The 71,797-nt window shown below is 43.2% G+C and overlaps 2 protein-coding genes across 3 annotated transcripts; one reads left to right on the forward strand and one right to left on the reverse strand.

The window, feature by feature from the left end:
- Positions 1-3,112: 3,112 nt before the first annotated feature.
- Positions 3,113-28,785, reverse strand: ACOT9 (acyl-CoA thioesterase 9). 2 transcript variants are annotated; one of them, XM_032330208.1, is made up of 16 exons: positions 28,215-28,783; positions 24,992-25,089; positions 23,244-23,270; positions 22,567-22,612; positions 19,983-20,153; positions 19,683-19,720; positions 15,561-15,644; positions 15,047-15,150; positions 9,370-9,443; positions 5,795-5,862; positions 5,153-5,264; positions 4,894-4,984; positions 4,637-4,722; positions 4,140-4,227; positions 3,841-3,991; positions 3,113-3,419 (listed from the first exon to the last, which is right to left on the reverse strand). In XM_032330208.1, the coding sequence occupies exons 1-16, from the start codon at positions 28,232-28,234 to the stop codon at positions 3,331-3,333; spliced, it is 1,347 nt and encodes a 448-aa protein (XP_032186099.1). In that variant the 5' UTR covers positions 28,235-28,783; the 3' UTR covers positions 3,113-3,330. The 2 variants fall into 2 exon arrangements, with proteins under 2 accessions (XP_032186099.1, XP_032186100.1); XM_032330209.1 differs by lacking the exon at positions 23,244-23,270 and having other exon boundaries at positions 28,215-28,785.
- A 35,250-nt stretch (positions 28,786-64,035) lies between these two features.
- SAT1 (spermidine/spermine N1-acetyltransferase 1) lies at positions 64,036-67,089 on the forward strand. The gene is made up of 6 exons (XM_032329964.1): positions 64,036-64,295; positions 64,523-64,574; positions 64,669-64,752; positions 66,174-66,275; positions 66,375-66,415; positions 66,555-67,089. Exons 1-6 carry the CDS (start codon positions 64,230-64,232, stop codon positions 66,723-66,725), a joined length of 516 nt encoding a protein of 171 aa, XP_032185855.1. The 5' UTR covers positions 64,036-64,229; the 3' UTR covers positions 66,726-67,089.
- The last annotated feature ends 4,708 nt before the right edge of the window (positions 67,090-71,797 follow it).

Raw genomic sequence — 71,797 nt, forward strand, 5'->3', positions numbered from 1 at the left:
GTCCAACTGTTCTGGAAGGTTATGTCAAATGCATATTCAAAGCTTTCAAAATCTGCATACTATTTGGACCTAGACAACACTTCTCTACAAATGTCCTAAGGAAGTCATTACAAGGTTAAGTATTTCAGCTATTGAGGATATTCTGTGCAACCCTGCTTAAACAGCAAAAGTTCTAGAAAGACCTTCAGTGAATAGAGCAATAAATACTTAAATGTAAAATCTATGCAACAGCATACAGTAGGTCTCTTAACTGAACTGCACTTACTGCACTCACACAACTCTCAGGGTCACCGAGTCACAGGTGAACAGGCACAATGCTGTGCCACAGGCAGCGTGGGCAAACTAAAAGCTAATGCCCTGCAGCCCTGACTGTTCTCCAGTAGTCAACCGGCACGCCTCCTGGGGGGCTGACTCTGTTCCCCTGACCATGCCACAAGTGCCTGCTCATATTAACCGTGATTCCAGGAAATACTAACGTAACATTGGACAGCTATATACAGAAGAGTGAAATGAAACTCAACCATTCTCTTACACCATCCACAAAGATAAACTCGACATGGACAAAAGACCTCAATGTGAGACAGGAATCCATCAGAATTCGAGAGAACACAGGGAGGAGCTTCTTTGACATCAGCTGCGACAACCTCTTTCAAGACACGTCTCCAAAGGCAAGGGAAAAAGCGAAAATGAACTTTTGGAACTTCATCAAGATCTTCTGCACAGCAAAGCAAACAGTCAACAAAACAAAGAGGCAACCCACTAAATGGGAGAAGATACTTCCAAGTGACATTTACAGATAAAAGGCTGATATCGAAGATCTATGAAGAACTTCTCAAATTCAATACCCAAAAGACAAATAATCAAGTTAAAAATGGGCCGAAGGCATGAACAGCACTCCTCAAAAGAAGACAGACCAATGGCCAAAGACACATGAAAAAATGTTCATCATCGTTAGCCATCATGGAAATTCAAATCAAAACCACATTGAGATACGATCTTACACCAATAAGAATGGCAAAAACTGACAAGTCAGGAAGCAACAAGTGTTGGAGAGGATGTGGAGAAAGGGAAATCCTCTTACACTGTTGTCAAGAATGCAGGTTGGTGCAGCCACCTTGGAAAACGATGTGGAGGTTCCTCAAATTAAAAATGAGCTACCCTTGGGGCGCCTGGGTGGCTCAGTGGGTTAAAGCCTCTGCCTTCGGCTCAGGTCATGATCCCAGGGTCCTGGGATCGAGCCCCGCATCGGGCTCTCTGCTCCTTGGAGAGCCTGCTTCCTCCTGTCTCTCTGCCTGTCTCTCTGCCTGCCTCTCTGCCTACTTGTCATCTCTGTCTATCAAATAAATAAAATCTTTAAAAATGAGCTACCCTATGACCCTGCAATTGCATTACTGGGTATTTATCCCAAAGATACAGATGTAGTGAAAAGAAGGGCCATCTGTACCCCAATGTTCATAGCAGCAATGTCCACAATAGCCAAACTATGGAAATAGCCAAGATGCCCTTCAACAAATGGATCAAGATGTGGTCCATATACACAATGCAATGTTACTCAGCCATCAGAAAGGATGAATACCCAACTTTTACATCAACATGGACGGGACTGGAGGAGATTATGCCGAGTGAAATAAGTCAAGTAGAGAGAGTCAATTATCATATGGTTTCACTTATTTGTGGAACATAAGGAATAGCGTGGAGGACATTAGGAGAAGGAAGGGAAAAAGGAAGGAGGTGAAATCAGAGGGGGAGACAAACCGTGAGAGACTGTGGGAAACAAACTGAGGGTTTAGAGGGGGAGGTGGGAAATGGGTGAGCCTGGTGACGGGTATTAAGGAGGACACGGATCGCATGGAGCACTGGGGGGTATACACGAACAGTACATCATGGAACAGTAAATCAAAAACTAATGATGTACTGTATGGTGACTAACAATAAAAAAAAATGTGAACCTTTTTAAAGATTTATTTCTCTTAGAGAGAGAGAGAGCAGAAGCAGAGGGAGAGAGAGAATCTCCAGCAGACTCCCCACTGAGCACAGAGCTCCACACAGGGCTTAATCTCATGAACCGGAGATCATAACCTGAGTTGAAATGAAGAGTTGAGATCCTCAACCGAGCCCTCCATGCACCCCAATATTAATTTTTTTAAAAGAAAGCACTTGAGCTAATTCTGTGACAGAACCAAGTTCGTGATCGCTGATCCCCAACCCACACTGAGGACTGCTTCCTTCTTAGGAGCACTTGCTCAGGGAGGACTCTTCTGTGCGGCCTGGGTTTTGTCTCTTCCGGACTCAGCCAACCTCCTGTTCCATCCAGGAAGACACTGTCTTGGCTAAACTCATGGGAATACCTCCCTTTGGGTTCCTAGGTGACACTGTGATACTGGACACGGACTTCCTTGCTAGATTCCCAGGAAGCAGTAGATTGTTCTGGTTAAGAGTGCTCACCACCTGGCTCTTACTAGCTGTGGGGCCGTGAGCAAGTTACTTAACGTCTCTGTGCTTCAGTTTCCCGAGTGGACTGAACTGATGGGGTTCCAGAACCTACCTCTAGCGTTGGTGGGAAAATAAATGAGCAAATACATGTCAAGTGCTTAAGACAGTGCCGTAGCACAGGGGCAAGCGTTCGGTAAGCATCTGCAGCTGTTATTATTACTGTTCTGTTTTTGAATCAGATACATCCTGGCCAGCCCCTGGCCGAGTGTGCTGAAGAGCTGCCTAGCAAACGGAAGAATGAACGTGTGGGTTCTGTGTGTCGTCATGTGCGTCCTCTCTAAACACCTCTTCTTGGTACGGCTTTAGATCTAAAGCTTCCCACAGATCCTTCCAAATGCCTTACCTTTTGTTGGATCCTTTCACCAACTTTTCTTCTGCCCTCTGCTAACAACAAAAGCTGGGAAGCAGAGGGAGGCAAAACACAGAGGAATCCTGTCGGGTTGACAGGATTTAGACAACACAGGGCAACTGCAAGGCCAGGCTTAAGGAATGCCCTCCAAATACCTTGGCAGGAAAGAGCACATACGGATATTTTGTGATACGTGTAAGAAAGGAATTTTTCCAACCGCGTATAAAGGCATTCTGCCCTAATTTCTTTACCACACAGGAGGCAACATGGTAGGGTCATGATTTAAACTGTCTGGAGAGTATTTATTGTTTAATAACTCCTCCTCCCTCTGCCCCACCCAGCTACCCTCTCGTGTACTTTCTGATCATCCTAAAGGCTGAATCCATTCTTCTCTCTGGAGGAGGAGAATAAACGCAGAAACATGTCATCAGGCCTCCGTCGGGCACTATGTCCGTGTGGAGAGTCGCTCTTCAACAAGTACGGTTTTCCTAGGGCTCCACAAGGTAGTTCTTCCTCAAGTTCACCGGTATGCTCATGGAATCAAAATGCCGCTTCCCATCTAAATACAACATGGACTCTGAAACACAGAAGAGAGAACCGTGAAGAAACCCGCAGAACCTTACAGAATTATTGAACAAACACGAGACTACTTGAGAACACGAGGCCAGCAACGAGCGTGCAAACGTGACACTGGGCACGCCCTGTGGGGCCAGGGCCAGGGCCGTGCAAGGCTCCTGAGGGAGCGGGCCTCCACTTGCGCCCCTCTCCTTGGGCTGCACCAGTCTCTGACCACCACCAGCGCCGACCTCTCAGACAACGGCCAGCCCGGGCAGAGCAGTGACAGCCACCAGCAGGCAGCAGCCCCTCAAAAGCACGATCTTCTAAAAATATGTTCCTGAGCTAACAGGCAAAGGTACACGTCCCACACAATTTAAAAGAAGGAAAATGTCTTTGAAAGTTCTTCCATTCATTAGGGACAAGCAGACACCACCACTCACCTCCGTATGTTCTGGGGAAAACCAAGGGCACTTCTTTTTCGGACATGAACGTGAAATGAAAGACATTGGTGGTCATATGCTCTTTACTCTCAAGAGAGGCCACTTCACTGTGTACTCGGACTTGAATGTACTTGTCCTGAGTAAAGCAAACCTAGGAGATGTAGACATGACAGTCACTCAAGTGCATTCGCGTGGCGGGGAAAGGCAGTCATAAGATAAACGGTGGCTTTAGAAAAACAAACTTCTCTTCTAGGCCTAAACGATAAAAAATTGTTTTTTGCCTATCATCGCACACCTACCTGCGAAGACAGAAACAGCAACGATCCAACATCCACGGGTTTTTGAAACATGATATCGTCCACTGCTACTACAAACGGTCGGGAGCCACTAACGGAAAAAGGCAGAACTGGGGTCAACCACAAAATCCACGTGATCTCTATTTCTCCCCTAACAAGGAGCTGAAGCAAAATTTCAATGATCAAAGAATAAACCTAGGGAAGGCGGAAATAATCCTACCAGTAAGCAATGGTAAGCGAGGGTCCTGAGACCAGACCACCCCTCTACCTCTTCCCTTCTGACTGCCATCACCTCTTCTCGGGTCTTGAATGTACTAAGTGACAAAGGCAGAGCAACAGCCTTTGAAAAAGTAACACCAAAGGTATGTGGGATCACTGTAATGTGTATCTAGTAACAGAGCACGTGCCCCAACACATCCAGACTGGGCCGAAATGTTTCAATTCAAGGGGGCAGTACACATTGCTTCTCAAAGGTTACAACCACCTTCCCCCCAACTCACCCAAAGTTACAGGCAGTAGCCCATCCAAGTTCATATGCTTTCCTCATAAGGAAACCACCAAAGATCCGATTGAAAATGTTGCGTTCCTATTAGACATAAAAAAAGGCTGAACATACACAAGCTCACAGCCACCCTCAAAGACAGAAGAAAGAACAATGCTGCGGAACGGAGGTCAGTTTAAAGGTGTGTCAGATTTTACGTGAGAACCACGAATGCGAGTTATCCTATTTAAAGGATTTTTCATTAACGTACAATACCTGCGGGTGGCAAACTTCCAAGCTCTTCAGTTTTGAATTCTCCATCCACACTGCGTTGGGGGGCAAAACTCGACTTTGAAAACTTACAGTCCTGTACAAACAAAAAGAGATTTGGTAAACCCTCTTGAAAGGCCAGGGTTTTACTGATGAAAAGTACAATATATGCAAACAACTCCCAGCATGCCGAGGCAGGCCTAACTGTGGAGAGGGCGAAAGTTTAAATGCTTTCACAACCTGCAATCTCACCATGCTAACTTACTTTGGATCCAGCGTGTTAAGAAACATCTCGTGGATGGTAGTCCTCTCCTCAGCACTGGGAGCCATTTTCAGTAATGACTTGGCACTGAAGGCGACCCTTCTCCCCTTGTTCACTGGAACACAGGACAATAAGGAGCTACGATCGGGGTGGGGGTCACACTATAGCACTGGGGTTCCTGACCTGCACTGCGCTGGACCCTACAAAGGGAACATTTCCAGATTTTGTAAAGCCCACAGGCAATTATACACATATCCTAGAGAAGGCTGCTGAGGCTACGTAAGCTGTCCGGCGACTCTTGGCTTCCGGAAGGAAGCTGCACCAGCTCAGGTGGGGCCAATTAAAGACCACATGGAAAGACCACCCTGGCCTAGACCCCTGCCCAGCAGTTATCTCACTGATCCATTTATTACAAAATGAGAAAGCAAATTCTTTCACTTAGTGAATACTGTCTAATTGATAAAACTGTTCTGAGAACTCCAGCGGGGAAAAAAAAATAAGCTATTTTTAATTTCAATAAATTCCTGGCATGAGAGAGACACGTGACCGCCATGAGGAGTCCATCCATACTCTTCCATAACCTCCTCTGCAGTATAGTTAATGGGCTTTAAACTGTATCTTTACGTTATAAACAAATTAATATACATTCTCCTTGTCTAAAGAGCTCTTCTTCCTCTGGGCTCTCAGGGATGAGTGGATTTACAAATGCCGGCCTAAAGAGAAGAAAAGAAAAGATTACAGTTTAAGAGGTGTCATAACCCAGTAAATATGGAAGGTTACCAATTACCCATTCATTTCAAGAAGTCTTTGCTGCTGGTCTTGGGTAATGCAGCCTGACTGCTTCCCTAATAACTCTGGAACAACTGAGGAGCTTTCCGGTCATGAACTAGTCTGTACACTAGAAAGTTCACATTTATAAAAAGGATACCACCTCTCCCTGAAAAATTTCACCTGATCGCAGTAACGAGGAAACAGCCAAAAACAGGCTGTAGAACATTCTACAGGACACCTGGCCTGGACTCTTCAAAGAATGCCAGTGTCCTGGGGTGCCTGGGTGGCTCAGTGGGTTAAAGCCTCTGCTTTCGGCTCAGGTCATGATCCCAGGGTCCTGGGATCGGGCCCCGCATCGGGCTCTCCACTTGGCCGGAAGCCTGCTTCCCTTCCTCTCGCTCTGCCTGTCTCTCTGCCTACTTGTGATCTCTGTCTGTCAAATAAATAAAACTTTAAAAAAAAGAATGCCAATGTCCTTAATATCCGGTGGTGGGTATTAAGGAGGGCACGGATCGCACAGAGCACTGCGCGTTATACGCAAACAGTGAATCATGGAACACTACAGCAAAAACTAATGATGTGCTGTACGGTGACCAACATAATAAAAACCGAATAAAATTAAAAATGTCAGCATCTTAAAAGACAGAAAATGGCAAGGGGGCTCTTTAAAAAAAAAACAAACAAACATGTTAACCACATGCAGTACATGATCCTTGATCAGATCCTGACTCAGGGGGAAGGGCTATAAAACTAGGGACAAGTGGCAAAGTGTGAATGTGGGTCGTACATTAGATAGCGCCACTATACCATTTCAATTTCTGGCTATAATAAAGGCATCGAGGTTATGTAGCAGAATGACCTTATTATCAGGAGGTACGGGCTAAAGCATCTACAGAAGTAGTCTCAAAACTTACTTTCAAGTGATTCAGGGAGAGAGTGTCCATGTGTGTACTCAGAGTGAGAGGGCCATAGAATAAGGCTGGTGGCAAAACGTTAATCGGTGACTTTAGCTGAAGCCCCATCGGTGCTCACTGCATTATCCTAGCTCTCTATAGGTGGCAAATTTCTCAAAATGGAAACAAAGATACTGAAATGGCAGCTTGGAAAATTCAAAAGCATCATCTGCAAGAGAGTTTAAATCCAGCCCTTTCCAGGGTTGGCAAGGAGGCCCAGGCCAGCGAGCAGCAGCAGGTCAGCTGGGCTGCTGGGAGGAGTGAAGAGCTGCGGGCTGCATTCTACGCTCACACCAGTCACCAGAGGACGGTTTGATCCTAACTCATTCTTCCGAGTCAGCTCTCCATGCAGCAGGAAAGGTTTCTCGCTGCAGACTCCTTCAAGTTTCTAACACAAATCAGACTCCCCACGGGCCCCTAGACTGTCCTGTACCCACAGCAACCCCATTCCATTCCCTCCCACCCCAGCACCAGTGTTTCTCTGTTTCAATGTCTTGGGTATGACTCCTGTTAGGAACCAAAAATACACCTTAAGAGGAAGAAAATATAAAGCCAAAGAAGTTAAAATCTGTAAAGTTCAATCTGACTTGGAATTGATGGTATAAACTCACAACACTGAGCATGTGTTTGTTGCTATTTAACATGCATCCTAGCTCTGTCCACTGAAAACGTGTAGAGACAATGACAAACAAGAAACAACATACAGTTCTTATGCCTGGATTCTGGTCTCTGAATACCAGTGCTCGCTGAGAGGAAACCCTGGCCTCCATGGAGAAATGGCTGATTCCAGGCCCGAGGCAGGAAATGTGTTAGATGAGCCCAAATATCCCACTGTACCAGAGAACAGGAAGACTAGAGGGGAAATATGAAAAGGGCTTTTCACAGAAGCAAGCTTAAAGGGGGTCCTACTGCACAAAGATGGTACACTCTGAGCCCCAGGAAGAACAAGGGCTGCAACTTACTGACGTCCAGACCATTAAAATCCATGAATTCACAATGACGCTTTTTTAAAAAAGCCAAAAAGTAGACAAGCCATGTCATCACTAGCTAGTCAAGCAACCCATTACTTGGAAAATGTGTAAATAAAGGGCAAGAATGAAACATTAATCCTGACTTTCCTTTACAAATCAAACTGCCCTAGTTAACAAAGGAAGGTTCTTCTTTCCAGAACTCCAGGTAGTAAATATAGGAGGAAAGACAGGATTTACCTTAATGATTAAAGCAATGATCAGCAATGGACATTCAAAGCAATGAAAGAAGGGGCACCTGGGTGGCTCAGTGGATTAAAGCGTCTGCCTTTGGCTCAGGTCATGATCCCAGAGTCCTGGGATCGAGCCCCAAGTCAGGCTCTCTGCTTGGCAGGGAGCCTGCTTCCCCCCCTTCTCTCTGCCTGCCTCTCTGCCTACTTGTGATCTCTGTCTGTCAAATAAATAATAAATAAAATCTTTATTTAAAAAAGGCACTGAAAGAAGACAGGGAGCTAGCTATTCACACGGTGACAAAGTACACTCTGGGAATACCCTGTATCCCACTAGGACCTGCAGATTATTGCTGATCACAAGAGGATCAAGTGAGCCCTCCAATGAAAAGGTCAGTTCGGTCACCACTGATCCGCCACACGCCAATCTCGGCATCACTACGTGCAGGACAATCTGTACCTGACTTGATACGTGAGATTCATTACAATTTTGAGATACATAGATCTCATCACCTACAAGATGCTCTCATTAAATAAGCTGAACCTGAAACTGATCAAAACTTTAGATCTAACTTCAGTTTACAGAAAATACTAGGGATACAGAAATAAGTGGGGGGAAAAAAAACACCATGAGGGAGCCACGAGACAAATCCAGAAAGCTGGACACTGTACAGAAGAACCCATCTGGCCCTTCAACAAGTTGATATGAAACACTCAGGGGGCAACAAGGACACATAACTGTTCTGGATTAAAAAGCCTTAAAAGATCATACAATTCTGTGAATACACTAAGAGTCATTAAACGGTACCCTTTCAATAGGTGAATTGTATGGTATGTGAATTATATCTAGATAAAGCTATAATAAAAATAAAAGGCTTAATAGACATAAAAATCAAATATAGTGCCTGAACTTTGTTTGGATCCTGAGTCGAAAAGATCATTAAAAAGATATCTGGGGAAAACTGAATATGCATTGACCATGAGAATATATTACAAACTTACTATTATTTTTGTTAGGCACTCTAATGGTAATGTATTTTTCTTAGGAAAATATCCTCATCTCTAAAGTGATCCCTACACAAAAGTATTCAGAGTGAAAGGTCATTATGTCTAGGATTTGCTTTAAAATATAACCAAATAATATAATTTGGAAAAACAGATGAAGCAAATATGGCAAAATATGTTTGAAAATTCTAAGTCTAGTTGATGGGTATATGGAAATTCATTATAGTCTTCTCTCTAGTTTTAGGTCTCTTTGAAATTTTCAAAACAAAGAATTAGGAAAAAAGAGAAATTACCCTTTATTTTCAGAATCACGAGCCACCATTACAAATGTCGCATCCAGAACAGGACAAAATTCATTGCCATGTAACTAAAGAACAATGGAAAGAAAATACAGATGTAAGAAATGCATTTACTGGGAAGACCTGCTGCAACTCTAACAGCTAGCTCGCATGCTTTGAAAAGGCTGCAATTAGAAAAAAGCGCGTTCATTAACCACCATTTGCTGAGCTGCCAGGCACAGAACTAAGCTCTGGGTGAAAGGCAGCAAGACCAAGGAGCCTGTGGTTGTGAGAGAGGAGAAAGACTTCCTAACATTCAAACAGGATCTATGCGAGAAGGGCTGGGATGACCATGACCCACAGGCTCTGGAACCACACGTGACTGAGACTCAAGGGCAAGGGTCACAGAGGGACCGGCCCCATCTGCATCATGGGACTGTCCGGCAGCGCGCAGGATTCTGCGTTCTCCGCGCCCGCCCGTCCTCACGAAGGCACACAGAGCCAGGTGAAGGGCCCTCTGCTCCCACAGATGTCAGTGTTTTCAGTTGCCAATGACCAGCCCGTTTGGTTTTCCTTAGCTGAGCCCGGGGGCTCCCAAGAAAGGGTGAGGATCAGTGACAATTCTGTGGATGAAGTGAGACATGTACAATGCACAAGGCTTTGAGGCTTTAAGGCATTTCTTAGCCTCTAGGGGTCTGTACTTGCAGGAAGGTTATGCCGTGAAGTCCCATCATCAGCTGGGGGTGTGCCAGGCTCACTCGTCAATACACCTCACCCCTCATCCTCCTCCCTGTGCCCGTTCAGGCCCCATCACCCTCCCCCTCGACCTTCTTGCCGCATCTGCTCTAAGCCTGCGGGCACTACATATAAAGCCTTCCACAACACAGCCCAGATTCCTTTCTGGCTGTCCACCAAACACCCCCCTCACACCTGCACCTTTTGCCCTAGCCACCGCTGACAACTTGGGAGGTCCTGGAACGTACTGTGCTAGTGAACCTGTCCTGTCCATGCCCGTGCCTGATGCCTTCGTCACAGCCGCCCTCCTCAGGACACTCCTCCCCAGCCCTGCCCCATCCCCCCTCCCCAGGCAGAGATCACCATTCCCTCCTTGGTTTGCTACGAGAATGGAAACGAAATCCTCCCCTGAAAGTGGTTCTCAACACAACAGATGGGTACCACCCCTGCTGGGAGCATCTGGATATGTGTCGGAGAGGTTTTTGGTTGTCACATGACTTGAGGGACATCATTAATGGGGCAGGGGTAACCAAGGAGCTAAACACCTCACAACGCAGGGGACTGTCCTGCATAACTTCCTACGTGCAATCCCAAGAGCGTCCCTGTGGAGAAACACTGTACGACGCTTCAGTACTACAGAGCCTCCCCGATTCACAGTGAGATTATATGCCAACAAACCCACCCTAAGGCGCAAATGTCATTAAGTCGAATACACATGACCTACAGAACGTCACAGCCTAGCCTAGCCTACTCGAAGCATGCTCAAGAACACTGACGTTCACCTACGGCTGTGCAGAATCATCCAACACAAAGCTATTTTATAACAAAGCACTGACTACCTCAGGTCATTTATTGAATACTGTCCTGAAAGGAAACACGGAATGGCTGCCCAGGGACAGTCGCGCTGCAAGTGTACGAGTCATCTCTTCTCAACATCACGTGGCTGCGGGGGAGCGGCAGCTCGCAGTGGCTGCTATGTTGCCTATCACTCGCCCAGGAGGAGATCAAAATTCAAACTTCAAAGTACAGTTTCTACTGAACACTGTTTCACGCCATCGTAAAGCTGAAAAATCAGCCCATCCTAAGTTGGGGGCCGTATATCACGGTCATTTACATATGTGGCGGAGTCCCTCCGCAGCAGGCACACCCTGAGGACCAAGACCATTTTCGCTCACGTCTGCATCTCTAGCACCGAGCACAAGCACCGGCAGAGAGCAGATAATTGCTGATGTATGCGTCAGGGCAGAAAATGATTGAGTATTACTAGACTGTAAACTCTAAGAGAATGAAACTTTGTTTAGCTCACCGCCGCATGCCTAGCACAGAAGAGGCCCTCCAGAAGCAATGGCTAAGGGAACAACACATGAATGGATGTCAGGAGGTGAGCTGGCCGACTCACGCCCAGATGCTGTTCTGAGGACATGTATAGCCTAGCAGAGGAGAAACAAATGTGTTCATATGCGGCTCGGTGGAGAAGAGGCGCCAGGAGAAAGGCTCAGAGCAGGGGTGGTGGGGAAGGAGGCATGGGGACGGGACAGGGGCTGCGAGCTGGAAGGATGAGGGAAGCATCCGGGCATGAGGGGGTCTGGGAGCACAGGCGGAATGCGGATCTGTGGAGCCAGAGCACGAGGACGTCAGGCCAAGAAGAAAGCATAAGCAATGATACTCATCCAACCCACAGTTCAAAGTACGTGTTACCAGAAGGAACACCTGCTAGGGCCAAACATCGAGAATGCAAAAACAAACAACGCTCTACTCTTCAGAGGTTCAAAATGTCCCGCAGCAAGCTCTAGGAAGGTATATAATGCACAGAGAACGGTCACAGAAGATTTTTGAGAAGGAAAATGAGGTGATCTGAGGTCGGCTCTGGAAGGTCTAACTGGTCCCTCAACAGAGGGACCACAGACTGCAGCAGGGAGGCTCACTGACCAGGCCCCTCCCTGGGCCTCATTCAAGGCCTCGCTGCCTCTTGTGGGACAAGAACGAAGTCAGATGAGCTGTTCTGGGTGATGAATTTGTAAGACTTGCCACAAGGCTGTGGAGGCGAAGGCGAGAATCGAGGAGGATCAGGGCTGCAGAAGAAACTGAGGTGCTCAGTTTCTTTTTTTTTTTAATTTTTATTTATTTATTTGACAGAGAGAGATCAGAAGTAGGCAGAGAGGCAGGCAGAGAGAGCGGGGGAAGCAGGCTCCCTGCTGAGCAGAAAGCCCAATGTGGGGCTCGAACCCAGGACCCTGAGGTCATGACCTGAGCTGAAGGCAGAGGCTTAACCCACTGAGCCACCCAGGCGCCCAGGTGCTCAGTTTCTAACACGCTGGATTTGAGGCAGCAGGAGCACATGCAGGGGCAGAGATGTAACAGGCGCTCGGAAGATAGGTCTGAAGGTCAATCCCAGAAAAGACTTGGGACCACCTCCACAGGAGCAATAACAAATTAACATTACTGCCAACATGGCATTAGTGCTCACTGTGTGACAGGCAATTCTACCAAGTAATTAAGACAGTTGGGTTGTTTTTTTATTCATACTTACCAAACAATATAACACGGTACTGTTTCCATGCTACACTTGAGAAAACAGAAGCTCAAAGAAGGTACCTAATCTACCCACAGTCTCATGGCTAATAAGCAGCAGAGCTGGGATTTGAACCTACAGGTACCCAAACCAAAGGCAAAGCACCTACCACCAAGTTTCCTCTCTGGAACGGAAGGATCACTCAGTTCTTGAGTTATTAGCCAAAATGGCCAATGAGAAACACAAACTTAAAACAGAAGTTTGTACTTGTCTGGGGCGCCTGGGTGGCTCAGTGGGTTAAGCCGCTGCCTTCGGCTCGGGTCATGATCTCAGGGTCCTGGGATCGAGCCCCGCATCGGGCTCTCTGCTCAGCGGGGAGCCTGCTTCCTCCTCTCTCTCTGCCTGCCTTTCTGCCTACTTGTGATCTCTGTCTCTCAAATAAATTTTTAAAAAAAGTTTGTACTTGTCTGACATTAATTTTCACTGGCTCTGTCCTCGCAATAACTCCTGCTTCTCTTTTCAACCTATTTGGCCAAGATTCAAATTACAAAGAATCCTCCAAAAAGCAGATTGGACACCAGGAATCGGAGCAGGAATCAACCATGAAAGTGGCTCAGTCAGATAAGTGTCCAACTCTTGGTTTCAGCTCAGGTCATGATCTCAGGATCCTGGGATCAAGCCCCATGTTGGGCTCTGTGCTCAGTGTGGAGTCTGTTAAGATTCTCTGCCCCATAAATAAATAAATCTTTAAAAAAATAAACAACACTCTCTGCTCACCAGGGAGCCTGCTTCCCCCTCTCTCTCTGCCTGCCTCTGCCTGTCTGTGATCTCTCTCTGTCAAATAAATAAATAAAATCTTAAAAAAAAACAGTGTGGACAAATCATAGCTATATCCCCTACGATCTGCATTTTGTTCTAAAAAATGTTAGTGTCAGTTATAGCAACATGGGAGTTAAAGAATCCAACTGCTTATATATAGCATCAAATAAAAAACTAAACTATTCTGATAAAACTTTAATTACTGCAGAGCAAGTTTCAGACTTTTCTGAAAGGTGAAATGCTTTATCATTCCAGAATAGAAAAAATGTATCTGAATAATGGGCCTACTGAATACTTTGGCATAACTGAAGAAGCCATTCTTTTTGCCCCTTATTATTTCTTTTTGAGTAAAGTTGACACACACATTACATTAGCTTCAGGTGTACAACACAGTGATTGAACAAGTTTATCCATTATGCTATGCTCACCATTTGTACTCTGAATTATCTGATTTCTGTGCTACTATCCTCTTTGAGGAACCTTTTCTGGTCAAATGTCTTTACTTCTTTATAATAGCTACTCTGAATTCTGCTCATTAGAGGAGCTGTTCCTAACTGCTGTATTGGTCTAAGTGACTGTTACGGGTTGAACAGTGTTCTGGAAAAAGATATGAAGCCCTACACCTCAGTACCTGTGAACATGACTTTACTTGGATGTAGGATGAGGTCATACTAGAGTAGGGTGGGGTCTTACTCCAACATTACTGATGTTCTCATAAGAGAGGGGCACCTGGCTGGCTCATTTGGTAGAGCATGTGACTCTCAATATTGGGGTTGTAAGTTCGAGCCCCACGCTGGGCACAGAGATTACTTAATTAAAAAAAAAAAGAAGAGACATAGAGACACAAGAGGGAAAGAGTATATGGCAATGGAGGCAGAGATTGAAGTGTCAGAGTTGCAAGCCAAGGAACGCCAAGCACTGCCAGCAAACCACCAGAAGCAAGGAAGGATTCTCCCTCTACAAATGTTAGAGGGATCATGGTCCTGCTGAGGCCTTGATTTTGGACTTCTAGCTGCCAAGCGGCGAGACAATTTGTTTGAAGCCACCTACTTCGTGGTACTTTGTTCCCGCAGCCCTAGGAAACTAACAGAGTGACCACTACCATTCATGCTTAATGGAACTCAGACTTGTGTGAATTCTCTGGGGTAAATAGCTATATGTGACTTAAAAGTAATACACACTGAACCTAAACACTAAATAATGTGTCAGTCTTTACACAGGAGGAGGACCGTTAATAACCCACCATTTACTAGGTGCCTGGGTGGCTCAGTCAGTTGACCGCCCGACTCTAGATTTCGGCTCAGGTCATGATCTCAGGGTCCTGGGATGGAGCCCCTGGTCGGGCTCCGGACTCAGCAGGGAGCCTGCTTGAGAGTCTCTCTCCCCTTCTGCCCCTCCCCACATTCGCTTTCTCTTTCTCTCTCACTCTCTCTAAAAATAAATAAGTAAATCTAAAAAAAAAAAACCAAAAACCCACCATCTGCATGACATGAACTTTCAATGATTTTTTTCTAGAAGTGGTGAGCTGTATACCTGTCCATTCACAGAGAGGTAAATACGCTTTTCTTTCACTAGGCCTGGCCGGTGGTGTTGGAACAAGCAGGCAAACTTTAGATGCATACACACCTGGAACATTTGCATCTTCACTTCCATGGATGTCTTCCCAACCCAGCTAACATGGCCACTGAACTTAATGTCCTGCTCTGGGCTTAAGCTCATCTTACACATATCTGCAAAACAGAAAATCAATCTGAGTTCAAACCATACCCCAAATTTTCTCTATTACAACTGGAAAATTTCACTTGAAATTCTGGCAAATTCTACCACATTTCCTTTTTTCTTTTTTTTTTTTAGTCTTCAAAACCAAAATAACTTTTTTGACATACAAAAGAAATTCATGTATCTTTTGGAAAACTGCAGACAATGCAAAAAATATAAAAAATAAAATGGAATCATGCAAAACCCTTCCACTCAAAGAATATTATAATAAATATGTATCTTGGAATACAGCATTCTAGACATTTTCCTTTATATATACACATAAAAATGTACCCATAAAAGGAAAATATTTCCCTTAATTTCAATAACCTCTTGTAATTACTGAGAATTCAAATTATGCTCAGAAAATAATATCGCTTACCAATCTTATCCACCAGGGCTGTAACTATTGACAAAGGAGACATCTTAGCTTCATGAATTCTGGTGTGCATGTAGCAAATAAGAACTATTAGAGAAGAGAACAAAATAAAGGAAAAATAAAATTATTTCTCAACATTTACAACTGATGCCCTGAAATTATCTTGTTTTGAAGACCCAAACCCCTATATCCCACTAGTGGTCTTATCGGAGGACCAAAGACTTTTCATACATTGAAGAGATTTGGGGATTCTCTAATCTAACTGCCCACTCAATTTTAGATTTGGTGAAGAAACCAAAGCCCAAAGCCCAAGCCTACCAGGTGTCCTGTTACCGCTGCACAGACGCGGTGCCTCAATTAGAGAAAGACCCCAGCACATGAGTCTGACAGCGTCAAACATCTTCAGAAAAGAGAAACAAATCACAAGGACTCAGCTATCTATTTTCCCTCTGATTCTTTCCTAATCATAAAGCAATTACTTCACTTAAGTTTTCCCTCCTTCCCCATAACACCCTTGACTCCTACACTGCCCTGTGGCTGTGTACTTTCCATGTTTCAATAAGCTTAGCGTGACTCTATGCGTCTTATAAATGACAACCCACTTAAAGTTGCATTATACTTCTGTGTTTGGTGGCCTCATTGCTTCCCCATGATTCATTCAAATTTGGATCAGTTACCCTCAGGGCCCAGGGTCTGCATCCTATAAATATTAGTTAAGTGAGAATAAATCCTTCCATCCATGCGCCTGCTAAAGGATGCACTGGGGGAACGAGAGGATAAGGCAGGAAAGGCCATTTAAAAGCCTCTGTGGTGCTCATAAAATAAATCGTGTGTGGCTGACCTATGGCAGTACCAATGGAAATGAAAAGATCCTAGAGTTAAGAAGAAGGTACACTTGGCAAGATTGTAATAACCCCAGGTCTTTAGCTCGCCTGAGTGAATATGGTACACCATTCACTGAAAAAGAGAATACAAGAAGAGTAGAATGGACTATTTTCAACATGTTAAATTTGAGAAGCCTGTGGCATATCCACATGGAGATGTCCAGGAGGACAAATGGGTCTAGAATTCAGAAAAGCAAGGCAAGAAACACAGCTTCCTAAGGATTCCACATACTGAGAACAAGTAAAGCACTGGCAGTAAATGCGATCATTTATAGTGAGCATACAGATAAGCAAGAAAGCGCAGAAGACAAAACCCTGGGCATAACCAACATTGAAAAGGTTACTAGTGAAAGAGGAACCCACAAAGGAGACTAGGAGAGAACAGCCAGAGAGGCAGGACGAAATGTCCCCAAAGCCCAAGGATGAGTTTGGCAATATTAGGAACCACAAAGGGATCAGGTAAGCCTTGGGCACCCATTAGATCATGAAATAAGGGGGCCAGTGGAGGGCTTGGCAAGAGCAGTTCAATGGCAAGGACGAGCAGAAGCCAAAACATGTGAGACTGCGAAGTAAACAGAAGTCAAGACATAAAGGAAATAAGAGCAAATGACTTTTTCTAACACGTTCCAGAAAGTTAGCTCTGAAGTGGGGGAGAAAGTTCGACAGTGTTGTAAGGGAAGGTGGCTTTACATAGTCTTCCTTGTAGGATGGAAGAACCTTGAACATGTTTATGAGCTGAAGGAAATGTGAACTTGAGAAAAGGCTTGAGATACGAGAAAGCATAGGTGATAAGGCAAATTGCTGGAAGAACTAGAAAGAACAGAATCAAGTCAACAGGTGAAAGGAACAAACAACAGCAGGAGCTAGGGAGCCCAATGTGGAGCTCGATCCCCGGACCCCAGGATCATGACCTGAGCCAAACGCAGACACTTAACTGACTGAGCCACCCAGGTGCCCCTGACCAGGTTTATTTAATCTGAAGGGACAAGCAGCTGGGTGTTAAGCCTAACAATGGACTTAATGTCTATATTGTAGAAGTCATTAGAGTCTTTCTTTAAATCCTTTCCCAACAGTTCAGTCCAAAAGTCATTATTAAGAGCAAGTAAGGTAGCCCAGAGTAGGATGCTGAAGCCCAAATGGGGTCAGGAGGACATAAAGAAGGAGGCAACAAGAGCAGTGGCCCGGCATGTTGCAGGCTGCGCACAATGACAACGGTGACCCTGCAGAAGGGGACCTAGGACGAATCCCAGTGAGATGAGGGGAGCATCCATGATGGGTCCGTGAGGGGATGGGGTGGCAGAGGTATGAAATTAGTTTCATGCAGCCGACACTGATCAAATAAGTAAATGGATTTAGAAAAATGGAGCCAGCTGGAAATGGAATTACAAATACAAAAAGGGAAGAAATCAATGAACCTGTGGTGCTGAACCAGAATTGGAACTGTCAGCATGAACTCATCATTTTCATAGATGGATAAACAGACAGAGAGAAAAGCATAGATGTAAATGTATGTGCATGTGCATAGATTCCCCACCTCATGGACTGAAAGGGCATAGGAGCAGTGACACCCCAGCAGCGAGGACCACTCCCAGCACCGTTATCTTGGTTTCCAATTACCATTCTCCATCAAGAAGAACCAGAGCTCCTTGGAGCTTTGGCTGATTCTGGGACGAAGTGAGGGAAAATACAAATAAGCCTAGAATGTCTTCCTATGCCAGAAAGTGAGGACATGCTCAAAGAATGACAGGGACACATCAAAAAAAAAAAAAAAGAAGAAGAAGAAAAAAAAAAGAAAGAAAGAAAGGAAAACACAAAAGCACAGGCCAGTGTGAAAGGACCAGGACAGTCCCAGCCCAATCTGAGCACCACAAGAGATGAAAGTGACCTATCATAATCCACTCAATAAAATAGGAATCCTTGAGTCCATATAGAGTTTAAAATAATAAATTGGAGGTCTGATGAGAAATGGACTGTTTATAAGGTCTTAACTTACCTGCCTACCAGGTACGTATTCATTACAAAGGAGTAAAGAGTAACTTTACAGTGAAGAAGTCTGGCTGAATAAAATTCCATCAGAAATGATGAGTACCCACCGTGTGCATCAGTGTGGACGGGACTGGAGGAGATTATGCTAAGTGAAGTAAGTCAAGCAGAGAAAGATAATTATCGTATGGTTTCATTCGGAGGACCATAGGGGAAGGGAGGGAAATCCAAAGGGGGAGAAATCAGAGAGATGAACCATGAGAGCCTATGGACACCGAGAAACAATGTGGGGATTTCATGGGGAAGGGGTAACCAGGTGATGAGTATTCAGGAGGGCACGTGCTGTGATGAGCACTGGGTGTTATACTTAACTAACGAATCATTGAACACTGCCTCAAGGACTAACTATGTACTAAACGGTGGCTAGCTGAACATAATTAAAAAAAGAAGAAGAAGAAGAAGCCTGGCAGACACCACCTTCAACAAGGAATCAGAGTTAACATCCCAGTGATGGGACAAATGACAATATTGCACCAGTTGATGAGCTGCAGTAAGAACACACCATCGTTTCTGTGATGTTCCTGCCAAAGATGCAGGTCTCAAATCTAATCATGGGGAAGCACCAAATAAACTGAAATTGAGAGAAATTCCACAAAAGAATTTTTGCCTATCACCTTCAAAAGTATCAAGGTCTTTGAGATCAGAGAAACACTGAGGAGCTGTTCTTGACACAACAACTAAATGCAACATGTGATTCAGAACTAGATCCTTTCTACTACAAAGGACCACTAGTGAAAGGTGAATGGGGTCCGAGGATTACAGAATCTCAAGGAGCAGGGTTAATTTCCAGATTTTGATGGCTGTATTGTGGTTATGACGAAGAACGTCCTTGTTTGTAAGAAAGACTAATGAAAACCACGGGGGGTGATGGGTGAAGTCATTATCTTACATGACTCAGAGAAGAACAATTCTTTGTACTGTGCTAGCAACTTTCCCATAAATTTAAGACTTTTTGAAAAGTAATTAGAAAGAAGAATTAATGAGATTACAACTGTTAAACAGGAATCTACTTTTCAGGAAAAAAGTTATGACAATTCAGAGGTAACAGAGACTCTTCTTTTACTCCCCTTTTAGAATATCCTCATCTGTGCAAGTTAAAGAATTTAAAAGTCCCCTCCAGCCAAAGGATTCAATGTGTATCTATAGAATTACTGAAATAGTAAATATCTATTTAGAAATACTAAAATAATACCAGTACCTCCTAAGCTGTCAAGGTCCTCAAGAATCCTGCCAAATCTGTGAAATAAAGACAACTGCGATTAAATGAAAATCGTGATGATCATCCCTTAAAAAGGAAGAACAGTTCGGAGAGATGAAAGGTTCTCAAACTGATTGTGGTGACGGCTGCCTGACTCTCCGAATACCCTAAAAACCACAAAACTGCTCACTTTACATAACTGAATAGTATGATATGGGAATTACATCTCAAAGTCACAGTGATTAAAGGAAATAAAATAAAAACAAAAAAATGACAGCAATAAAAAGAGCACTGTGTTACCTTATGGTGTTTTGAACAGTCAAATATTTCTCTCGTAATTCAGGCTGACTACCCAAAGGCAAGAGAACCTCAATATAACTGTCTCTCATTCTCCTGGGCGGCAGTCCTTTCTGTGACTCGGCCAAGAAACTCTGAAGTAATTTTCTTTCCTCCATTGCTTTCACATGGTCTCTGAGAAGAAAGGATGCAAACTTCAGGAAACACAGAGGCAGGGCTAGCCCACATGCCAGTGACATGCAAGCACACCAGACACTATCAAAGGAGGAAAACAAAGGTCTGGACCTACCTCGTCCGCTCTTCCTTCCCTCCCTCCCCACCTGACACGTGGTGGAATTAAGAATTTTCTGTTAAAATACCTTGGGCTTGTAGATTTAAAAAAACACTTATAAGTGATAGAGATACACCCAAACCAACCATATATTCTCTTCATCAAAAAGGGTATTCAAAAAACAGAACACCTGACACTGAATTTAAAATGCAGCGATGGGGGACGCCAGGGTGGCTCAGTTGGTTGAGCCACTGCCTTTGGCTCCGGTCATGATCCCAGGGTCCTGGGATCGAGTCCTGCATCGGGCTCCTTGCTCAGTGGGGAGCCTGCTTCTCTCTCTGCCTCTGCCTGCCACTCTGCCTGCTTGAGTTCTCTCTCTCTCTCTCTCTGACAAATAAATAAATAAAATATTTTATTAAAAAAAAATGCAGCGATGGACACAAACATGTGTATGGGCTAAAGAACACAGTGGCCATTGAACACCATATTCCCATTCCTCATCTTGACAATTCTTACATTCTCTGTGCCCCAGTTCGCTCGCTCGCTCTCTCTCTCTCTCTCTGCCTTCAATTTCAGAAGAGACAGAGGAAGAAAAATGGAGCATATCCAAAAGAAGTACAGAAGGCAGAGCAAAAGGTAAAGAGGAAGAGAACGTGAAAAGGAGACGGAAAGGGAAGAAAAAGAAGAGATAATTGAAGTGGGACAGGACAGAGAGACAAGGGGATAGGAACCGAAAATGTTGACAACATCATTAGTTCAGATGTCTTTCTAAGTTTCACTTACAAGATATTATTGCCAGAAACTGTTAGCTTACCAAAAATAGAGGGGGTAAAGGAACAAGTTAAACGGCATCAGGTAAATCCTAAATACGGAACATTCTACAGGACAAATGGCTTGACCTCTTTAAAGTGAAGCTCACAGAAAAAAAAAAAAAGGAGGGAGGGTAATTGTCTACTATTCCAGATTAGGGGAGACCAAAGAGCCATAACCACTAAAGGCAATATACAATCCTTTATTGGATCTTGGTATTTTTTTAAAAGCTTTAAAAGATATTTGAGGAATTACTATACATTACTATAAATTTACATCTGTAAGAGAATATCCTGTTTGTTAAAGTTACATAATTGCTGATTTTGTTACACAAGAGTATTCATTTATTGGAGATACACGCTGAAGTGTCATACTATCATGATACCTATAATTCACTTAGAAATAGTTCAGCCAGGAGTGCCTGCGTAGCTCAGCGGTTAAGCATCTCCCTTTGGCTCAGGTCATGATCCTGGGGTCTTGGGATCGAGCCCCACATCAGGCTCCCCGCTCGATAGGAAGCCAGCTTCTCCCTCTCCCACTCCCCCCGCTTGTGTTCCCTTTCTCTGCATCTCTGCATCTCTCTCTGTCAAAGAAATAAATAAAATCTTTAAAAAAAAAGAAATAGTGGAAAACCCTAAGTATCCAATCAAGATGGTAGGGACACAGGTATTCATTTTTTCTACTTTTCAGTAATTTGAAAATTTTCATATAAACAGTTAAAAAGAAGTCCTTAGGGCGCCTGGGTGGCTCAGTGGGTTAAAGCCTCTGCCTTCAGCTCAGGTCATGATCTCAGGATCCTGGGATCAGGTCCCACATCGGGCTCTCTGCTCAGCGGGAGCCTGCTTCCTCCTCTCTCTCTGCCTGCCTATCTGCCTACTTGTGATCTCTGTCAAATAAATAAATAAAATATTAAAAAAAAGAAGTCCTTAGATAATTTCTACACCAACAATAGATTATTTTATGTCTAGTGACTGCTTTTTCTTTTTGTCTCATTTAGTTTCAAAATTTGGTATGCCAAAAAGTTTATTATCTTATTTCACGGTGGGGAAGTACTCAGAGACCGGGTTAACTATGAACTGACAAGAAGCAATAAAAAGTCAGGATGCGTGAAAGAGAAAAACCAAGAAACTTGGGTTTAAGTCCCAAACCCTAATACTTAATCCTTCAGTCTCTCTGAGTTTCAGTTTCATCATCAGTAAAAAGGATAGGAATATATGCCATAAGCATGTCACAGGTTTTGCTGAGAACCAGTGAGGTAAAATACCCGAAAACACTGTGAAAAAGGCAGAGTGTGTATAAATCACGATATTTTATGACAACAGTACATCAAATGATGATTATGTTGGAATGTTGGTCTTCTCCCCCCAAGTAAAAAATAAAAACCTCTCAACCCATTTCCGAACACGGGACCCCTTCCATCCCTACACTAAGACCACCAGCTGGGCCTAAATACAGCCTTGCCTTGCCTATAGGGATAAAGAATGAATGACCACAAAGCGTGCTTACCTCCAGTTTGTGGAGGCTCCTACGATCTCCCGCAACTTATCACGAACTAAAATAAAAATAAAGAGGTCACTCCAAGAAACAAAGAAAAATTGCAACTGGATTATGGCAATGAGTTCAAGAACTATGAAAAGCAGTTAATTAAAAAAAAAAAAGAAAAGCAGTTCATGTGCTCAAAAGCTTTAAAGAATGATTAATTTCCATTTAATGCCACAACAAACAGCTCAGGAAAGGGATCAAGCCTCTGCTTTCTAAAAACCTGAAACAACTATTGTCTCCTCAGAGCAAAAAAGAATGCTCTGGTGCCAATCACTGGGATTTATTTACACAAACAAAAAAGGGTAACTCCAATCGTTCATCAGGTGGGGCAGTATCACAGTCAGTAGGAGCCCCTTTATGAAGGAGATATTATGACCAAAATTGTCACCTCCTTTTAGGCAGTAATAGATCAGACTGCTTAGTGCAGGGACTAACACTGGTAGCCAAGTCTCATTCTGATTTTTTATACTATCCTAAGTGTTAGAGAAGTTTAAGACACAAAAATGAAGCAAAGACATAGATCAAGGAAAAGCAAAGAAAGCAATTTAATTTTAGTTAATGCTCAAAATGTGCAAGAGTGAATTAATGCCAAAAAGAATTAAGCACTTAAAAAAAAAGTTGATACGAATTACCACACACACCGTGATTCACATGTATAGGTGAACATGCTATATGGATAAAGGGAAAATAAATTAGATAAGCAGTGGAAATTAAAGACTAAAAAATAAATCTATTTACATGCATTTATATAGGATTCATAAAATATATATTTTAGTTACAGGAAATTAACTATAGCAATCCTTGGTCCTTCAATAACTAACTGATCAAAACAAAATAAGGTTAGATAAACATGTACTTTAATGAAAAATAGTTGATTTTTCTGTCAAACAGTTGTTATATGCCATAAATTTGGTACAAACTCTAATTACAACTAAATCATCAGGGTGCCTGGGTGCCTCAGTCGCTTAAGTGTCTGACTCTTGGTTTTGGCTCAGGTCATGATCTCAAGAGTTGTGAGATCGAACCCCACACTGGGCTCTGAGCTCAACCTGGAGTCTGCTTGGGATTCTCTCCCTCTCACTCAGTCCCTCCCCCTATGTTCTTGCGCTTTTGCTCTAAAATAAAAGAAATAAATAAAACCTTTAAAAAAAACAACTAAATCATAGAGAACTGCAAAATATACAGGCATACCCCCATGCTATCGCATTTCACTTTATTGTCCCTTACAAATAGGATGTTTTTTACAAATTGAAATGTTGTGGCAACCCTGCATCAGTGCCATTTTTCCAACAGCATTTGGTCACTTCATGTCTCTGTGTCACATTTGGCAATTCTTGCAATATTTCAAACTTTTTCATAATGATTATATTTGTTATGCGGATCTGTGACCAGTGAGCTTTGATGGTACTATTTTAATTGCTTTGATATGTACACTGTTTTTTAGACATAGCACTATCGCTAACAGATTACAGTGTAGTCTCTACAGTATTGTTAACAGACTACAGTATAGGGTAAGCGTAACTTCTAAATGCACTGGGAAACCAACAAATCGATTTAACTCACTTTGTTGTGATCTTCACTTTATTGTGCTGGTCTGGAACTGAACCTGCAATATCTCTGAGGTATGCCTGTAACCACTAGGATACTGGAGGGGACTGGAGGGTCAGAGGGAGAAGCAGACTCCCCACCAAGCAGGAAGCCCGATGCGGGACTCCATCCCAGGACTCCAGGATCATGACCGGAGCCAAAGGCAGTTGCCCAACCAACTGAGCCACCCAGGCGCCCCAACCAAGCAAGGATTAATAGCCTCTCTAACAAAACTATAGATTAGGAGCATTTAGTTGCTACAAATGAAGAGCCCATGACTTACTTATACAACAGGTGTCTTTTGTCCATGTTTTCCCCTTTAGTACTGATACAAGGAAGGTGGAAATCATTTACTGAAAGAGCTCCATCTCCCAGGCTCCCAGGAACAAAAGCTCCAAAATTCTGAATGTGGTTTCTACTGAAAACTATACTGATCATTTTATAAATGAGAAGTTTATGAAAGGTCTATCTTTAAGGTGGCACCTGGTGGCTCAGTTGGTTATGCCACTGCCTTCATGACTCAGGTCATGATCCCAGATATCCTGGGATCGAGTCCCATATCAGGTTTCCCCTGCTCTGCAGGGAGCCTGCTTCTCCTTCTCCTTCTGCCTGCCACTCCCCCTGTTTGTGCTCACTCTCTCTCTCTCCGTGTGTGTCAAATAAATAAATAAAATATTTTTTAAAAAATCTACTTTTAGTATGTCTCATTTGTCCTAAACTACCTATCTATATGGCTCCCAAGTAAGACAGATTTGTTTTTTTTTTAACCACGTGGGCCTAAAAGGTAAACACCCATGCTTACCTTCATGCATATGGATAACTCCTTTTTTCTCTGGATTCTGGGATCCTTGAGTCAATCTTCTGCCAGGAATAAGCAGTCCCTTGTTCAAGGAACAAAACCTACGAAACAAGATAAAACACACTGGACTAGGTTCCCCGGCTTCTAGGCAACCCCAAAAACCAGCCCCTCCTCCTAGAACACTTGGCCATCCCACATCCTTAGTATATACTTTCCTGTAAGGGTCTGTACTTATTTCTCCAGTGTATGTATATTTCCATATGATGCTATTCTATAAATCATCTCTCCAACTGGAGTAAACATTTCATGAGAGCAGAGAACAATTAGCTAACAATCTATAAAATAAATAAAAGATATCAGCCAGGTTTAATGGATCTACTCTTGCTTTTTTATTAACTTCAGAAGCCCAGAATCAATTTGGTAAACAGTTAAGTAAATTAATTATGAACGTCTATTATTAAACATGAACGTTTATTTTGTTCTTTATTCTCACACCATAAGCTAAAGCCAATTGTAAGTTAATCAGTTTGAAAACAGAATTAGGGGCGCCTGGGTGGCTCAGTGGGTTAAGCCTCTGCCTTCGGCTCGGGTCATGATCGTAGGGTCCTGGGATCGAGCCCCGCATCAGGCTCTCTGCTCAGCAGGGAGCCTGCTTCCCCCTTTCTCTGTCTGCCTCTCTGCCTACTTGTGATCTCTGTCAAATAAATAAATAAAATCTTTTTAAAAAAAGAGAGAGAAGAAAACAGAATTAGCCCTCTCCAGACTCAAAGAGAATATTTATTGGACTGGGGCAGAAATCTCCTAGTCCCCAAACAAAATAAAAACCATTGCCCAAATGTGCCTAGCCTAGTCTGCCAAAATAAGTTAAGTTGGTTTCAGTTCACTGTTTACATGTTGACTCCTAATCGCTCACTATCACATCAGGGATAACACACGTATAGTATCAGAGATTAACAAAACAATCTCCTGAATGCAAGTTGAAGAAAGCAAGGCAGTGGAGAGGTCCAGAACCCCCAATATTGTTACTCATTCTAGTTCAAATTATTAGTAAATTCTTACTACCGCATGCCAGGACAAGCGAGGACTAACTCCCCACCACCCCCCAAAAAGTTTTTTCATCTGTAAAATGGGGTGGTTATAGTGCCTTATCCTATAGGACTGTCATAAGGAGAAAGAAGTTCACATACACACATGCGCGCATGAATGCATCTGCAGTAAGATGTATTTTTCACAATCTCGGGCTACTTCTCTTTTATATATGCAGCACTGAGGTGGAGGGAGCATCAGAATGGTTTCATCACTACCCAACACCTCAGTGTCTCAGGGATATTGGTTTATCCCCTGATTAGCTCTCTGGAGTTTTACAGTGACATTCCTAGGTAGGCCTTTAGAAGAAACTGTCAAGAGCCTTTGAGACATTCAGGCCCAAGGACTCTGTGATTGAACTTTTCCAATGAAAGAAGATCAAGGAGGCCAATCTCTTCACGTCTTGCCTAGGAAGTCACCGAAGTCACCTACGGTGTGAGCAGAAGTGTCTTAGCTCTGTTCTGGGTCCCAAGCTTAGTGTAGGTGTCCAGGAAGAGTTTTCAGCACATTAACAGGCAATGCCACCACATACCCTGCACTCTGCGGAAATGCCTCAATTTAGAACCTGAACAAAGGTGACTCTTTGTTGAGTCTGGGGGGAGAAAAGAAGCTACAAAGACTGCCCACTTGTCAAATAACCTAATCATCTCAAACAGTCAGTACTCGTTGATGAACTCTTGCACTCACTGAACACTAACAGAGTACCTGCTTAAGCTTCAACAGAACTCACAAGAAAGGAACGCAGGTTTATGGGAGTTCAGGGCAAAGAAAGAGACCTCCAAGGCGGAGAGAAGATCAAACAAGGATTCCTTGGGGAAAGGCACATGGCAAGACCATGTAGCTTTTTTTTTTTAATTAACACTGATTGATTGATTGATTGATTGATTGACAGAGAGAGCACCGCATGCAAAAGCAGGAGGAGCGGGAAAAGAAGAACCAGACCCCCCCACTAAAAAGGGAGCTGGATGTGGGGCTTGATCCCAGGACCTCGAGATCACACCTGAGCCGAAGGCAGGCACTTAAGTGAGCCACCCAGATGCCCCAAAACTATGTAGCTTTGTGGAAGGCCCCTCCCATCATGTCCAATGTAACCTGAAGTCAACTGTGGCCCTTCCTGTAATGTAACACTGTCTAAACAATGTTAACAAAGCTTTTATTTTTTAAGTTCTATGAAAGAGAGGGAGAGAACCTTTTTCAACCAATAGCAAGATCCATCAGGACAGTGAGTGAGTGAGAGAGAGAGAGAGAAATATCCACGATCCCTAAGAGAAATGATGGAGTTCAGGGTCAGCGCAAGTGTGGGCCACACTGAGTTGGTGGCACCTGTAGTGGGATGATTTCAAACGCTGTAACCGGGTAAGGCCCCTGGGGACCTTGCTGGGCGCAAAGAATCTGGGGACAGCTGGAGTGCTCGGGTGCAAGGAGCTGGGGGAGAGCCAGACTTGTCCGAGAGTCTAAGCCCCTAGGCATTAAGTGGGCAAGCTGGCATGTGACACATACAAAAAGGCATCCTCCTAGTCCAAGTAGCCTAATCAAGTCCCCCACCTCGCGCCCTTGCTGCTCATTAGGTAAAATTTAGATGAGCACCAAAGGCCCCAGGCACACGGTCCTAGTGAGCTCCTGACAGCCCAAGAGGTACCCCGCAATCTCTGCACATATTAATCTCTGCGCACTTTACCCAGAGTCCAAGTGGTCAAGCACTTAACCCGAAAATGCTCTCCAAAGGAGGGCAAGGAGTTGGAAAGTTAATGTGGAAACCTAAATGCGAGCTTTCCGGCAAGGGGCTAACTCCAAACCACACCCCTGATGAACACAGAGAAAGGAATTTCAAGGAACACCCAACTTCCTCCCTTAAAGTGCCGCTTCGCTTTTAATACCAAACTGCTCCAGAAGCCTTTAAGGTGGGGGTCGCTGCGCCCCACCGTAAGCCAGACGGCAGCGGTCCGGGCGCGGTGGTGGAAGCCAGGGGCCCCTTCCCACCCAGGGGGCCCCTTCCCACCCAGTCCCCCTTTCTGCCCCCAAACCAGCGCATGAGTCCCTGCAGCTGGCAGCCGGTTCCTTCCGCCCAGGCCCGCTAGCAGCCCGGAGCGCGAGCGTGAGCGACCCCAGGACGGCGCCACGCCGGCCCCCTGCTACCTACCGCAGCGCCGCCCGCCTCATCGCGCTCTGCGGCCGCGTGCACCACCGGAGACCCGGGCCACGCGAGCCGGTCGGCGGGGGGAAGTTGAGGGAATAGAGAGCGCGAGCGCGGGCCCCGCCGTCGCTCCCCACGACCGCACCCTCACGGAGCAGCCGCCCGGGGGCGGAGCCTCGCTGCTCCGGGGTGGGGGCTCGCGGCGGCCCGGGGGTGGTGCGCGGTGCCTGCAGCCTCTGTCATTGGCGGGAAGCCGGAGTCGGTCGCGGGGGAGCTTCCCACTCAGTCGGCGGCGCCGGGCGTGTTGCCGCCCGGAGGACAGACCGATCCCCGCCATTATCGATGAAAGGCACCGCGCAGCACGGACAGTGTGACGTGGAGGCCAGGGGTCGTCGGAGCTTGTCTCCGTTATGGCACCGCGCCCTACGCCGCGCCATCTTGACCCCCACGCCTCGACTCCCGAGCTGTGGTTCTTGCCCTTAGCGGCGCGCCGGAATCTTCTGGGCAGCTTTCCAGAACCCTGCTGCCTGAGCCCCACCCTCTGGGGATTCCTCTATAGCTAGGAGTCGGCTCTGGTCTTCAGGACGCCTAAAGGCACCCCGAGGTGATGCTTACGTAAGCGAAGTCAGAAACCACTGACCTAAAGGGAAACAATCGTTTCTATGCTAATCTCGGCCTGCCCCCTAGTGTTTGAAAGTTGGAGATTTTGGCTGGCCCAGAGATTTCAAGGCCAGAATGAGTATGATTTTACCCTAAGACCTGATTCTCCATTTCATTCAGCGAATGCTTATTAAGCCGTGTGCAGTGCGCCAGACGCTGTTGAAGATGCTGGGGATGCAACAAAATAGACAAAAATCCCTGCCCTTAGGGGGCTTACTTTAGAAGGAAAACAAGTCAGCAAGTTAGCAAAGAAGATAATTTCAAACGTCATAAAGCAGTCTAAGGAAGAAACAAAACAAGATGATGCTACAGGATCCTTCCAGAATATACACAAATCCTGATTTTCCCCTGAAGATGTTTATTTCCTAGGAGGCAGGGACTATACTGTTACGCTTTTTATGATACCTCGTGCTTAGTAAAAATGTGTCCATTTTAACTAATCTGAGTTTTTTTCTAATCACTTCATAAATTACAAATGGAACATGGTCTTTGCTTTTGTTTTTCCTCTCTACCTACCTTTCCCTTTTATCAGATCCACATCCAGAAGGCTCTCAGCCTGCAGGGATACATAATCTTCCTTTTTTGTTCACTTTGTACCTTTTCACCCATGGTTTTGATACATTTTGTGTCCCTTATACTTTTTACTACTCTACCACATCGGGGCTCCTGGCTGGCTCAGTCGTTAAGGGCCTGCCTTTGGCTCAGGTCATGATCCCAGAGTAACTGGGATGGAGCCCAGTGTTGAGCCCCATGTCGGGGTCCCTGCTTGGCTGGAAGCCTTCTCCCTCTCCCACTTCCCCTACTTGTGTTCCCTCCCTCGCTGTCAAATAAATAAATAAAATCTTTTTAAAAAATAACAATACTCTACCACACCTAACACAGTACAATAAATATTTAATTGAATTACACTATTTTTCTTCTTTTTACTTTTGGTTAAAGCAATGTTGGAAGTAGAGAGAAAAATTTAAAGAGAATTTTTCAGCTTACAAAGATAGTATAATAATGGATAGGGACAGCTCATAATTTTTTGTGCAAACAAGTCACCTCCCAACGAGACACATTCTCAGCATATAAATGGTGTGGATTTGGACAGAACAGCTGAAACCTGGGACTCAAAGCCATGATGATGCCTTCTTTCCATCACTTATCTTCGCTTCCCTTTGCACACTGGCCTCATTCTTTTTTCTCTGTATATTATCTTTCTCCACATAGCAAAAGAAGCTCCTGAACTTTACATCTTATAGCCATAGCTATATACATAGAGACTGACTCAAATTTCTGTGTCCCAAGTACAAAAATTCCTGAAAAGAAAGGGGATTGGGAAGTATAAATTTTCCATTATAAATTAAATAAGCCAAGAAGATGAAAAGTACAACATAAGAAATAAAGTCAGTAATATTTTAATAACTTTGCATGGTGACAGATGGTGACCACACTTACGCTGAGCACTGAATAATGTACAGAATTGCTGAATCAATATGTTGTATGTCTGAAACTAATATAACATCTTATGTCAATCAGACTTCAATGAAAAAAAAAAAAAAAGTCCGGCAAAGGGACTCACTGGCCCAAATGGGATCAGGTACACACCCCTGGACAGGTCAACTGTGGCAGCAATGCAAGGTCATAGGACTGGTCCATGTGACTTACCAGGAATCCCATCAGCCAGAACCATGGTCAAGTACTAGGTCACAGTCAACTAACATGGCGATTTCCAACAGTCACCACACAGATAGGGAAATGGAGCACTTCCTAGAAAAGGTGAGCTGAGCAACCAGCCACAGAGATGTCCACTACATATGTAATTTAAATGGGAAAAAAAAAGATCCCATCCCTTAACCCACCTACCTAAATTCTAACCTCACAGAACCCCTGTTAAACCCAGCCAGCCCAGCACTCACCCATGTGTCTACAATTTTTTCAAATGGTAGATGCATAAAATTCTTAAAACAGGGGCATCTGGGTGGCTCAGACGGCTAAGCATCTGCCTTTGGCTCAGGTCACGATCCTGGGGTCCTGGGATGGAGCCCCACATTGTTGTCCAGCTCCCCACTCAGTGGGGAGCCTGCTTCTCTCTCTCTCCCTCTGCCCTTACACACCCCCCGAGTTGTGCGCATTCTCTCTACTGCTCTCTCAAATAAATAAATAACATCTTAAAAAATAAGCAAAAATTCTTAAAATGGTTTAGCAACCCTGATTTCTGGGTGTGTGTAATGTGTGTAAAGTATATATGTTATACCAAATTCTGGGTAGCAGGGATAGAAGGCAAAGTGGCCAAAAATCAGACCAGGAAACATTCAGCAGTTGTATAGTGCTGAGAACACTGTCCTTAAATAACAGATTCTCCACCCCACCTTTTTGTTTCCTGTTCTGTTTCATTAGTTCTATTTTGATTTGTCGTCAGGGTGACAGAGATAGTACCAAGAAAAATCATGCATTGATAGATACATAAGATATTATCAAGGTCACTATTAAAAGTAGAAGAATAAAATAAAATACCAAAACTTAAAATGTTGTCTGCTCGTTCATGTAATATGAGTGAAAAGTATCTAGTAACCACCTTTCCTTGCTTGGGCTGTTGGACCATATAACTTCTGGATATCTAATTTAGGTAGAATATGTTTTTGGAAAACTATGTCATCAACTTTCAAACAAATTGGTTCTTGCTACGATTTCAATTAGGATCCAGAAATTACTTTTTTAAAAAATTAGTTTATTTCCTGGATTATAGAGATTACACAGAGGGATCCAGAATTGGGAGGTAGAGGATAAAACAATGGAAAAGTATTCTCCCCCAAACCGTAAAGAAAAAACTGGAAAGACTACTGAGCTGTTACATGAAAGCACTTAATACATACCCGCTTGCACCAAGAGAAGCAAAACTCAGGATAGGTAATTTTACTTTTTTTTTAAGATTTTATTTATTCATTTGACAGACAGAGATCACAAGCAGACAGAGAGGCAGGCAGAGAGAGAGAGAAGGAGGAAGCAGGTCCCTGCTGAGCAGAGACTCTGGGATCATGACCTGAGCTGAAGGCAGAGGCTTTAACCCACTGAGCCACCCAGGCGCCCCCACGGGTAGGCAATTTGGAAACAACAGTGATTTTTATCAATTTCCCTTCCTTTCCTCAGTTCCACTTTTATGACGCTTATCAAATCCAAGTGTTGAAAGGTTTCTTTCTTTAATGCTCTCCTTTTCCTCTAACAATTTCCTCTTGCTTAAAAATACCAAATTTTTACAATATGTCATATTATTACTGATATGGGATCAGAGGGCCTCCTTAGGATAGGTACATCTTCATTTCAGGGTGTCATCTTCAATAAAAATGCCTCTTTCAATAAAAGAGGGCTGAAACAGTACAATTTCAATGGTGTCTCCCCTACCAAAGCCTAGCCTGATCGTTCTTCACCCTGTCATGCCCACCCTCTCTCCCACTCAATCCACTTTCGCCAACAAATTCCATTCTCTTCCATTTATTCCTCACTCTGCATACTAATTCTCTCCACTCTCCTGCCCAGCCACTTTGCATATTTTGTCACACCACCCCGAGTTCTATCACCCCAGCTAGGAAATAGAGCCCCCCCTCCAACCACCGTTAGTTCCCAGAGGAGCCTGATCAGCGGGGCCAGTGTAGAAGCCAATTCTGCCATTCCTCAGGCAAGGAAAACCAACAAGTACCTCCAATACAATTACAGCTGCATTGGGAAGCAGAACCACGAAGGGAACGAAGCTGTAAATATATTTCATTCTCTTTGTAAAAGCTCATGCTTCAGAGTGCATGCAAGCTTTTAAAACTTACTTTACAGTAAGATTTATATATTTCATATATGCTAAGATCATGCTGGCTGTTTGAATTCATAAAACATGCTTTGGGGTATAAATCTGTATTTTGTGCTTTTGGGAGATGGGCCACTCAAAAACAGGGCAGTGCCAGTAGTATTCCTTTACTTTATCTTTAGAAACACTGATATTACTCTAGCTGGTTTCATCTCTATGTGTGATATTTATAGGATTGTTAGACTGCTTTGTTTGGCTTATAAAAGTATGTCTTCTGCACACTGCACAAGCCACCACATATGGGTTCTGTTTTGCCTCGTCTGTGGAGGGAGGAAAGATCCTTATTTCACTCCTAAAGGGCTCTTCAAAGTGCCCATTTCTACCTTGACTCTAGTTCCTACTATTACCCACAATTCGTCACTCCCTGTGTATTGCTTGGGTTCCTCTATCTCCCTCACCCTGGCCCTGGCTGTTCTCACGACACTTCCTGAGGAGCTAGACAGTGAGAGGGAGAGACAGAGACAGAGAGAGAAGAAAAAGAAGAAGGAGGAGGAGGAAAAGGAAAAGGGGAAGAAGAGGTGAAGAGAAAGACAGAGATTACACACACACACACACACACACACACACAGCTTGAGTTTGCTAGTAGAGGACACATTCAGGGTCCGCAACAGTACCGAGGTCTAGCGTTGGGACTAGAGAAACAGCGGCACCCGCAGGAAGCTCAAGTGAAATACCTCCGTGACTGGGGCTGCTCCATCTCTAACTGGTCTGGCTTCCCGCCTGGGACTCTAAGGCTTGAGAAGAACAATGTGGGTGGCAGGCGAGGGAGTGGAGGGGAGGGACTTTGAGCGGGGATTCTCTGTTGATGGGGCATATCCGGGAGGCTCAGAATACTGTTGAATCATTTTTGAGCCAAGAGCCCTACCGAGACCAAGCTGCTTGGGGTGCTGCCTCTCCGTGCCGGCAGCCGGCCTGCGAATTCCCTGCCTTCCACACAAGCCAGCCCACACCGGAAGAGAATGAACATCAGCCAGATTCAGTCCCCACCAGTTCTCGGGCTTTCCCTCTCTAACACCGCCATTGCCACCATTTCGTCTCCTCCCTTCATGGCCTCCCCACTTCCTCCTTCAATACCACAGACACCCACAGAGATTCAATGACATTTGAGAGATTAAAAACACAGAGATGTACAAGGCACAGTCCTACAACAGGAGAAGCAAACAGCCTGAGAGAGAGGAACGTGGAAACAAATCAACATAATTTAATAACATTAACTCTAATAGAGGAATATGGAAAGTTCCCCTGATACCGCAGGAATGAATTACTTCCGGACAATGTGATCTGGGCAGTTTTTCCTCACCCATGATACTCGTTTCCTACAGCTGCTATAACAGATTTACGACAAATTCAGTGCCTTAAGACAACACAAACTTGTCACTTTACAGTCTTGAAAGTCAGAAGTCTGACACAGGTTTCACTGGGCTACAATTAAGATATTGGCAGGGTTGTGCTTTTTCCTGGAAGCTCTAAGAGTCCATTTTCTTGCCCTTTCCAGCTTCCGGAGGCCACTTGTACCACTTGGCCCATGGCTCCTGTCCACCCTATGTGAAGCCAGCTACACTGCATCTCTGTGCCTTGCTTCCAGAGTCACATCGTCCTCTGGCTCTCTCTCTTCCACTCTCAGTGACCTGTGTGATTACATTGGACCCCCCAGGATAACCCAGGATAATCTCCCTATTTTACTGTCAGCTGATTAGCAACCTTACTTGCATCTGCAACCTTAATTCCCCTTTGTCATGTAAACTAAGATACTAACACATTCTGGGAATTAGGATGGGGACATTTTTGGGAGGCGGTGATTCTGCCTATTGCACCCGCGAAAAAACAAACAAGCAAACAAACTCTATAAATATAGAAATACACACACCCTAACCTGAGTTCCACACACATTCCTCCCGGGCCCATTGGAGAGCAGGAGCTTTACTTCCTCCTGCTGATTAAGGGCAATCACCCCTGCCGAGACAATGACTCCTTGGCCACAGCAATTCAAAGTCCTGGCAGTAGCCATACTTGTAGCTCAATGGACCCTTGCTGTGTCCATTGGCAAGAGTATGACCTTATGTGGAACAGAACCTCAAACTCCACAGAGCCCACAGTTGCAGATTCCGAAAGCATAAAGCTCCCCTTATTGAGTCATTAAGAGTTTTAGTAATTGAGGCTACACCTGCTTCTGCCCTTTGGTTCCCAGACTTAACCTATTTTTCTTAATAGAGGCATAGTGCCATTCAGAGGTCTCTCATTCAGGGCTTGTGGTAGACAGAGTCCTAAGATGGCTGCCTTGATTCCCACTGCCTGATATCCACGTCCCTTTTACTCAGCGCGGGTGGAACCTGTGAATATAATAGGTGTTACGCCCATGATTGGGTTATGGTATAAAGCAAACATAAGGGAGCGCCTGGGTGGCTCTGTCAGTTAAGCCTCTGCCTTCAGCTTAGGTCTAGATCTCGGAGTCCTGGGATGGAGCCCCGCATCAGGCTTCCTGCTAAGCACGGAGCCTGCCTCTCCCTCTCCCTCTTCCCCTCCTTGTGCCCCCTCTCTCTCTCTGTCAAATAAATAAAATCTTAGAAAAATAAAAATAAAAATAAAGGCATTTTGCAGATGTGATTAAGGCCCCAAACGGTTTGACTCTCAGTTTAGTCAAAAAGAAGAGCAGCTTGAGTGGGCCTAACCTAATCGGTTAGTCCTTAAAAGACTTGGGGTCTTCAGCCTTCCTTGGACAGCCTTCCTTGCTTTGAAGAGGCAAGCCACCATGAGTTCTACATCTACAAAACAATGAATTCTACCAACAACTGCTTGAGCTCAGAAGACCCAAAGCCTCAGATAAGACCCTAGCCCTGCCTGACACCTTGAGTGCAGCCTTGTGAGACCCCGAACAGAGGCCCCCACTAAGCCATGACCAGACTCTTCACCACAGAAGCTATGAGATAGTAAAAGGGTGCTGGGTAGGCTGCTAAGGTTGTGGTATTTCGTTACTCAGCGATAGAACACTGTATCTTGACTTTTTGATACCAGAATTCTCCTCGGGCTTATGATCCTGTGCCTGATCTTATTGCTCAAATTTGTCTGTAATTCTCCACTTACTCTTTGAACTTTGACCCTATCCCACAAGGAGTCTGCTTCCTCCCTTGTTCCTCTTCTCTCAGACTCTTACCAGAAACCACCTGCAAATCAGTTCTGGGGATGGCATCCTACAGTCTGAGCTAGAGAAACGAAAGATAAGGAACATGAGGAATTTTTCTGATGAACTCTATCTCTGATTCTTTAAAAATTATCAATAGATGTGGGTGGCTCAGTTGGTTGAGCAACTGCCTTCAGCTCAGGTCATGATCCTGGACTCCTGGGATCAAGTCCTGCATCTGGCTCCCTGCTCAGCAAGGGGTCTGCTTCTCCCTCTCACCTTCCCTCTCATGCCTGCTCTCTCTCATTCTCTCTCTCTCTCTCTCTATCAAATAAATAAATAAATAAATAAAATTATAGTAGATGAATGGATGAAGAAGAAGTGGTAATATAGATACAATGGAATATTACTCAGCTATAAAAAATAATGAAACCTTGCCATTTGCAACAATGTGGTTAGAGCTAGAGAGTATTATGCTAAGTGAAATAAGTTAGTCAGAGAAAGGCAAACACTATATGATTATCGCTCACATGTGGAACTTAAGAAACAGCAAACAAGCAAAGGGAAAAAGAGAGAGAGAATGACAAACCAAGAAACAGATTCTTAATTATAGAGAACAAACTGATGGTTACGAGAGGGGAGGTGGGTGGGGGATGGGTTAAAAAGGTGACGGAGGTGGGGGGGGAGTGGCGGGGATGAGGGAGGGCACTTGTCCTGATGAGCACCGGCTGTTATATGGAAGTTCTGAATCACTACGCTGTACTCCTGAAACTTATATGTATGTTAACTAACTGGAATTTAAATAGAAACTTGGAGCACCTGGGTGGCTCTCTTGTTAGGTGTCCAAATCTTGATTTGAGCTCAAGTCTTGATCTCAGGGTCCTGAGTTCAAGGCACAGGCTGGGCTCCATGCTGGGTGTGGAACATACATACATACATACATACATACATACATTAAAAACTTGAAAAAATAATCAATAGAGCCAAAAGACTAATTTAATCCATTTACTGAACTCCGATGATATACCATGTGCTGTGCTGGGAGCTGAGGCTACAAAAATCAAACAAGGAGAGCTCCTGACCTCCATGAATTCACTGCCCAGAAAGAAAAAAAAAACTGTGATAATTGCTCCAATGAATAATGTGCCACAGGCTCTCAGAGGAAGCAGTAAATAATGCATTCTGCTGAAATGGAATACTGAAGGAGTCTTGGTGAGGTGACAGGATAGTGGCCTGGAAAGCCACAGAAAGGAAGTGACATTCGAGAGAGTTCTTCCCTTAGAAAAAAAGACACTAAATTATCCTAATTGAATTTTCCAGTTTCATAACTAAACCCTTTAGAAAAAGGCTAAGAAAGTTTTCCAAGAAATTAAAGGGGACAATGTTATCTGTCCCTCTAACTCACATTAACACACATACCTGGCTACTTAAAATATGTCATTTGAGTTAACGACACCCATGGAAGCTGGCCAGGTACCTCTGCTCATTTCCTGGCCGGAGAGTTCCCTGAGTGACCAAATCAAATAAATCTTGTGCTAGAGGCACAACAGAAGGGAAGTGCAGAAGCAAGACATCCGTTTTCACTGCGTTCTCATAGGACTTAGATCCACACCCTGGGAGAAGTACGTGCCTAAGTCAGGATCGTTCGGAGCCGGGCCCCCGCTTCCTGAAGGAAAGTCACCGTTGGCTAACATAAACTTTATCCCTGGGTAGACAAATCCCCAAACCATCTCCTCCATATGTCATATTTGTTCAAGACCCACAGATCTAGTGCCAGTTCTACCAGAGAAACTCTGCTGCATGCTGAGCCCACAGGACTGAAAACAGAAGTTGCTGCCACAGAGGAGCTCGTGTCTTCCTTCCTGTCTCATTTCACAGATGAGGAAACTGAGGCTCTGAGCTTTCTGGTTTCTTCCTCTGCTCTGCTCGTGCTCTGCCCCCTTTGCCGAGCATCTTCCTGTTTTTATGGATTGGCAGAACCTAACTGAAGTCCTGTTTCTTCTAAGAGGATTTCCTGACTCTTGTAGTCATCATTAACTTTCAATTGCTCTAAACTCCTATTTCACTAAATATGAATCTGACAATTTATCACTTAATTGTACTCTGCTTTGTATTACATCTTTAATGACTTGAAGTGTCCATCATGGTACTCCAATGATATAGCAAGCTTCTTTAAGATTTTTGTTTATTTGAAAGAGAGGGAGAGAGGGAACATGGAGGGGTGGGCAGAGGGAGAGTGAGAAGCTGTGGGACTCGATCCCAGAACCCTGAGATCATGACCTGGGCTGAAGGCAGATGCTTAACTGACTGAGCCATCCAGGCGCCCCTATAGTAAGCTTTTTGAAGGCAGGAGTCATCTTTGGTTTTTTTGTTTGTTTGTTTTGGAGTCATCTTTTAAATTTTGAGTCTGGACACATAGTTAATTCTTTTTTTTTTTAAGATTTTATTTATTTATTTCAGGGGGGAGAGGGAGAGAGAAACTCTAAGCAGACTCCTTGCTGAGCACAGAGCCAGACACAGCTCCATCTCATGATCCTGAAATCAAGCGGAAACCAAGAGTCAGATGCTTTACTGACTGCACCTCCCAGGTGCCCTTGGACACAGTTAATTATCAGTATCTAGTTAAGATTTCATTGATCAGAAGATGTAAACCAGCTTTTGAGGAGGTTAGTAACAGAGGGAGAGGAATTATAAGCCATGCTCCCACCTTCAAAGGCTAGTTTGGTCCTAATCCAGCCTTTAAAAACCAGCCAGGGGCGTCTGGGTGGCTCAGTGCGTTAAAGCCTCCACCTTTGGCTCGGGTCATAGTCCCCCAGTCCTGGAATCGAGCCCCACATCGGGCTCTCCTGCTCAGCAGGGAGCCTGCTTCCTCCTCTCTCTCTGCCTGCCTCTCTGTCTACTTGTGATCTCTGTCAAATAAATAAATAAAATCTTTTTAAGAATAAATAAAAAATAAAAATAAAATAAAAACCAGCCAGACGGAGCTGTAAGAATCTTCCATAAGAGCACAACATAAAAATAAAAGTATCTACATTATAGTTCATATTCAGAGTCCAAATTAAAGACTGGGTCCATCACAGTAAAAAAAGGATGATTTATTGTAGGAAAGAACAATGTCATCTGTGATAAATGTCATCCTCAAAAGCTACCCTCCCCGGTACCATAAATTCAATCTATTCAATTATCCACGCTTTAATCTAAAGCCTTTGAAGATTTTTTTAAATTAAAATTAACTTTTTTTCTTATTACTCTAAAGGGTTATTTTCTGCCCCACCCACCCACCCCCACCCCATTGCCACCCTTATTCTTGGAGCCTGGCGCCTCCTACGAAAGCTTGATTAACAGAAGAGGACATTTAGTAGGGAAAGAGACAGCAACTCTTTGTAGCATTATAATGCCTGAAAGCACATGAATGTTGGCAGTGGGAAAGGTCTGATTTTTTATAGCTTATCCTCTCTGAGCGAGGACTATGATAAGGGCTTCTTTCTTTTCTTCCCTCTTCTACCGGATTCAAGCCCTAGGAAATGCTCAGTCCTTTTCTACCCCCCAATCCTGTCTCATCCAGAAGGAACTGGATGACTGACACCCATTAAGGAGAGGAAGAAGTTCAAAAGGCTGGGTTTTCCCTATGGACTGGGAACATACAACTCCCCTACTTTCTTCTCTTCTGTTGTGGGAAGATCAGAGTGGACATTTTGGTCTGTGTTGCTTTGGGTCTATATTCTTTTCTCCTGTGACAGCAGAATTTTCCTCCTAGAACTTTTGCAGAACTTCCCGCCGCCCCCCCCCCCCATCCCGCCTTGGTACATTAGGTTCTTCTGGAAAGGAAAGGCAAAGCAAAGCAAAGCAAAGCAAAACAAAAGTCCCCTATCTTAAGCAGCTTATTTCCCACCTGCCTATATGGGGCAAAGGCTGTTCACATTTTTATACACTCCCTTCCATCCTATAGTCAGCCAGAACTTGGCACATTACAGAAAGACATTTGTGATCTCTTTGGAAGAAGTCCAGAGAACTCATAAGGGAGAAAAGAGACTCACTAGTAGAGCCAGAAAAACTTGTCCAGAGTCTTAAAGGTTCGGTCTTATTTACTCCTGTGGCTCCCACCCATACCTGGCACAGCACCTGATACAATGTAGTTTAATTACATAATAATATGGATTGGCCAAATAACTAAAAAGCAATATGATAGCTGCCATGTGCTGACTATTTATCTCAGTGCCTAACATATTGAAAATACATGATGAAAATCTGTTTGACTATGAGGGAACAGTAGCAGGGACAGTAGTAGTATTGAGCACTTGGGCTTGTGGCTCAGTTATTTGGTTTAATCCTTGCAACAACCATAGGAGATCAATATTCCCATTTTATAAATAAACATTTTGGTGGGGAGAGACATTAAATATCTTTCCCCCAAAATCAAAATGGCTAGCAAGTATTTCCCCAATAGCTATTACCAGACACGCAGTAGCAGTGTCCTCCACCAGAGGGCATGGTCTTGTACCCCCCACTTGCCCAGAAAAACAGGATATGGGGTAGATCTGGGGGAAGTAGTCTCATGATCCCAGCCATATATTAAATTAATTAAATAGCAATTAAATTAAATTAAGCAGCAATCACTGATAGACTCAAGAATTCTGCAGAGTCAGGGGAATCAAACGGGGAAATGAGAAATTATCTAGAAACTTAGAAATTATCTAGAAAGCCTCAAATCATAATCCTTGAGTTCCCCTCTCATGCATACATTCAGCATTTTCCAGGCCTTCAGCCAATATTTCTCTCTGATTGGTTTCTCCATGTGGAAAAAGGTTTTCTAGGGATGCCTGGGTGACTCAGGCAGTTAAGCATCTGCCTTAGGCTCAGGTCATGATCCCAGGGTCCTTGGATTGAGTCCTGCATTGGGCTCCTTGCTCAGCAGGGAGCCTGCTTCTCCCTCTGCCTGCAGCTCCCCCTGCTTGTCTGTGTGCACGTTCTCTCTCTCTGTCTCTGACAAATAAGTAAAATCTTTTTTTAAAATGTTCTATTTTTACTTTGGTAAATTATAAAGTAACAACACATGGTTCTAGCTTAATTGATGGGTTATCATCAAATGGCTTCCCAACATAACGCAAAATGTCCTGAAATCTGTCATTTCAGAATCCTATCTGTGAATATTAATTTTCCTAAACTGGGACTCTTTTCTATCTCAAGCCAGTAAATAAGGAAACTCTATTTCTACTTCTTTCCACTGCACTTGGCAAAAATAGATTCAGAACTTATTACTATTTCACTGGATCTGAGTCTGTCTCACTTATTGGCTAGATCCTTACACACATATGCTAATCCACTCCCTGGTCCTGTCCAACAGGAAAGCAGTAAGTGATGAAGGGACAGAAGCAAGCATGAAATTCAAAACCAGAATGATAAGCAAATAAGCTGGTACTGGCTACAGGGACCATATTTTTTGCAACTGGGGTGGACCATTCCTACTGGTCTGTTCTCATTATGACATTAACATAATGATAAGGCAAGGTCAAAAGTCAAGATTGGGAGAAAAGTTCTATCAGACAAATACTTACAAAAGTAAAACCATATTTGTTGTATTTGTTTCATAAAAATGGACTTTAAATTTTATTCTGTTTTTTTTTTAGAGTGGGAGAGAGAGGTGGGGGGAAGGACGGAAGAAGAAGGGGAGAAGAGTCCTAATAAGACTCCACACCCAGCAGAGCCCAGTGTGGGGCTCGAGCTCACAACCCTGAGATGCTGACCTGAGCCAAAGTCAAAAGTTGGACACTTACCCAACTGAGCCACCCAGGTGCCCCATCCCCGTGGACTTTAAATTTTAAAGGCCACTAAAGATAGGGGTGCCTAAATGGCTCAGTCAGTTAAGTATCCGACTCTTGGTTTCAGCTCAGGTCATGCTCTCATGGGTCATGGGATTGAGCCCCACATTGGGCTCCATGCTCAGCAGGGAGTCTGCTTGAAGATTCTCTGCCCCTCCCGCCTCTTGCAGGCATGAGCACGCTGTCTAAGTAAATCCATCTTTTTAAAAAGCCCATTAAAGATAAAGAGCCACAAATATAAGAATAAGGAAAATTCACCATGAAAATATAAAAATTCTGAACTTCCTTGTACCCAATAACATAGTCTTATTTCAAAATGGATTGATAAATTTGACTATTATAAAATGAAAAACTGGGGCACCTGGGTGGCTCAGTGGGTTAAAGCCTCTGCCTTCAGCTCAGGTCATGGTCCCAGGGTCCTGAGATTGAACCCCACATCAGGCTCTCTGCTCAGTGTGGAGCCTGCTTCCCCCTCTCTCTCTCTGCCTGCCTCTCTGCCTACCTGTGAGCTCTGTATATAAAATAAATAAATAAAATCTTTAAAAAAAAAAAAAGAAAAACTTCCATATAACAAAAAAAAAAACAAGCTCTTTTTTTTTTTTAAACCAAAGACACTATTAACAAAGAAAAATACCCTAGCCACAGATTTGGTACATGTCTGGAATAAAAATAACAAAAAGGAGGGGTGAGGAGTTAAAATAATAAATTATATAAAAGAGTTACTATAAATGAATAAGAAAAAGATAAAGAAGCCATTAAATAATAGACAAAGGTCATGAATTGGCAATTCAAGTAGAATTAAGAATATCCAGCCAAAAAATATGAAAAGATCAACATCATGTTAATCAAATTCAAACCATAATGAGATACCATTTCATACCCACCAGGTAGATGAAAACCAAAGAGTCTGAAAATACCAGCTGCTGGTGAGGATGGAGGATGCCAGACAAGAATTCCTATTCACTGCTAGTAGAAGTTACGAATTGGTATAATCACTCCAGAGAGCCATTTGCCTCTATTCCATAAAACTGAACGTGTATAAGCCCTTTGACCCAGCATTCCAGTCCTAGGTAAATACCCTATAAACTATTGCTTCTGTACTCAAGGATATATACAAGAGTGTTCATAACAGCACTGTTTGAAATGGCAGGGGGAAAAAAGATACAATCTAAATGTATATCAACAGGAAAATTTTTTAAATCTTGAATCCTCTGAGGAGGAACTTTAAATCCATCAGTTCATAATACATTACACAAATCACAGAGTTTCAAGATCAGTACTCCTTTTTTTTTTTCAGAGATATTTAAATGCTTAAAATTCAATATTCCCTTCTTGTATCCCTTTTATACAAATTAATAAAAATAAACAGTCCAAATGGAAGAAACATGCAGTACTGGGGTATTAACTAGAGAAAACTGTGTGGCTTTCTGTCTCCCATGATGGCTCACAGGATTGAAACGCCTTATTGAATTGACCATGATTCAGGTATTGGCCCCAGATATGCAGGTCAAAAACAAGATTTGTCATTTCACTATAAATTCAACAAAAGCTGCAATCACCAAGACATAACATATTCAAATTCACAAAATATACAGACAAGGAAATAATCCTGAAAGCAGCAAGGGGAAAAAAGTCCTTAACCTACAAAGAAGACAGACCCGATTCCCAGCAGATCTGTCCACACAAATTTGACAGACCAGAAGAGAATGGGAGGATATATTCAATGTGCTGAATGGGAAAAATACAGAGCCAAGAATCTTTTATCCAGCAAGCCTGTTATTCAGAATACAAGGAGAGAGAAAGAATTTCTCAAACAAACAAAAACTAAAAGAGTTCATGACCACTAAACCAGCCCTTCAAGGAATATTAAAGGGGACTCTGGGTGGCAGGGGCGGGGGAGAGACAAAAAGCAACAAAGCCTAGAAAGGAACAGGAAACATTACCAGAAACACCAACTTTACAGGTAACACAGTGGCATTAATTCATAACTTTCAATAATCACTCTTGTTTAAATGGACTAAATATTCCAATCAAAAGATATAGGATATCGGAATGGAGGGGGGAAAAAAAGACCCATGAATATGCTGCCTACAAGAGACTCGTTTTAGATTTAAAGACATCTGCAGATTGAAAGTGAGAGGATGGGGACACCTGGGTGGTTCAGATGGTTGAGCAACTGCCTTCAGCTCAGGTCATGATCCTGGAAGAGCAGGATCGAGTCCCGAGTCAGGCTCCCAGCTCCACAAGGAGTCTGCTTCTCCCTCTGACCTTCTCCCCTCTCGTGCTCTCTCTCACTGTCTTTCTCTCAAATAAATAAAATCTTTAAAAAAAAAAAAAGTGAGGGGATGAAGAACCATCTATCATGCTAATGGATGCCAAAAGAAAGCCAAAATAGCCATACTTATATCAGACAAACTAGATTTTAAACCAAAGACCTGTAACAAGGGATGAAGAAGGGCATTATGTCATAATAAGGGATCTATCCTTATTATCCAAGATCTTATTCAAGAAGATCTAACATTGTACAAATATATAAATCAGTTAATAACAAACATAAAGAAACTCATTGATAATACAATAGTAGTAGAGAACTTTAACACCCCATTTACTACAATGGACAGATCATCTAACCAGAAAATCAACAAGGAAAAAATGGCTTTGAATGACACACTGGACCAGATGGACTTAACAGATATATTCAGAACCATGCATCCTAAAGCAGAGGAATACACATTCTTTTTAAGTACACATGGAACACTCTCCTGAATAGATTACATACTGGGTCACAAATCAGGCCTCACTCAGTACAAAAGGATTGAAACCATACCATACAAATTTTCAGACCACAGTGCTATGAAACTTGAAGTCAACCACAAGAAAAAATTTGGAAAGGCCAAATATATGGAGGTGAAAGAACATCCTACTAAAGAATGAATGGGTGGGGCTCCTGGGTGACTCAGTTAGTTGAGCGTCCAACTCTTGGTTTGGCTCAGGTCATGATCTCAGCATTGTAATATTGAGGCCTGCACTGGGTAGGGGGGGTCTGTGTTCAGCGGGGAGTCTGCTTGAAGATTCTCTCTCCTTCTCCTTCTGCCCCTTTCCCCTCTCTAAAGTAAATAAATAAATATATCTTTTTTTTTTAGAGACTTTATTTATTTATTTGACAGACAGAGATCACAAGTAGTCAGAGAGGCAGGTGAGGGGCGGGGTGGGGGGGAAGCAGGCTCCCTGCTAAGCAGAGAACCCGATGTGGAGCTCAATCCCAGGACCCTGGGATCCTGACCTGAGCTGAAAGCAGAGGCTTTAACCCACGGAGCCATCCAGGCACCCCAAATAAATAAATCTTTTTAAAAAAGAATGAGCAAGTCAACCAGGAAATTAAAGAAGTAATTAAAAATACATATGGAAGCAAATGAAAATGAAAACATGAGTCCAAAACCTTTGGGACACAGCAAAGGCAGTGGGAGGGAAGTATATTGCAATACAGCCTACCTAACCTTACACCTAAAGGAGCTAGAAAAAGAACAACAAATAAAGCCTAAAGCCAGGGGCACCTGGGTGGCTCAGTGGGTTAAAGCTTCTGTCTTTGGCTCAGGTCATGATCCCAGGCTCCTGGAATCGAGCCCTGTATCAGGCTCTCTGCTCATCCAGGGAGCCTGCTTTCTCTTCTCTCTCTGCCTGTCTCTCTGCCTACTTGTGATCTCTGTATGTCAAATAAATAAATAAATAATCTGAAAAAAATAAAAATAACCAACAGAACAAGGAAAAGAATAAAAATTAGAGCAGAAATAAATGATAGAGAAACAAACAAAACCCAGAAGAAGAGAGCAATAAAACTAAGAGCTGGTTCTTTGAAAGAATTAATAAAAACCGATAACCCCCTAAGCAAGACTTATCAAAAAGAAAAAAGACCCAAATAAATAAAATCATGAATGAAAGAGGAGAGATCACAGCCAACACCACAGAAATATAAACAATTACAAGAGAATATTATGAAAAAGCATATGTCAACAAATTAGACAACCTAGAAGAAATGGATAAATTCCTAGAAACATATATATTACAAAAACTGGAATGGGAAGAAATAGAAAATTTGAAGAGACTCATAACCACGAAGGAAATTGAATCGGTAATCAAAAATCTCCCAACAAACAAGAGCCCAGGGCCAGATGGCTTTCCAGAGAAATTCTACCATTTATTTTTTTTTAAGATTTATTTATTTATTTGGCAGAGAGAAAGAGAGAGTATGCAAGTAGGGGAGAGGGGCAGAGGAAGAGGGAGAGAAATAAACTCAAGCAGGCTCCCTACTGAGCACTGAGCCTGATGTAGGGCTCACTGTCATGACGCTGAGATCAGATCTGAATAGAAACCAACAGTGAAATGCTCTAACCGACTGTGCCACCCAGCTACCCTTCTACCAGACATTTAAAGAAGAGTTAACACCTAGTTTTCTCAGACTGTTTAAAAAAATAGAAATGGAAGAAAAACTTCCAAACTTATTCTATGAGGCCAGCATTACCTTGATTCCAAAACAAGACAAAGACCCCACTATAAAGGAGTATTTCAGGGCAATAACCCTGATTAACATGGATGCAAAAATTCTCAAGAAGATACTAGTAAATTGAATCCAACAGTACGTTAAAAGAAAGAATTTTTCACCAATCAAGTGAGATTTATTCCTGGGCTGCAGGGGAGGTTCAATATTTGCAAATCAGGGGCACCTGGGTGGCTCAGTGGGTTAGGGCCTCTGTCTTCAGCTCAGGTCATGAGCTGAATGGGTCCTGGGATGGAGCCCCACGTCAGGCTCTCTGCTTGGTGGTGAGTCTGCTTCCCAATCTGCCTGCCTCTCTGCCTGCTTGTGATCTCTGTCTGTCAAATAAATAAATACAATCTTTTAAAAAATTGCAAATCAATCAACATGATATGCCACACTTATAAAAGAAAGGATAAAAATATATGATCTTCTCAATAGATGCAGAAAAAGCATTTGACAGAGTACAGCATCCATTCTTGATAAAAACACTCAACAAAGTAGGTATAGATAGAACATACTTCAACATTATAAAAGCAATCTATGAAAGACCCACAGCTAATATCACCCTCAATGGAGAAAAACTGAGAGCTTTTCCTCCATGGTCAGGAACACAACAGCGATGTCCACTCTCACCATTACTATTTAACATAGTACTCCAAGTCTTAGCCTCAGCAATCAGACAACAAAAAGAAATAAAAGGCATCCAAACCAGCAAGGAAGAAGTTAAACTTCCATTATCTGCAGATGACAGGATACTCTATTCAGAAAACCCAAAAGACTCTACTAAAAAATTGTTAAAACTAATACATGAATTCAGCAAAGTCATGGGATGTAAAATCAATGTACAGAAGTGTGTTGCATTTCTATACACCAATAATGAAGCAGTAGAAGAAGAAATCAAAGAATTGATCCCATTTAGAAATGCATAAAAACAATAAGATATCTAGGAATAAACCTAAACAAAAAGGTATAAGATCTGTGCTTTGAAAACTTTGGAACATTTATGAAAGAAATTGAAGAGGACACAAGAAAATGGGGAAAAATTCCATGTTCGTGGATTGGAAGAACAAATATTATTAAAAAAACAAAGTGATTTACACATTTAATGCAATCCCTATCAAAATACCGATAGCATTGTTCACAGAGCTAGAACAAACTATCCCAAAATTTATATGGAACCACAAAAGACTCCAAATAGACAAAGCAATCTGGAAGAAGAAAAGCAAAGCTGGAGGCATCAGAATTCCAGACTTCAAGCTATAATAAAAGCTATAGTAATCAAAACATTACAGTACTGGCACAGAAACAGACACAAGATCAAGGGAACAGAATAGGAAACCCAGAAATGGATCCAAAACTATGTGGTCAACTAATCTTTGACAAAGCAGGAAAAAAATCCAATGGAAAAAAGACAGTCTCTTCAACAAATGGTGCTGGGAAAACTGGACAGCCACATGCAGAAGAATGAAATGACCACTTTCTGACACCCTACACAAAAATAAACTCAAAATGGACCTAAATGTAAGACAGAAAACCATCAAAATCCTAGAGGAGAACACAGGCAGCAACCTCTTTGACCTAGGACATAGCAACTTCTTACTAGACACTGCTCCAGAAGCAAGGGAAACAAAAGCAAAAATGAACTACTAGGACTTCATCAAGATAAAAAGTTTTGGGGCACCTGGGTGGCTCAGTGGGTTAGGCCTCTGCCTTCAGCTCAGGTCATGATCTCGGAGTACTGTGATCGAGGCGCGCATCGGGCACTCTACTTGGCAGGGAGCCTGCTTCCCTCTCTCTCTGTCTGCCTCTCTGCCTACTTGTTATCTCTCTCTCTGTATCAAATAAATAAATAAAAACTTTTTAAAAAAAGATAAAAAGTTTCTGCACAGCAAAGGAAACAATCAACAAAACTAAAAGGCAGCCTATGGAATGGGAGAAAATATTTGCAGATGACATATCTGAAAAAGGGTTAGTATCCAAAATATATAAAGAACTTATCAAACTCAATACCCAAAAGACAAATAATCCAATTTAAAAATGGGCAGAAGTCATGAATAAACATTTTCCCAAAGAAGACATCCAGATGGCTAACAGACACATGAAAAGATGTTCAATATCACTCAGCATCAGGGAAGTACAAATCAAAACTATGAGGAGATATCATACTATAACTGTCAGAATGGCTAAAATTAACAATACAGGAAACAAAGATGTTAGTGAGGATGTGGAAAAGAGGAACCCTCTTACGCTACTGGTAGGAGTGCAAACTGATAGAACCACTCTACGGAACAGTTTGGAGGGTCCTCAAAAAGTTAAAAATAGGGGGCACCTGGGTGGCTCAGTGGGTTAAAGCCCCTGCTTTAGGCTCAGGTCATGATCCCAGGGTCTTGGGATTGAGCCCTGTGTCAAACCCTGCGTCAGCCCCCCTGCTCGCTGAGGAGCCTGCTTCCCCCTCTCTCTCTGCCTGCCTCTCTGCCTATTTATGATCTCTTTCTGTCTGTCAAATAAATAAATAAAATCTGTAAAAAAAAAAAAAAAAAAAAAGTTAAAAATAAGGACACCTGGGTTAAACTTCTGCCTTCAGCTCAGGTCATGATCCCATGGTCCTGGGTTCCAGTCCCTCATCAGGTTCCTGGCTCAGCAGGGAGTCTGCTTTTCCCCCTGCCTCTGCTTGTTGCTCCCCCTGCTTGTGTGCTCTCTCTCTGACAAATAAGTAAATAAATTCTTTTTTTAAAAAAGTTAAAAACAGAACTACCCTATGATCCAGCAATTGTACTAGGAGATATGTACCCAAAGGATACAAAAATACAGATTCAAAGGGTTACATGCACCCCGATATTTACAGCAACATTATCAGCAATAGCGAAACTACGGAAAGAACCCAAGTGTCCATCAACTGATGAATGGATAGAGAAGATGTGGTATAAATATATGTATGTGTGTGTGTGTGTGTGTGTGTGTATGTGTGTGTGTGTGTGTATATATGCGTATCACTCAGCTATCAAAGAGAATGAAATCTTGCCATTTGCAATAACATGGATGGAGCTAGAGTATATTATGTTAAGTGAACTAAGTCAGTCAAAGACAAATGTAATATGATTTTATTCATATGTGAAACTGAGGAAACAAAACAGATGAACATATGGGAAGTGGGAAAAAAGAGAAAAGCAAGCAAACCGTAAGAGTTTCGACTATAGAGAACAAACTGAAGGTTGATGGAAGGAAGTTCATGGAGAATGGGCTAAATGAGTGATGGTTAGTAAGGAGGGTACTTGCTGGCATGAATGCTGGATGTTGTATGTAAGCAACGAATCACTAAATTCTATTCCTGAAACCAGTATCACACTATATGTAAACTAACTAGAATTTAAAATAAAATTTGGAGGGGCGCCTGGGTGGCTCAGTGGGTTAAAGCCTCTGCCTTCGGCTCAGGTCATGATCCCAGGGTCCTGGGATCGAGCCCCGCATCGGGCTCTCTGCTCCTAGGGGAGCCTGCTTCCTCCTCTCTCTGCCTGCCTCTCTGCCTACTTGTGATCTTTGTCTGTCGAATAAATAAATAAAATCTTTAAAAATTAATTAATTAATTAATTAATTAAAATTTGGAGAAAAAAATAAAGCCTCTATGACTTAAGCTACTATAAGTAGGCTCTTCCCTTAGCTGTACTTAAAAGCACCCCTAACTGATAAAATGATCAAGTTCATTATAAGATATACCACCTCTCTCTAGGTGTGTTAATACATGCAATTAGTTTACAGTCAAATATTAACTGGTCTGGGATACAGTTTGATCTCAATTTCACTTTCAGAGGCTACCCTAACTTCACTCGTTTCTGACTCCACTACCCCAATCATGCAATCACCCCAACTGTCACAGCACTGAGTACCTCAGGTCTCCTTTCCTAGCACTCCTTTCCCTGCTCTTCCAAATCTTTCCAACTCCAGCCAGGTTGTGGGCATTTCTGAATCAAAATAATCTCTTTTACCACGATAAACAACTTATTTCCGTGCTGAAGGATTCAGAATGTAGTTGATGTTACCATTAACAAAAGCTATAGAATTCCATTTGTGGGAGTCTGGATACCACGTTTACTTACGTATTCTTTATCTCATTCCAGTTTCAAGAGGTAAAAACAAGATGTAGTAAGCTTTCCCTCTGGGGTTTCTCACCTGATAGAGGAACAACAGTGGCCCTGTGTTTCCGTTTGTCTTATTTGTTCTTTGTTCCTTTTTCCCTCCTTCCTGGTCTTCCATTGGATTGTTTTTTATGAGTCCATCTTATCTCCTCTATTGACAAATCAACCACACCCTTTTAATTTGTTTTTAGTAGTTGCTCTACGCTTTGCAATATGCATCTTTAACTTAGCACCATCTCCCTTTGAATGTTATAGCATCTAACATACAATGTAAGATAATCTTTTAACAATATACTTGCATCCTATCTCCCCCATTCTTTCTGCTGTTGTGCTTCTACATTCTACCTCTATAAATGTTATAAATCCCATAATATACTGTTATTATTTGTACTTTTAGCAGTTAATTTTCTTTTAAAGATATTAAAAACAAGAAAAATGTCTCTTACATTACCCACATATTTACCGTATTTATTCTTCATTCCTTTGTGTAAATTCATGTGTCCATCTGGTATCCTTTTTTTTTTTTTTTTAACGATTTTATTTATTTTTCAGAGACAGAGGGAGAGAGCGCGAGCGAGCACAGGCAGACAGAGAGGCAGGCAGAGGCAGAGGGAGAAGCAGGCTCCCTGCCGAGCAAGGAGCCCGATGTGGGACTCGATCCCAGGACCCTGGGATCATGACCTGAGCCGAAGGCAGCTGCTTAACCAACTGAGCCACCCAGGCGTCCCATGGTATCCTTTTCCTTTAGCCTGAAGAACTTCCTTTAGCATGCTTGTAGTAGAAGTTCGCTATTGATGAATTCTCTTGGCTTTGGCTCAATCGAAATGGCTTTATTTTGCCTTCATCTTTGAAGAACATTTCCACTGGGTTTAAAATTCTAGGACCATGTTTTTCTTATAATGCTTTAACGATGTTCCACCATCTTCTGGTTAGCATTATTTTTGATGACAAACCAGTAATTAATTTCATCTTTAAGATTTTCTTCTTATCACTGGTCTTCAGAAATTTAATTTTGTAGTGTCTTAGTGTGGTTTGTGTTTACATTGCTTGGGGTTCACGTGGATTCCTGGATATGCTGAAGAGAGTTTGCAATAACTGGGGAATAATCTGGAAGCTGAACAACAGAATTACAAAACTGTACATTGTGTTTCACTGTTATCATGTTGCTTAACCACTATTGACAGCTCCTTAACAGCTTTTTCTTTTTAACCATGGTTTCAGAGACCAGGTACTGAAAAGAAAGTTTGGGAAATTGTTCTGTCTGCTGTCCTACCCAGATTCTAAGCACTGTAACTGCATAATTTCCCTCCATCTATTTTATAGGTAAAATACCTGTGAAAAGGAGAAAGGAAAAAAGTTGCATGAATTAATATGTTCTGCATAATGGCCTTTTCCACATTTCCTTCTATTTTCACTAAGCTCTTCCTTTTTAAAAAAATCTCCAGGTATGGTTTATAGTATGGTTATAGTATGGTTAATCAGGTCATGGATGAGGTCCACTTCTAAAGTGAGACAGAGCTGTAAATAATTTATCCTGGGGATCTGTCTGGAATGAACCTTGTCTACAAGATGTCTGGCCAGGCAGATAAAATACTGCAGGCAGAGCACAATAGGGAATACAACACTAATTACCCAGCCGCTATAATAATTCCTGATTCTATGGCCACTGGGGCAGGCCTCATTGGCTGGCAAATGTTAACAGAATCATTGCACAAGTACTATTCATGAGGAAGGTCAAAGCTTCATGAAAGACGAAAATGATCCTGCATAAAGGCAGAATAAAAAATACGTTGAGAGATAAATCCTTCTCTGTCCTTATTGGACCATTCACAATTATTCTTCCTAATCCAAAACCCATTACACTTCTTATATCACCAGCTAGACAGAAAGGAATAAACATGGGGCACCTGGGTTGCTCAGTTGGTTAAGCAGCTGCCTTTGGCTCAGGTCATGATCCCAGGGTCCTGGGATCGAGACCCGCATTGGGTTCTCTTGCTCGGTGGAGAGCTTGCTTCTCCCTCTCCCTCTGCCTGCCGCTTTGCCTATTTGTGTTCTCTATCTCTCTGTCAAGTAAATGAATGGAATCTTTGGGGAGAAAAAGAAAAAAGGAATAAACATTTAGAGGGTGCCTACTTTATTCTAAGCACTCTATTAACGGTTTTTACTAAAACATTATTTAATATTTACAATCATAGGAGGAGGAAATATTTAACTCCATATTCCAGATAAGCAGAACTGAGATTCAAGAATCTCATCCAAGGTCACACAACAGATAACTGGCAGCCCTGGAATTTGCCTCTAGGTCTTCCTGGCCTCAGAACTTCCTGCTTTTGCTGCCACACAGTGCATTCAGCTCTAGCTTCCAGAAAGTACTTCCTGAGGGGCGCCTGGCTGGCTCAGTGGGAGGAGCATGCTATTCCTCTGATCTCAGGCTTGTGAGTTCAAGCCCCGTGTTGGGTGCAGAGCTTACTAAAAATAAATAAATACACCTTTAAAAAAAAAAAAAGTACTTACAGAGCCAACTGCCCTTTGGTTTCATGTCAAAAGGTTGGCATACAGTAAGTCACTCGCCTAGATGGAAAAACCCACTCCTCCTGCCAGATGGTATGTGTGTACTCTATCTGGAAGGAAGTACTGGGTTAGCACTCATCTCAGAAAGAATGATGGGAATGTCGTGCCCCAGATTCACCGGCGAGATGTTCAGAGGGGAATCCTCCATGAACACAAAGCCCTGTGGCCTCTAGAATTCTCCTGCAAAGAAGTCTGGACAGGGGCAGCTGCTTGCATCCTCATGGGGTGGCATGGGTCTCCTAGCAAGTTGACTGTTTACTTGTCTCGGGCTGTAGGGTTCCTGATCCATACTGCAGAGTCCTACTCACCAGTCCTGTCCTTGGGACAGGGGGCAGGAGCACAAGGCAGAGGAGGAAGGCTTAGGAAAAGGAAGAAATCGAGGAGAGGAACTGTCAAGGCCAAGCATTCTTTGCTGTAATTAAAACAAGGCATGTGCCAATGAAACTTAATTTGTGAGCAGTGGACCAATGCGTGGAATGTTCACAGTTTTCTGCCTGAGCTCCAGCCTCAGGACAGTATTTAATACACTGTCTCTTAATTTTCCACTTTTGCTATAAGATTTGTGAGGTATAGTAAAAGATCTCTTGCCTTAGAATCAGGAGACCGGAGCTGTATTTCTGACTCCGCCACCTTCTAGCTGTGTGACCTTGGACAAGTGCTTTACCCTCTCCGGGCTTCAGTTTTCTTAGCTATTAGATGAGAAATTTGTACTAGCAAACAACTACCATTCTGTGCTTCTATGATGACAGAAATCTCAACAGTAGAGGTCGGAGAGCCTTAAAGAAAAAAAAAACATATTATTCCAGATTACATTCATCCGGGGTAGTTTCATTTAAATGGCTGATTTTATTCCCAGTTTTCCCTGAAGCTCTGGAATGGAGATGTATAATTAACCTTTTTTTGAAGAACAACAACAAATATATTTTTAATTTAATAAAATCTAGATGACAAAACAGAACATATGTTTTAAAAAATCAGTTATAATACATAGTAAGCAAGACTATGTGCAATCACATCCACAAAACGCCAAGCAAGGCGTGCCACTCACAATAGGCAGTAAGAAAGTCTAGTCGCAGATCTGATTTCTTCCTCTCCTATGCACTCTGCTATAATTAATCTTTTAAGGAGACCTTAAAATATATTATAATTCTTTCAATCCTATGGTCCTGGGTCCCCTTTTGATGTCCTTGTCCCCTTTCTCCTACCTCCATCATTTCTTCAAAAGGAATGACTCACCCCCTTCCCCTCTACCTCCAGAACCAGCACTCAGGTAATAACCTTTGGTGTCTCTAGCACAATAGGCCCAACATCCACTCACACAAGGGCCAGAACGTGGGTCTGCTCCTTGCTCCTCAAGTCAGACAGACGCTGCTTGGGTGGAGTTCACTCCCTTGCCCTTCCTTCTTTGAAGTATCCTCTATTTTCCTGGATTCACAGTTAACACCTAATTGCCAGTTTATGAATGGTACAAAGATTGGTAAGCAGGATTCTGAACTTGCAAATCTATTGCATGTACCCAGGGGCCACAGGGAAAAGAGGGGGTGTCTTATACTTTGTGCACTAACAGGCAATTATTTCCTATGATCTTCTTCCCGGGTAACCTCCATACCCAGATTCAAAGAGGTGATACTTTGAGCGGCCTAAGGATGGCTGACTGCACTCTGCAGCTTTCCTACGTATTTATGAGGAGTTCGAGCCTCGATCCCTGAGCTGAGTGGTTGGCAGTAAGCAGTCTTCCCTTCAGACAGGACTTCAGAAGGGAAGAGAGGGAGTGTGGCCTAGAGGAGGAAGGTGACACTGAATGGGTGACACACCGTGAATCTGCCCCCTCAGTTCTGGCGGTTCCTGTCCCTTTTCTCTAGGACGCTGGGTCCTTTTCATCCACAACTAGAACCTGTAATGTTTAACCGTGAGGCCCTGGTGAGCAGGGACTCAGCCACGTTTCTTTCATATTCCCCAAGCACAGTGCTTGGCCGGAAACAGACCTTAATAAATGTTTGTTAAATGTTAAATAACACATGGGCTTTTGCTGACCTTTCAATGTAGACTGACCTCAAGGTGGCCTCCACGATCCGGCCTCCCATTGCTCACGCTTCTGCGCGCGCCTCTCCACTGTGCCCACCGGGCAGCACCTGTGACTTGCTTTTACCCAAGAGACTATGGTAAGGTGATAGGGTGTCACCCCCATGATCATGTCACATTCTGTAAAACGCTCTTTTTCCAGGCAACAAAAGCAAAACTAGACAAACGGGACAACGTCAAACTTAAAAACATCTGCACCTCAAAGGAAACAATCAACAGAGTGAAAGTGCAACCTAAGGAACGGGAGAAAATATTTCCCAATTGCATGTCTGATAAGAGGTTAATATCCGGAATACAGAAGGAACTCCTACAGCTCAACCATCAAGAAACAAATAACCGGTTTAAAAATGGCCAAAGAACTGACATGGACATCTCTCCAATGAAGATATACAAATGGCCAAAAAGCATACGAAAAGATGCTCAACATAATCATCAGAGAACCACACGTCAAAACCACAGTAAGCTATCACCTCACCCCTGTTAGGATGATCACTATCCCCCCAAAAATGAAAACAAAAATAAATCATATCATATCATATGATCGCACTCACATGTGGACTTTAAGAAACAAAACGAATGAGCAAAGAGGGGAGAGACAGAGAGAGAGAGAAACCAAAAAACAGACTCTTGACCATAGAGAACACACTGCCGGCTACCAGAGGGAGGTGCGTGGGAGGAGCGGGTGAAACAGGAGACCGGGATGAAGGAGGGCACTGGTCCTGATGAGTGCCGGCTGATGTGTGGAAGTGTACAATCACTAGAGTGTATGCCGGAAACTAGTCTTACACTGTATGTTAACTAACCGGAATTTAAATAAAGACTTAAAAAAATGAAATTAGTGAAACTTACATACACACACACACACACATACAATGGAATATTATTCAACTTTTAAAAAGAAGAAAGTTGGGGGGCATCTGGGTGGCTCAGTCATTAAGCATCTGCCTTCAGCGCAGGTCATGATCCCAGGGTCCAAAGGATGGAGTCCGCATCAGCCTCCTTGCTCAGCAGGGTGTCTGCTTCTCCTTCTTCCTCTGCCTCTCCCCCTGCTTATGCGCTCGCTCTCTCTTCTCTCTCTCTCTCTCTCTCTCTCTCTCTGACAAATAAAATCTTTGGAAAAAAAAGAAGGAAGTTTGATCATAGGCCACAACATGTATAAAACTTGAGGACATTATGCCAAGTGAAATAAGCCAGTCACAAAAAAACAGTGTATGATTCACGTATATGAGGTATCTAAAGTAGCCAGACTCAGAGTCAGAAAGCAGAATGGTTGTTACGAGGTGTCAGGCGGAGGGGGAAATGAGGAGGTATTCAATAGGTGTAAAGTTTCAGTTTTGCAAGATAAAAAATTGCTAGAGATTTGTTATACAACAATATGCATACAGTTAACACCATGGTATTATACAAATGGTTAAAAATGGTTAAGATGGGTAAACTTTATGTTATGTGGGAGTTTTAAGAAAAGACTATCTTGCTAACAGCCTGCTCTGTAGACTCTCCTTGTTGGCTTGATGAAGGAGCTGGCTATCTGCGTAAGCCTTATGAATAAGTTCCTTAAGTGATAAGGAACTGCAGGCAGCTTCTAGAAACCACAGGTGGCCTCAACCAACAGCCAGTAAGAAGCCAGCGTCCTCAGTCAAGGAAATTAATTCCACCAATGCCAACAACTTGAATTTGTAAGTGGATTCTTCTTTGGCCATACTCCCATAAGCCCAGCTGATGCCTTGAATAGAGGAACCAGCTAAGCCATGCCTGGACTCCCAGCCTATAGAAACTGCAATAATAAATCTATGCAATTTAAGCTACTATGTCTGTGGTAAGTTATTATGTGGCAAAAGATAACTACTACAAAAGGGATGGTATAAAAAAACTCGCTTCCAAATAACTGCCTTGCTATTGTGGAACTCTGAAAATAAAAGCGGGGGGAGGGGGGGTTCATGGTGGAAAGTAATGGCCCTTGGGCCAACAAAAACAATCTTAAGCCATAAACATTCAGAGACTTGGAATATGTCTACATCTTGGCTTGGAAGTCACTCAGCCTCTACATCTTGTTTCCAGGAGGCAAGATTTAACACAATTGCCAAGAAAGGGGGGAAAAAAGAGTCATGATAACAGATCTTAAAGTTCAACCCCAAGGTCTCGATGGTCTCTCTCTGCCATAATTCTTTATGATCTTCAGCGAGAGCCCCATGGAATGCAACAGTACTAGCCCGGGATAGGTTAAACTAGGATGGTAAATTTATAGATCTCATCTTATAAATACATAGGGAGTCTTAGGATATCGCCTTATAACATGGGAATGTCTCTGCCTCTGTCTAATGATAATGACTTCTCATTCCTCAGTTTTTTGTAGGCATTCCTTGTGGCAAGGGTCAGAAATGAGCAGAACTTGGCACATCCACAGGATTTCAAATATGATCACTCCTATTTCTGCACATTCCTGAATAGTATCTACCACTCCCAACCTTTCTCTTTGGCCAAGGAGATTCTTATTTCCACTTCTTTGTAAAGTGAGTGGAATGGAGACTTTCTGATCTTTTGGCTCCCTTTTTCCTTGCAAGTGTGTAAAGTGGTAGACATGGGTATGGGGGGTTATGTGTGTGAGATGGACAAAAATAAGCAATGGGGGTAGTTGGAAACATGCAGGCCATCCCATCTGTGGCTAAGCCAAGCCAGAAACTCAAATGTGGTCAGTCTTCCCTGGCAGGTTGAAGACATTGTCTCAGATCTCCACGTCTTCCCTGATGTGCCAGCAGAAATGAAAGGACTTTCTCAGTGCCAGTGAGAAAAGACACTGAATGGCATGGCTTGGATCAGAATATTGACAAAGCAAGTAGAATGCTGTGATCCGCAGCCCCCCACCACTTCCAAGGAGAACCATGTATTTGGGTGTAGGGGGAAATAATTACTCAAAAGGAGAAGATGCTTTTCTGGGAAACATGAGCCCTGATCTTTCCTCTTGTTCAGTGTATTTTAGACTGAACTATGAAGTCCTAGTTTCAGTTATACCTGTGCTCCTTGTGGTGAGCAGTGAATCTCCCTTTTGCCTAAACCAGTTAGAATCAGGTACTAACACTTGCAAACAAGAGTCCTGATGGATATCTCACTTATTACTGACCAGCCTCTTAACTGCAGCCTAAAGTAACACAATACTTTACATTTACAAAGAGAAGTCTTATACTTTTGATGGCCCATCCCTAAAGAAGAAACAGATTTCCAGATCCTGGAACACATAATTTCTCAAATAAAGAAAAAGATTAGAAAAAGAAAAGAAAATCTTGGGCCAAAACAAGGTGTTTTCCTGGAACTAGTTGTTTTATTACCTTTATCCCAAAGGGTGTCACCCACGTGTAGCAAGAAAACTCCTTCTGGGGAAGACCCAAACTCTAGTCTATCCCAAGTATTATAACCTATGGAATACAGATGTCAGATGTTAGCAAAATTTAGATACTTTGAGCTAGAGCAAGCACATCTGGACAGTCATCTCAAATTATACTTTCATGTAATGAGGAACCCGAATTTACAGTGTTTCTCTGGCTTCAGATCAACAAAATTATATACCTGCTCACCTAGTAATTTCACTTCTAGGAATTTTCCTAAGTAAACAATCAGAAACCCAGGCCAAACTTGGATGGAAAGATGTTCATCAAAGCATTATTTATCATCAGAAAAAAAAATCTGGGGCACCTGGGTGGCTCAATGGGTTGAGCCTCTGCCTTCGCCTCGGGTCATGGTCTCAGGGTCCTGGGATTGAGGCCCACATTGGGCTCTCTGCCTGCCTCTCTGCTTGCTTGTGATCTCTTCTGCCAAATAAATAAATAAAATCTTTAAAACAAAACAAAACAAAACCCAAAATTTTCAATAAGAGAATGGTAAAATAAATTGCAAAGAATTGACCTCTAAGAAGCTATTACGTTTTTTTAAATTTAAATATACTTAATGACATGGAAAAATACACTACAAATGTTAACAGTAATAAAGCTAACAGGCCAGGTGCTATGCTGAGAGCTTCATAATGTACTACCTCTTTTAATCCTCACAACAATTAACCATATTACAGATATTATTTACTCATTCCAGACAAAGAAAGGATGACTTAACAAGGTTAAGTAAATGACACAATCACACAGATGGGGAATCCAAATGCGAAGCTGTAGTAGCTAAGAAGCCACTACACTACTCTGAAGGATAGATATTATAGTTATAGGATACCAATTTGTTATTATTACACACATACACAAAGAGAGGTAATTTTTAAACTACTTTAAAAGTACAGCAAAAAAGCACAGACCAGTCAGAACAGACACTACGATCAATCATAATGGAAGCCAGATATAAACAACCAAAATGGCTATCTAGTTTCAGTGAGCCTTTGCTATATAACAAACCACCCCAAAATTTAGTAGCTTTCAACAATTATTTTATTGGCTCATGATTCTGTGAGTTGATAATGTGGTCTGCGATCAGCTAGATGGTTATTCTGTTGGTTTTTGCCTAGGGTCACTGGTATGACCACAGTCAAACCTGACAACTCAGTTGGGATTGGATGGCCCAAGATGGCCTCACTTACATTTCTTGCAGTTGGTGCCGGCTACCAGGTGGGCCCCTGTCTTCATGAGGTCTTTCCTCCTTGAGAAGGCTAGCTCAAGCTGCCTCGAATGGTGGCAGCAGTGTTCCAAGAGGGCATGAGCAGAAGGTTTTAAGATCTTTCAAGGTCTTGCTTAGTTGTCTATCACCACTCCTACTGCATTCTATTTGTCGAGGCAAATCACAAAGCCAGTCCAGATTCAAGGAGTGGGGAAACAGACTCTACTTCTTGGTGAGAGGAACTGCAATGAACTTGTGGCCATGTTACATCTTCTACAACTAAGTATCTGTCCTGTGTATATATGTACACAGGAAAAAAGATGGGAAGGAAATCAACCTACCAACAGAATTATTTTTATTAACTTTTTGTATTTCTTCCATGCTCCAAGTTTTTTAATGAATATGTTTTACCTTTATAAACAGAAAAAGAAAACCCTGACACTTCCCATAATAGTTCAACAGGGCAGCTTGGACAGCTTCACTTTGGCATGGAAATCAACCTAATTCCTTCTTTCCTGGCTCTATCACTTCCTAGCATTGGCAATTTTGTAACCCTTCAGAGTCTCCAATTTTCTCAGTTGTAAAGATGGAGCTAACATCACCTATTTCACAAGACAGTTGTAGAGATCAAATGAGACAATGAATATAAAACACTACCCCCCACACCCTCCACACACACACCCCGGCCTTGGTGGTTTCCCTTCCTCCTACTCCATCCAAACTAAGACCTCCCCAGTTTTACTGAAATTCTTTCTCACAAACCTTAATTCTGTTATAGTAAACTCATACACATCTCTCAAGGTAAACTGTATACCCTGAGGGCTGGTTTCAAAACTTAATCCTCCTTTATAACTCCCAAGTACCTAGCACAAGACTCAATAAGTACTTATTGATGTGTTGACTCATTAACCAAATCAAAGTTTTCCAGTTAATCCCTTTTTATGCAGTTTAAATATACATTCCAGTATCAAGAGTAACATCGGTCATCCATTTTACCTATTCCTGACAATGGAAAAGCCTAACTTGTTCACCACCATAAGAAAATTCAAATTTCTTATGGTTCTAAAGCTTCTACATGCACACAAATACAATCACAATGAGTTGTTTTTGTTTCTGGGGCTTTTTAAAAACCCATATGCTTTTCATAATAAGCTCTGCTTGGGGCACCTGGCTGACTCAGTTGGTGGAGCCTGTGACTCTTAGTCTTCCCGTTGTGAGTTCAAGGCCCAGCTAGGATGGAGAGATTACTTAAAAAAATAAAATCTTTAAAAAAAAAAAAAAAGAATAGGCTCTTCTTGCCATAATGGCAAAGTGGAGCATAAAAGCATGAAATTTAAACTGGAAAAACAGAGTACATAGATAAAAATGAAACAAACTTTAATGAAACAATCATTCTGAAAAACTAAGCAACCCAAACTGAAAACAGCCTTGGTATTGCTTCAACGAAGGAGGCAGCTCTCATCAGTGCTTAGTCATGGAGGTCTAATTTACTGTTATCAGTAAACACAAAGGTAACGCGCTCTCGTAGCTCCTCCCACAAGTTAGATCCAAACAGAATAGGGAAGGGTCTGTAAATGGTCATCCATAAGTCACGTGTCAGGGAAGACGCTATCTGAGTGCCTTAGGCAGATGAGAATCAATGCTATTTTTAAAGATCCCGGAGAAAGACATTTCATAAATTCCTGGGTGAGTCACTTTGCAACATCCCCAGAGGGTGAGAAGGGTAACAAAAAGCCCACTTTTGCTTTCTTTTTTACATACAGGATATTGCTAGGAAAGACAGAGAATCACTTGTTGAATGTTTGGGTGGGGGGGTCATCTGTTGATAGCCCACCTCTTATTCTTTGGACTGAGAACCCTGTGGCCCCCTTTCATGCTTTGACTTATCCTGGAACCCAGGCAGGGGGGCCAAAGCAAGCCCTCACAGGCTGTCTGGGATGGTGGGTTGTAAAAGAAAAACTGCATCTCCCGGAGGCTTGAATACTTACTCCAGTGGGTACAATCCGGAAATAGCTATACTGTAATTCAACTGTTCTCAAACATTTTGCTCTCAGGACATTTAAAAATCATTGAAGAGGGGCACCTGGGTGGCTCAGTGGGTTAAGCCGCTGCCTTCAGCTCAGGTCATGATCTCAGGGTCCTGGGATCCAGCCCCACATCAGGCTCTCTGCTCCGTGGGGAACCTGCTTCCCCCCACCCCTGCCTGCCTCTCTGCCTACTTGTGATCTCTGTCTGTCAAATATATAAAATCTTTTAAAAAATTAAAAATAAAAAAAAAAATCACTGAAGAATCCAAAAGGCTTATCTTTGAAAATTCTATTAAATGTAAGAATACACAAAACAGGGGCGCCTGGGTGGCTCAGTGGGTTAAAGCCTCTGCCTTCGGCTCAGGTCATGATCCCAGGGTCCTGGGATTGAGCCCCACATGGGGCTCTCTGCTCAGCAGGGAGCCTGCTTCCTCCTCTCTGCCTGCCTCTCTGCCTACTTGTGATCTCTGTCAAATAAGTAAATAAAATCTTAAAAAAAAAACACAAAACACACATTCCTTTAGTCACCAGAGCAATGTCATCACACATTCCATAAATCTGTAATTATTTCAAAATAAAAAGTTAAAGGGAAAAAAGCAGCACATAGGATGGAGCAAGTAGGGATTACAACAACGTCCAACAGCAAAGGAAGCCAGAAGATAATCTGACATCATCACTAGGCTGAAAGAAAATAACTTTCAATCTCAAATTCTGTAAGCAGTGAAATAAATCCTTCAAGAATTTTAAGATGAATTGAAGACCTATTTAGACAAGCAAAGCAGAAAATTTTTCAAAAACAGATCTTTACTGAGGGAAATTGTGAAGAGTGTACGTCAGGCAGGAGAATGTTTCCACAAGGAAGGTCAGAGATTTAACAAAGAATAAGAAGAAAAAAAAGTAAGTGATGAGGCAGGAGGCTGGCTGAGGACAAAGCAAAAGCTGGCGCCTTGCACCCCCCCCTTCATCCGCTCCCCTCCATATGTGTAGCATTCCTCAGGCACCCCTGACTGCCATAAAATGATAAATAGTTAACTTGCTGAGATCACAATCCTGCAAGACAGGAGTCTCCCTTGGTTTGCAAATGTCCTTGAGATTACAACAAAGAAGTTACCTTATCAATAGCCCAATTTCCAAAGACACAGAACTCAGTTCCTCAAGCCCTAATGTCACCCTCCCCTCCATAAAAAAACCGACGGAGGCGGAGGTAGAAGGAAAAGTAAATAAAGTTAAATTTCTTCTAAACCTAAATCTCATTAACAAGGATGCTTGATAGCAGGAATGTAACATTCCACCAGACTTCCAACTGTCTTTACTTGGAAGCAACTAAGCCTTCAATATCCTGATAGTATTCTTTGCCCCAAGAGCCCTTCTGAACACCCCTTTGTCCTCACCTACCCAACTCCTGTGTATATAACCAACCACTCCTCACAACCCGGGGCAGCAGCAGCAGCTCTTCCTGCCCACGGGTCCTGTCCCCGTGCTTTAATAAACCACCATTTTGCACCAAAGATGTCTTAAGAATTCTTTTAGTCGTCAGCTCTGAACCTCACCCCACCGAACCTGACTTAGGTTCTGGAACTTCATCAGTAAGAAAGAAAACCGTGTGTCAACTCTAAAATTAAAAGTATGAAAGAAAAATTATTAAGGAATCCATATAGTTGGGGCGCCTGGGTGGCTCAGTGGGTTAAGCCTCTGCCTTCAGTTCGGGTCATGATCTCGGAGTCCTGGGATCGGCCCCGCTTCCGGCTCTCCGCTCGGTGGGACGCCTGCTTCCCCCCTGTAACTCTCTCTGCCTGCTGCTCTGCCTGCTTTAAGTAAAATCTTTAGAAAAAAAAAAAAGGAATCAAATAGTTTACCTTAAGGAACTTTAAAAAACACAAGAATATACAAGCACACAGTCCATTAGTCATCAGATCAATCAATGACTTCATCACTCGCACATCAGGTCGCCTCTGGAAAATTCCAGCAAGTACGAAAAAGGCCAATGACGTCTTACTGTTATTATGAAACTAGTTTTGACACACACTGCCTGAAAGGACCTTGGGACCGAAAGGGTGCCCCGCCCCACACTTTAGAAAACCGCTGCTCTAACCCCCATGTTGCCCAAGTCTGGCTCTCCTGAGGTTCACTGCCCGGCAGGCCAAGGAATAAACAGCAAGGTCACCGGCCAGCGTTCACAGGAGGAACTCCTCTTTTCCCTTTGCGAAGAGGCCTGGGTGACGCGCATATAGTCGGGTTTCCGGGAAGGCCTTAGAAGCGCCGCTAGAGGGCGCCCCGAGAGAACCCCGCGACGCACCTCAGCGCCCGCGCCCCCGCCCTCACCCGCGCCCGCCGAGTTCACACGGAAGCCCGGAAGAGAAGGCGGCGCCCGGAAGAGGGGGGCGGTCGCGGCCTCATTGGACGACGTGCCTCCGCTTCACGGTCGGAGGCGGGGCTTCTTTGCGCTAAAAAGCGGGACCCAGCGGCCGCTAGAGCGCGCAGGTTTAGTCGCAATCCGGTGTAGCTTTTCTGTCCTATACCGAGGTCCGCCGGGTCATGGTGCCAGCCTGACTGAGAAGAGGACGCTCCCGGGAGACGAATGAGGAACCACCTCCTCCTGCTGTTCAAGTACAGGGGCCTGGTCCGCAAAGGGAAGAAAAGCAAAAGACGAAAATGGCTAAATTCGTGATCCGCCCGGCCACCGCCGCCGACTGCAGTGACATCCTGCGGCTGATCAAGGTAGCGGAAGGCCCGGGCTCCTCCGGGGGCGGGGGGTGGGAGGTGGGGAGCGGCTCCCGCAGGAGTCCCTCTCTCCGCTAGCCTCCCCCGGCCTCGGCCAGGCCGTCCTGGGCCGGAATCTGGGGACGAATCGCCGCCCCGCGCACCCCATTCCTAGTGAGCTGGTTGCGTCCGGGCCTCACTGAGTGTTCTACTTCTCTCTTTCTTTCCCATGTGCATCGCCCCAGGAACTGGCTAAATACGAATACATGGAAGACCAAGTAGTGTTAACTGAAAAAGGTAACGCGACCGTAGCTGGGCGGGGTTAGGGTGTCGGGTCCTTGTCCTCTGCACCGAGGCCATCACTGTGTGTCCTTGCTGCCCCTTGTTGCAGATCTACTAGAGGATGGTTTCGGAGAGCACCCTTTCTACCACTGCCTGGTTGCAGAAGTGCCCAAGGAGCACCAGTCTCCGGAAGGTAACCGCCCTCCCCTTCCAGAAGCCAAACACCGAGTGTTTTAGAAAACGCGTAGTGTCCCTGGTGTAGAACCACTGACGACACAGGCCAAAGTTACTGAGAAATTGGCCAGAAACAATAGCCAGTGTTCAAACTACTGAGGAAAAAGAAAATAGATGTGCTGCACATAATAATAGGGCGGGTTGAAAGAGCTGTTTAAGTAAGTATCAGAGTGCTGTGGAGACCTGGAAGAGTTTGAGCGGTTTAAGTAAGTATCAGAGTGCTGTGGAGACCCGGAAGAGTTAGGTATAATGTCATTTGTTGTAATTCCGTTTCATAAATGGTTCTTGTTTGACCCTAACGTAACCTTTTTTGTAATTGTGTTAAATCACATTTTTTTCTTTAATTTGTCCCAATCTTCAGGTTACAGTCTCTAGCTTCGCCATGTACATGGCCCTTCCGTGTACATGGATGGGCGGGGAGGTAACTAAAAGATCCTTTACACAATAAAGTAGATGATCATGATAAATGAGGTAAGGTCCTATTATCACACACTTAAAACACGGTAGATCAGAAACTCCAGTGTACTCTCTTCCTGTGTTTGCAAAGGACTATAAAATGGCTAGAAAGTTTAATTTGAAACCTTGGCCTCCATTTGAAATTATAGACACCCTGTAAGAGGGAGTCAGATTGTTTTATTTTTTGCTGGTCCCTGTTGACTGGTCAGAAGACAGAGCTAAAAGGGGAAGTTGTTTGGGTGGGTGCTTCATTTTTTTTTCTGAAGTCTCTTCCCCAAGCTAGAAGAAATGAACAGAAAACATAAGGGATGAGGTACTTTTTGGAGGTATGTAGATGTTATTTAACACCAGTTTCTGGGTACCTCTGCTTCTTCTGGCTTAAAACTGGGGAGAGCAAATTGAAAAGCTGTGAATTGGAAGGCAAGTTCTGAAATTAAACATTGCACTTTTGGCCTGATGTCCTGACCTTAAGGAAGCAGAGTTTCAACTACAAATATTTACTATTCTGAACTGCCGTGTAAACCCAACTTATTCCCAAGTCAACATACCAATATCAGTAGGATGTGAATAATGTGTGTGTTTAGTTTAAGACTATAGCAGTCTTGCTCTGGCAAGTAATAAAAGCATTCTCACTTCCTGAGGGTGAGATCCAGCAGGTTGCAGAATGGCCAGTCCATGATTTTAGCCTCGCTTCAGCTAGTCCTAATGTGTGCTTTTTGCAAATACATGTCCTGAGAACAGTGAGATCTTCCAACAGTGGCCTGGACTGCTCTAGTGTAAAAAATCAGTCCCGATTCAATGGCTACTTATTTCTGTAATACATGCATGTTGATTTTTTAAAACCTACAATAGGCTTCCGATTTTGCAGCTACAACTTGTATGGGTTGCTTTTCGTCCACATCTCATGTGATACTCTTATTACAGGACACAGTGTTGTGGGTTTCGCCATGTACTACTTTACCTATGACCCATGGATTGGCAAACTCTTGTACCTTGAGGACTTCTTCGTAATGAGTGATTATAGAGGTATGGCTGAGTTTAGGAGGAGGGGGGTTTGCTCTCAAGAGAAACCAGGGCTTAAAGTCCTGAAGACGGCTTTTTAAATGGTACTTCTCTTCCCTTTAGGCTTTGGCATAGGATCAGAAATCCTGAAGAATCTAAGCCAGGTATGTCTTGGTTTGGGAGAGAGCTGGTTTGATTTCCAAATTTGTGAGTGTTACTGAGTTATGTTAATGACTGAATCAGATCGGGTCTTGGAAAGCAGGTGAAACGTCACTGAGTTTCTTTCACTCTCCGTCACAACAGGTTGCAATGAAATGTCGCTGCAGCAGCATGCACTTCTTGGTAGCAGAATGGAACGAACCATCTATCAACTTCTACAAAAGAAGAGGTGCTTCTGATCTGTCCAGCGAAGAGGGATGGAGACTCTTCAAGATCGACAAGGAGTACTTGCTCAAAATGGCAGCAGAGGAGTGAGGAGTACTGATGCAGACAGTGACAGCTTCCATTCTATTTTAGATTAAATTCTCAACTGATCTTGCTTTCTATCCTATTCGTAGTCAAATAATAGAATGAACACCCATTCCAAAGCTTTATTACCAGTGGCGTCGTTGCATGTTTGAAATGCGGTCTGATTAAGATGGCAATCTTGTATGCGGTTTGGAGTCCAATTTCTCCTTGAACATCTTTTGATAAACAAGGTGGTATGATCTTCTTGTATATGAAAAAAAACTTCATTCTTGTGAGTCATTTAAATGTGTACAATGTACACACTGGTACTTAGAGTTTCTGTTTTGATTCTTTTTTTTTAATAAACTGCCCTTTGATTTAATTGGTATAAGCATTTTTACTAATCTTTCATTTCTCAAGACATTTCTCTTGCTGTTGAACACGAAATAAAAATGACCAAGAAACGTAACTCGATAACCTTACAATTATTGAAAAACAGTTTTTAACCCAATTTAAAGTGGTCATGAGCTGTTCTCAAAGTCTGGAAAAAAGCCAGTTCAGTTCCCTGGTTTTATAGGTAGCAGCGTGTAAAATGACTTGACGCTGGTGACACTGGACACTTCATCTGACAGAATTTTCAAGAGCTGAGAACCAGGTTAGCAAGCAAAGTCCACAACAAATAAGCCCAATGGTTACCCACGTAAAAGGCGGAGCCGGGATGGAGGGGTGGCACATACCTTGCCCCGAACAACCTCATCCCACCCAGAATCCCATTCCGAAGGGAAAAATGGATCGCTTTGCTAATCAGGCAGGAGTGAACCAACATTTTAACAGGAAATGTCCAAATGAAAAGGCTGGAGGTGGGTGTGGGTACCAATCAGGGAAAGTTTAACTGGAGCACCAGTCTATGGTACTGTGTACCAGAATGAGTTTCTATTTTAAACAATAGTGCCTAAAATGGGGTGGTAAACAAAAACTTTCTCCAGAACTGAAAATGAAACTTCCAAGAAGCCTGAGGAAGAGACAGCCTTAGGTAAATTTGACTTCCTCCTTTTAAAAGTTATATCTGCCAGTAACGCTACACCCAACATGGGGCTTGAACTCACCACCCTGAGATCAAGGGTCCTCTGCTCCTGAGCCAGCCAGGCGCCCCTGTTACCTCCTTTTATTATTCATGACACTGAGCTAAACTCCTAAACCCAGCAATTCGCATAATAAAATGGTAGTTAATAAGAACCACTGTGCTGATTTCCAAGACTAACGTTTTCCAAGTCATCAGATACCTAAAAAACCATGCTCTCCATCTTCTGTGTTCTCCAGGAAAGAAATACTAGGCTCCTCCGTGAAAGGGGGGTTTTGCCCAGCATCCCCTGCTCTGGTGTCTGTTCTGGCTTCCGAAGTTAGAAGGCAGCCATATAAACAAGTGGGATCCTGTACTGTATTGAATACAGGAGAGCTTTGGGATTTATTGGTGGCTCAGAGAGCATGCTATGAAAACAGTTTCCAGAGTCCAGAGTCCTGCTGGGATGATAAGTAACTAGGAGAGAGAAGCTGGCAAACATCAAAAGGGTTGACTAAACACAAGAGAGCCTCGTGGGGAAAGCAGGCATTTTGAGAACTGTGTTTTGGAAAGTGGGCCTCTTTGAAGAAAACAACTACATGCTGACTGTGGTTAAATATGTGAATAAATTAGATTAACCAAGCGAGTTACAATATAACTCTTTGTTTTCTCATTCTTCTTAGAGCTTAGCCCTAAAAATCCAGGGTTGTCGCACAAAAGCTTTTATGAACGTTGTGTCCACTCTAAAGTAGTCCCTTCCATTCAAAATTTAGAAGCTGCAACACCACAGCATCAGCCCCCTGAACGCCTAACTCGATTGTAAAGATACCTCCTGAAAAACTAAACTGTAAAATCCGTAAAGTTTGTAATCCCTAGGCAAGTAAGAAAACACATCCTGGGACATTTTATAAAAAGAAATAATAAACAATGATCAAACCAGAAAGTGGGGGAAAAGATAGCTTCATATAAAGATAACTTTTAAATTATTTTACTAAAATATTACACCTGACATAATCACTTGGGGAGAATAGGATTTCTGACCTAAGGATTTGCCAGTCATTATATTACATTGGATATTTCAGGGTGTGTGTGTGTGTGTGTGTGTGTGTGTGTGTTTAAAACAACTGCTATTCGCTAAGTGTATTCTGCTCCTCCAAAAACTTACAAAATCAAAATTTCTGAAACTATTAAAATGGGAAGTAGCTGGGTTTGTCCATATCCAGGCCTATGACACCTTGCTACTGGTGCCACCACAGGGTTGACGGTTAGAGCCATTGTCCGTCACTGTCCAAACCAGAGCCCAAGACCACCAGCTGCTTGGACTCCACGGGGCAGCCTTTCTAGGGCAAGAAGTGGGCCTTCACACAGAAAGGCAGAAGCAACAAATCAGAAAAAGCCTAATGACTGATTAATGACTTATACCCACCCTACCCCATCCTGTGAGTCTCCTTCTCACTGGGTCCCCGGCAGGACCTAGAATGGATGGCACTTAACCCCTGTTCCGGAGGCAAGTGGCTGCTCTGAGATACCGGCGCCACCATCTCCTGCCAGGGGAAGTGGCTTCCTCCCTGACCCTGGCCAGCCTGGCCTCCCGTTCGGAGTCTGCAGGCGGTCTTGCCCGCTCCTGGAATTCTGTTCGCTCCACTGGCTACATCTTTGTTTTCTTGTTTCATCATCTCTTCCTGTGGACTGTCACCTCTGGGTGACCCTGTCCATTATTCTCATCCCTTTTCTTTGTGCTGCCAGGCTAGGCTTCAAGCCAGTCAGGGGTTACCCACAGCTCAGACTGAGAGTCCCACGCCCTTAACTGAACATCCCCGCCGACGTCAACGCCCTCCTGGCCCCACCTAAGGCCACCAAATGCCCTTCCTTGGGACGCTCTCCCAGCACCGCATTCCCCCATCACCTCTTTCTTGTGGTTCACCTCTGCCCAATAGATGTTTTAGTAGTTTCCAGATGGCTCTCAACATAACAGTTAATAATAAGAGTTAACCTTGAGCAGGTACTCCCCAGGAACCCGGCATTGCACTTAGCCCTCTGTGATCACTGTTACCGTATCCTTGCCGGTACGCTACAGAGGGAACTGCTCTTACTAGCTTCTTCTTTAAATGAGAAACTAAGCCTTTGAGAGGTCAAGTTGCCTAAGGCCACACAACAAGGCCCAGGAATCAAACTCCCACACCAAATTTCTCAAATTCCTGGAGGTTCACTCCCATACTCTTAAAGCACCTCATATTCTCTATAAGAATGACTGAATTTGGCGTTTCCTACATCATCAAAACCAGGAGTTCCCCGTATTGGCCGCAGGTTAGAATCCTCTAGAAAGCTTTTAAGAAATACCAAAGCCTCACCCTGAGAAACTAATTTAATTGTATTTGCACCTGCATCTCAAAGTGAAGCCAGGATGGAGAGCCACTGATCTAGATCGTGACCTTGTAACCGAATAGTTGTGAGTACAACCATTTCGACTTGTGTTTATGCTGCTCACCTTATCACCGTGTCATTAACAAAGAGCAAGTCTCACTACACAGCATGAAGGAGAACCTTCTAGAGAGTTTTTACAGAAAAATTACCATAGAATTGTCACCCAAGTACATACAGTGCTGAAACCAAAAATGTCCACCCTAGCCATCCATACCATGTTCCTCTGCAACCAACAACTTAACTTAAGCAAAATGTATTCCCTCGTATTAAATCGGTGTGGTTGATTTGACTTTTATTAGTTGGGTCATTTTTTTAAGATTTGATTTGTAAATGTATATACATTTTACAGTCACGTTGGAGCTATGAACATAATACATTCACATCCAGTTATATGTGTATAATAAGTAATATAATAAAAGTAATTTCAGTTATATGTGTATAATAAGTAATATAATAAAAGTAATTTCTCTGGGGATCTGTGAGAATTCTGCATTTTTGAACAGATTTTTCTCTAATTAAAAGAAATTTTTTTAGTTAACGTACAGTGCGATATTGGTTTCAGGAGTAGAATTCAGTGATTCATCACATACGTGCAACACCCAGTGCTCATCGTAAAAAGTGCCCTCTTGAATACCCATCCCCCATCTAGCTCGCCCCTCACTCACCTCCCTCCATCAACCCTCAGTTTGTTCTTTTTTAAGTAGGCTCCATGCCCAGCGTGGAGCCCAACATGCAGTCTGTACTCATGACCCTGAAATCAAGACCTGAGCTAGATCAAGAGTCAGAAGCCTAACTGACTGAGCCACTCAGATGCTCCTGTTCTTTGTCTTTAAGAATCTCTTACAGTTTTTCCGCTCTCTCTTCTTTCTTTCTTCCCCCCTCCCATATGCTCATGTTCTGCTTCCCGAATTCCACATGAGTTAAATCGTATGGTGCTTCTCTTTCTCTGGCTGACTTATTTTACTTAGCATAAAACACTCTAGATCTCGGGCACCTGTGGCTCAGTGGGTTAAAGCCTCTGCCTTCAGCTTGGGTCATGATCCCGGGGTCCTGGGATTGAGCCCCAAATCGGGCTCTCTGCTCAGCAGGGAGCCTGCTTCCCTTCCTCTCTCTGCCTGCCTCTCAAATCTTGCTTATTTGCAGCGACATGGAGGAGCTAGAGTGGTTTTTTTTTTAAGATTTTATTTATTTATTTGACAGACAGAGATCACAAGTAGGCAGAGAGGCAGGCAGAGAGAGAGGTAGGGATCATGACCTGAGCCGGAGGCCGAGGCTTTAATCCACTGAGCTGCCCAGGTGCCCCAAGATTTTATTCTTTTTGATGGCTAAGCAATATATATATACCACATCTTTTTAATTCGTTCACCAGTTGATGAGCATTTGGGCTCTCTCCGTAGTTTCGCTGTTGTTGATAATGGTGCCATAAACATCGGGGTACATGTACCCCTTCGAATCTGTATTTTTGTAGCCTTTGGGAAAATCCCCAGCAGTGCAACTGCTGGGTCATAGGGTAGCTCTATTTTTACCTGTATAGGGAACCTCCACACTGTTTTCCAGAGTGGCTGCAGCAGCTTGCATTCCCACCCACAGTGGAAGAGGGTTCTGCTTTCTCTGC

Source organism: Mustela erminea, chromosome X, assembly GCF_009829155.1.
Source record: "Mustela erminea isolate mMusErm1 chromosome X, mMusErm1.Pri, whole genome shotgun sequence".
NCBI lineage: Eukaryota > Metazoa > Chordata > Mammalia > Carnivora > Mustelidae > Mustela > Mustela erminea.

What these genes read in the sequence shown, in the direction of transcription:
- ACOT9 (XM_032330208.1), bottom strand. Translation starts at nt 28,234, where the DNA reads ATGAGGCGGGCGGCGCTGCG. An exon ending in GGACCTTGACAGCTTAGGAG is followed by an intron (nt 15,645 to 19,682) that starts GTACTGGTATTA and finishes CTTCTCTAATAG; the next exon opens with TTCTTATTTGCTACATGCAC. An exon ending in CGTGATTCTGAAAATAAAGG is followed by an intron (nt 5,863 to 9,369) that starts GTAATTTCTCTT and finishes TCTTCTCTTTAG; the next exon opens with GCCGGCATTTGTAAATCCAC.
- SAT1 (XM_032329964.1), top strand. Translation starts at nt 64,230, where the DNA reads ATGGCTAAATTCGTGATCCGCCCGGCCACCGCCGCCGACTGCAGTGAC. An exon ending in ACATCCTGCGGCTGATCAAG is followed by an intron (nt 64,296 to 64,522) that starts GTAGCGGAAGGC and finishes GCATCGCCCCAG; the next exon opens with GAACTGGCTAAATACGAATA. An exon ending in CGTAATGAGTGATTATAGAG is followed by an intron (nt 66,276 to 66,374) that starts GTATGGCTGAGT and finishes TCTTCCCTTTAG; the next exon opens with GCTTTGGCATAGGATCAGAA.